This window comes from Pagrus pagrus, assembly GCF_965226575.1.
Source record: "Pagrus pagrus genome assembly, chromosome: 3".
Lineage (NCBI taxonomy): Eukaryota > Metazoa > Chordata > Actinopteri > Spariformes > Sparidae > Pagrus > Pagrus pagrus.
The window spans coordinates 24,185,918-24,258,006 of record NC_140187.1 but is presented as its reverse complement, the minus strand read 5'-3'; positions in this window follow the sequence as shown (position 1 = coordinate 24,258,006).

Here is a 72,089-nt window from a genome sequence, read left to right as displayed (position 1 = left end):
CATAAATAATATGTTCTACCCATGACCGGCTTCCTTAGTAATGCATTATAACACATTATGAACATAATGCGTGATATTGTGCCTATGGTGCTGTATAATAATAGTCATAAAACCTCAGGAAAATCCATGAAGTTTTATAACAATACCCATAATGACTGCAATGTCTTCAATGCAATACAAATATATTTACAATTCATTAGGGTTTGCCTATAGTTATAAGCAGTCATAAACATTCAAAATGCTTTGTAACAATAATAATAACTCATTATAAAGATAATGAGGAATGAGGTCAAGTATCAGTACTCCAACAAGCAACATTTCTAAAAAAAAAAATACTACATGCAGATCTTGTAGAAAGGTGCAGAATAATAGTATTTTTCATCCTTAACTATTATTATGATTGTGAATAAATAATTAAAAAAACATTTGTTGACTCCAAAATGATTTTGTTTATCTCTGTGTAAGAATTCTGACCGTTGGTTCCAGCTTCTCACAAGGTTTGTGAGAAACTAGTATAACGGTTACGTTAGCTAGCGTTAGCAATGTTAACGTTAGCTAGGTAGCATTAGCAACATTAGGTATTGCAACCACTTGTGGGGACAGATGATTTGAACAGCGGTGGTTTGATGTGAATGAGATGGGATGCCACATTCAGTGGTTGAATGTTATCTACAACAACATGAAGTCAATGCAAAAACAACATACAAAACATTGCTTTAACAGGTACTATCATACCATGAATGGATTACTCCAATGTAATCCATTATACTAGTGTTTATAGTGTATTATTGATTGTGCTGCAATTATGAATGGTATATAGTAGTTATAAAGCATTATAAATATTAATGAGTGCTTATAACGATGATTATACAGCATTATATGCACATTATAACACAATATAAGTATATTCAAATGTTATAACACATTATAGATATGGGCTTCATAGAAAGTGTACCCGTAATTATGAGCTTGTCGTTGCATTTTTACCCTTTGTCCTCAAATCTCAAACAAATGCAATCCCTTACACGGGAGGACCAGAGCTATTGTGAACGAGTGAGACACCCTGCTCCTCTGCCTCTCTGTCTCTTTTCACCTGGAGTAATGCAGACTCCATTTCACCGACAAAATATCCTCTGTAGAAGCTGTCAAAGTGTTTACCCACAGGCCTGAGTCCCTATCTGAGGCCTGACATCTAATATAGAGAACTGGCCTGCAGCGCCCACCGCCTTCCCTGCCAAACGTCCACACCAAGAATGAGAGAGGGAGGGAGGGAAGGAAGGGGTGGGGGAAGGGATCAGATGGGACGAATTTGCTGGGGCAAGAGAGGAGGGAAAAGAAGACGAGGAGAGGAGGTTGGAGGACAGGGAGGAAGCAGGGAGGGGTGAAATGAGAGGGAGACAATGAGTATGTGTGATTAAATAGTCTTCGCTCTTAAAGGGGCACTATGTAGTGTGGGAGAAGAAATTCAAATACAAATTGTAATATTTACAATATCAATGAGGAAATAATACAAACTCAAATATTTATTATTCATTTTTTCAATAATTGAATAAACAAGCTGTTCTCAGAGGAAAATAAGGTCCCCAGAACACTGTTTGAAGCTAGAAAGGTGGCAGGGTCCGCCAAATATAAACAAAGAAAAACAGTATGACACTGTATTGTCCTTTAAGGTCAGTTTAATTTGTTTCTCTTCTGATTAAAATTTCTTTCACCCAAACTGCATAGTGCACCTTTAAGAAAGGCATGAAGGGACCAAACACAAACCCTAGGACTGAAAACTCTCAAGGGTGCCACGTCATACCTTTGCCTTTGTCACCAGGGGCATTTTGTGGACAAAAACATGGCGCACAATGAGACATGAGGGTGAATTAAAAGGCTTAAAATTTCACAGTGAACATCTGCGATTAATACATGTCCATGACTCTTGTTCTGCAGAATTTCTTTAATGTATTTACAACCGTGTCAACCTTGTCACAGAGATGGAATATCCGGCCTTTAAAATCAAATCAACTTTCCGGGGCAGAACACTGTTTTTTCCTCAGGTGTTTATGCAATAAATGTGCTACTTTATCATTTTATTATACCTTTGGAGTGTGGAGGGTAGTGAAAGGTACATGTTTTACAACCTATAAGGAAGACATTCCTATAAAATGGGAGCTGCCTCTTGAGCACCATCAAGTTTTACTATCATCTTTAGCTTGCACAAGGAGAGCAGAACCTAAACGGTGGCTGCCTCTCAAACACACCCGGGCGCAAAAACACACTTACACATGCTGTCGAACGCAGCCAAATGTGCTCATGTTATAAGTATTTTACGCACACATACACACACACACACACACACACACACACACACACACACACACACACACACACACATCACACACACCGCACAAATCGGCTGCACAATGGGGGACCTCAATCCAATTAGCTTGATTATTAATTAAAGTGTGCACTCAGAGGAGAGCTGGCGCTGGCGGAGGCGGCCCAAAGGGGGCGTCTGCTGAGAGGGCTCTGGACTCACTGTAGCAGTAGGTGATTAGGCTGCTTGGCCAACACACCTATCCATGCTGTCTGCACACACACACACACACACACACACACACACAGTGCATGCATACTCCTGACGAGTGCACACACATTACACAGGTGGCACTCTTTATCTCCTCTTTCTCTTTTACTTTGTCTTTATCTCGCAGCCACACGAGCATATTCTTCTCTACATGCACACCGTCATCGGATTTTCATACATATAATACGTGTTTGTTTCTCTGCCTCTCCAGCAACATATAGGCTGCTGAATGGAGAAAGAAGAAAGAAAGAGGGAGGTTTAGGAATTTTGCTGAGGAGGAAAATTAAAGATCAAAAAGAAAAACTGCTTGCCAGACCAGTAAATAGGCAACAACAGTAATGAGCAGCTGCAGCCAACTGTTTGTGTGAAATCTCCAGAAATTACGAGGAGATGGCTGATTTCTTCTGAGTAATTTGACTTTTGTGAATGTTGGGATGTTTCGGGGGGGCTTTACTTCCAGAAAACAAAATACTTCACTTCACTAGTTGTATTTTGTAAAAGTATCTGTTGCTGTGGTTACATGGACAATATCTCTTCAACCCGAAAGGAGTCATTCTGATTGGAGGTTCTGACTGAAAGCAACATTATGTAACTTTTTTACCTCAAAATAACAGCTTAGAAATCCTGTTGATGGTTCAGTGTCTTGTAACAGGGTGAATGGTGTCTCTGTCTCTATCACTTGTTTCTGCACTGTGTAACTTCAGTGAGAGGGTCGGATCACAGTGCTACATACAGTACATGTTTACTTCAACACACAAGTTTTCAACACATAACACTGTTATGACGTAACGTGTCTTGTTTGTAGTTAGCACCGCATCCCACAAAATGAAAATTTCTACATAATCTTGCTTAACTGTTTGCATGGACGCTAAATAAAGAGATAGTAATAAGATGTGCGTTTACATGCCGAAGAGCATCTCATCAGAATACAACTTTTCTGACATTGGAAAAGTTTTCGCCCTCTGCGAAGTTTCTTATTTGAAATATTACAGAGAAAGAAGAATAAGACGATCTTTTCTGACTTTATCGAGAAAATTTTATTAAAAAAATAGTTCATTCAGTCTTTCCACCAGCTATTTTCCAGATGGACCCACATTGTGTCCTGGGAACGATATTAATGTTTTTGGATCAGTGGATTCTGGCTTCGTTCATCTTTTCAAAAACTTTTTTGAGCCTTTTGACCATCGAGGCGTTCAACAATCCTTCAAGTCTTTTAAGATCTCCAACAAAGAAGTTGCATCGGCCCCACAGGCCTATTCTGTTTTGCTACCACCATGTTTCTGTCCCTCCCGTAAGCAACGTCATCTAATGCGGAAGGAGGAAAAACAGTTGGCTTTACATGGTTATGAAGTGCTAATATTTTCCTGTTGACCAGATCATCACAACTTTATACCGCCCCTCTCAATCAGATTCAACGTTCATTCAGATCAGACCACATCGGATCAGCTTCCTCTAATTCATGTGGTTACGAAAGACATTTTTATGCTGATTGAGCTATTATACAGATTATTAGGGGAGTTTTTTGGGTCCATGTAAATGCAGTTTATATTCAAATTGGACTATTCTTGAAAGATACCAATTTATGGATGGATTGATTACTCTTAATGTCCTTTAGTGATCCACTGTTGTAACTGCAAGTGTATCTCTGTCACTGTCTCACCTTACTAACCTTCACATTAAATGTTCAACTATAAAGCTGCTTGTCTAGATTACATAAAGACAGATGGATGGGTAAAGTGAGCCTAACTCAGACTGCAGGGATGTGCTCTCTCAGATTTTAGGCATCGCCATGTCACGTAAGCCTGATAAATACAATTCTTATAAGGAATTCATCCATTCAAATTATATACAATTATATGGAGGATTATTCCTTTTTTTCACCCTTATCTCGAGATCAGCTTGGATTCAATTTGTACTCGTTTATTTCTGTTCATGTGAATATTTCGTCTCAAACTAAATCCACTGATTAGTTTTCACTTCTTTGAAAAACAAACAAACAAACACACACAGGTACGTCCCTGTGCTTTAATAACATATTTGCATTTGTAATTTAGAAAAAAGCCCCAATCTTAATTATATGGCACGTTTCTCATTCTGTTCCTGTATCCAAGTGAAATGTACTTAACGTCACAGACACCACAGCTGAGATTAATTTCATGTTAACTATATACTATTTTAAAAGGTCCTTGTTCGGCGTTAGATATTATTGCATGTGATGAGGATGGGGCAATGAAACACAGCCTTGGAGGCAAGGCTCCTCTCATCGTTTCATCCACAGCGTTGAATTAATGTGTTCTGCTGACCCCCTGACCCGCTGATTTACATTGCATCTCAAAGACACGGATTGTAATAAAACGTGGGCCGACGTATCCTCTCTCTCCTGGCTAACCGGCTAATGTAATACACAGTCTGCAGAGCTCCAACAGGGACATCTAATGAAAATGAGGAAGCGGAGAGAAAAATGGAAGAAAACCTTTCTGAAATTAATCGAGGACCTCTATTAAAGAAACAAAGGTGGAGGGAAAAAAGACCATAATTGAAATCCCACACAGAGGGCTTCTCCTTTCTTTACCCTTTTCTATGGCAGAACTTCTTTATTCGCTAACTTTTTGATGTTGTGCTCACCGACGAGCCAAGAAGGAGCTTGGCATTACACAGGTACATTTTCCCTGCAGAGTGTTTTTTGAGCAAACTGAGTGATTTGACAAGACACATAGTGGAGATGACAGATGCTCATCTGCAAGCATCTGATAAGCATCTCAAGCGGGAGCTGAGCCAAAGAGACTGAAATACAATGTGCAGCTGCAAGGGAAACCAACCCAGAGAGTAAACTGATTTTTAAAATCCTTAAAATTGAATTTATGCAAAACCGTGACAAATTAATGCACCATATTTATTAAAAAGTGGTGCTGCAAGGGACTACATGAGGGCTGGCCTGTGGCGGAGGCAGACTCGGCAACAGCCCACAGCTGTGCCTTGCACTTTCCTGGAGGCTTCCACCCAGAAAACTTTGTTTTTTTTCCTACCGCCTACTTAGTTGTGTTTCAAAGCGTGCATCCAAGGATTCTTATGTTGAAATTTGTTCAGCCCTTAAAAAAGTGTCCAGCTTCACATGTGTGCAAAGAGATAACGTGAGATTATGTGTTAGGAAGATGTCAACATACCAGCATACGGAGGCTTTCTACTTTCTTTTCATCTTCTCTTTCCATCCACTGCTGTGAATAAACGTCACTGTTAAATATTATATCATGCAATGATGTGATATATTCTTCACTGAGTCTAATATCCTCACAGAATCATTGCTTGGAAGCCTGAGAATGATGTCTAAATCAGTAGACAGCATTAAGCATCTGAGACGTATTGTTGCAGTAAAATTTGATGTAAGACGACCAGAGTTTCAGACAAACACAGACAGTGAATAATGCATCACTGTGATTGTTTCATCAAAACGTATCTAATACACTAGACTTTCTTTTCAAAGTTTGTTAACATGCTTAAAGGTGCTCTGTTGATCTCCTGTGTTGTTCTGGAGGCTGGTGGTTATGTAAACTGCCACAGATTGTAACTTAGAGTCAAGTCAAGTTTTTCTATGTAGCACATTTTATATGACATGTGGAGACCCAATGTGCTTAAAAGTAGAAATAAAAAGTAAACGCCACACATGACAAATCAAATAATAAAATACAATAGAGCCCCTTAAAATGCTGAGTTAGGGCTATCATGATTTGGTTTGTCTCCTAGATGGAAAACTCGCTCCACAAGTCCATTATTTTACTTTACCGGGCAGCTCGGGGCGATTAACTGACATTATATGAAGGCTGTTTAATGAAATGAAAAGGGAGAGTGTTTGAATTTCATAATTGAAATTATCGTGATAAAAACAATCCATCAGAGCTTCATTTGTTTCTTAAAGAAAAACTTGCTTCACACCCACAACCTGGATCTTGGAACTAAAAAAAGACTACGTGTTTTTTATTTTAAAAGCCTGTTTCAGTTTGGTTCTGTTGCAGTTTTGAATTATGGGTCAGCTGGTACATTCTGAAGGAAGGTATTTTACATAACGTAGTCCCCTGCCAGGGAATCCAGAATGAAACGTTTGATGAGGAAAGAAAACTAAAAACATCTTCGTTTCAGTTTTGACAGTATTTTAGGACAGTTTTGGATGTGTTGATTTTAATGCTCAATTCGGTGTTTTTCAGTTATTTTCAGTTCAAATCAAGTACTGTTATGAAGTAGTGATTAAACGTTTAACCTTAAATATGTCTGAGGAGTCCTGAACTGTCTGGCTCCAACACAGCGTGATAACAACACCGACTTCCTGTCTGCAAAGGTGCTGATTGGGTCAGTTGTTTCTCTGCCTTGTAACGAGATGTTGACAGGTGCGACTGCAACAACATCTGAGCCACTAGAACATAATCTTAAACGTGTGGGAGACCGGATATCGAAATGGTACCTGAGCTAAATACAAATCAATTTAAATGTGTCCAAATCAGTCAAATTATGAGGCTACAGTTCACGTCTAACTTAACATTCAAATAGATATTGTGATTCTTTTATAAAGGAAATCAACTTTTTATTAATTCCACTCTCAGATTTGTACATTAAGTTTAAAGCTGCAGATAGCAGCTGGTATATTTTAAAACTAGAATCAGGGAAACAGCCAGCCTGACTCTATCCAAAGGTAACACTATCCATCTCCTGTCACCTCTAAAACTCATTGTGGCTTCACAGGGGGTTATGCGCTCGACTATTTCTTGGCCGTCCCTGTAAAACCACAATGTGATGTTTTTACTCTGGTGCTGGATTTTGTTACCTTTGGACAGAGCTGTTTGCCTGTCTCTGGTGTTTATGCTAAGAGAAGCAAACAGGCGGCTGTGGGTTCATATTTTGTGGACAGGTGTAAGAGCGGTATCAATCTTCTCGCCTAATGCTTGTCAAGAAAGCAAACGCAAACCATCTACCAACCTGTGGTATCTGTGAGTCCAAGATTTCCCATGAAATGCAGAGTTTAAAGCAAACTGTCGCATCATCGTTACAGATGGTTTGACACACTTCACTATTTATATTATCTTTAAATAAATGTGTTGTTACAGAACACAATCCTGGGCTAACTAAGCTATGTGCAGTTTCTACATCTCACCATAATCTTGACTGTAAATGCTCAGTCTTCAGTCTTTGCATCGTCTCTGTCACATCCTGGACTGCATTCATTTCTCTGACACTGCTGAAGCTGCCATGACGGCTGTCACAGAGCTGATTCTGGAGCTGTCCCAGGTACCTGCTGTCATTCATGTCGGCTGCGATGAATCCCAGTAGTGGGACGAATGGGCGATAGTTTGTCTTGACTAATCAGGCTCATTATATCACTCACTGTACTGTATATCCTGAGTCTCGGATATTCCATGGAGCCATCAACTTTCTGCCTCCCGATGACAAGAGAGGGTGATTGTTTTTGTTAGCACTTAATGTCTGGTCAGTCTTACCAATTAGTAAATACTGTCTTTTTTTGCAGCGGTGCTCAATTATAGCATCGTTTTTGGGGGGAATATTATAATTATATAAGTGTGAGTGAAGGGTTTCCAATTTCTACCTCTACCTTGCCTGTCTGAATAGAGATACTAGGGGTAGTGGTTGGAATCTGCCTATAAGAATGGGACAACCCCTCCAGACCCTCACACCTCATCAGCTCTCATAGATGGCGTTTATATAAACATGACCAGACATTTTCACTATGCTGCAGTCATTTCTCTTGCTTTACTGGCAATCCTTGTATTATCACAATTACATTTTGCCATTTATCTGACGGACTATTCATTCATAACTTTATGCTATCAATCGAGTCAACAATAAAAAACAGCTTCATGACCTGGCCACTAACAAAAGCGGTGCTTAACAGGCTACTATTAGCAACCCGTGCTCCTACCCTGCCAGTCTGCACTGATAGAGGAGCATACCAAGTGCAGCAACTTCGGTGCTGGACTTTAGTCACATTTTGGGCGTCTTATGCCATCAAAGGGAGGAATGCAACGATGAAATGTGTCAAAATACGGGACTGTTTTGCACAAATCAGGAATGACAATGTAACATTAGCTAGCTAGCAAGTTGGCTACCAAGACATCAGCAAACTAGTGGTGATTTTTCTTGCTATGAAGAAAAAGAGCATAACACCCTCTCCCTACACCTGTATCCAAACAAGAATCGGGCACCTCACCCTTAGATGTGAACGTGCAAAAAACGGAGGGGTAGGGCTAAGCGGTGAATTGGGATTGGGTCTAAATGTTTTTTTGTTGTTTTTTTTAATATGAAAGCTACACAGGGGAGGTTCTGGTGGTTTTTCAGCCCTGAGAAGAGTCAGCAGGTTTTCTTCTTACACTGTGTGTGGCCCCAAGAAACTCCACCAATAACTCTGTATTCAGCCTGAGAGACAAACCCAGGGAAAAAAATCGAATGCATAAAGCTGGCCGCTGCCCTGCCGCGTCAATATAAAAATTTCAAGCCTGAAGACAGAATTACACTGGTGATGTGTGTTCGGCACTTAGGTTTTAATCAGCAATATAACAGAGCCATTATTTATACGCTCCCACTGTAATACAATTTGCTCTTAATTGACTTGTTTAGTTAATAAAGAAGCCAAAGTTATTATCCTTAAGTTCAATTTGAGCTGATCTTCTCTTTAAGGCCCTCGTGCTTTTCTTTGTAGAAGGTGTGAGGAGTGAGTGTGTTGCTGAGTGGGGGAGTAAATAAGGCTGGATAACAGCTTCTGTCTGTGTGTCTCTTTCACTTTGTAAACAATGTGACTGAGGCCTGGGCGGGACCCTGGATCCCAAGGTTGAGGGGATGTCTGTTGATTGGTGTAGACATTTCCTATACAAGGACCGCCACCTGCTCCACTTACACACACACACACACACACACACACACAGATATATTTACCAACACACACAAATATGCAGGCGTTTGAAGACACCCACACACGAACACACTATCCTCTGGGGACAGGTGGCATAGACCATACGTGGGCGATGCAGCGACCACAGGAGTGATTCTTTACTGCCACCGTCCTATCTGATTCTACAGGATAACCTTTGTCGAGCAAGGACACAGAAAGACAGAGACACTGTCTGACAACATCAACTTCCCCTCGCTGGCTGAGGTGAATAGGGGAGGTTTTTAGTGCACCTGAGCTCAGTGCTGTATCCTTAAAAGGACTATCTTTCTTTAGTTTGACGCCCTCGCTTTAACATCACTTTTTATTTAATGTTTTAACCAGCTTGTGAGCTCAGTGGAATGATATAAAACAGGTTGAACGATCAGAACATGGACTTATGGATCATGCAGCTCCCATGGAAGCTACTTTACATTCAAACAGACAACTTTCTGCCTTCCACACCCCTCAAACAAGACTGTCTCCAGACTGTCTTGTGTAAAGGGTAAAACCAAGGCCGTTTTCAACATTTCAGACATTTAAATGGCCGGGGCTGAAAATTGAGTTTGTCGAAAGTGCATAATGGGAATCTGTTAGGGAGGAATGTGAATGGGTAGAAAGGAATGGCATTCTGGAGGAAAATATCACCTGTGATATGGCATTTGAATAAGAATTGAATGCATCGCACAACTTCAGAATTATCTCAAACTTTGAATAAAGGGAAAGTGACATGACCTAAAACTCGCTACACACTGCACACCTGCAAATGATCAATACCTGCATTGTATTTCACTGAAGCCTGAAATTATGGCACATGCTGTAAAAGGCCAAGATGTAAAGGGAAGTTTATTGGAAGAACAAACATTTCAAAAAGAACAAATGTCAGTGAAATTTACATAATCTAAAACGAGCCAGAGGAATTTTCCTGCCATTTTCTTTTATAACTTCTGTATTCTTATCTCCGCAGAATACATATTCACTCGAAATGAAACTATAAATTGCGGTATATTGATGAATTCAATCTCTGGGAGAGAAAAAAAAACAACACATAGAGGGGGAAAAAGGATAATGACAGAATTAAAATACAACACAAGTCTTTATGATGATTGCAGAAGTAGTGAGTGTGTGCTGCAATGTGACAATAATACATAATAGAACTGCCACTAGCATTTATTTCATGCTGTGTTTAATTCTGCAGGAATAATGATAAAAGGAAACAATCAAAATGCGTGTGAACACAATAAAGAGAGCGACGGAATGGGCTATTACTCTCCCACAGGGAATGATTGAGCCCTAACTGGGGGTTGGCTGAATAAATCACACTCCTATCTACAGTAGCTGATGACCTCCAGTGCATCCACCAGCTTCTCCTGTGAGTTTCTCTCTGTACATGTGTGTGTGAGGGGCTGGAACAACATATTAAATATCTGTGTATGTGCATACTTGAATCTGGGATGATCTTTATGCAGGGATTGTTGTTTCATTATTTTTGTTTTCCACAAGAAGAAAAATGTGGGAAATTAGAGTTGTTTATTTAAGAAAAAGCGCAAAAAATTTAACAACATCAATAATGCAAAATTCTATGTGAAAATGTTTTACATAATAAGCAGCTCATTTGCATTGTCTCCCCATTGTGTCTCCTTTTCCTAGTGTTACTTTTTACTATAAATTATGGTGATTAGCACCCTGTTGCTGCAGGAAACAGGACTTTTGGGTGTGTCTGGACATAAAATCCAGGTGAAAAACCTTTAAAACTTCTGTTCCTGCTTTTGTGAAAATACAAACTGAAAACAATGAGCCTTATCTGTGTACTGCAGGTGAAAGTTTTTAGGCTGAATTGTGCTCATAAATGTCCTGCAAACACACTTTTCCTAATTACAATTGTAATTTCAGTGTCACACCTGTGTGTTTTGTGTGTATGTGTGTGTGTGTGCACGCATGGATCTCTGTTAGTGGAAAAGTTGTCCACATTTGTATGTTAATGTGTGACTCTGCATCTCATTGTGTCTTCGCGCACACGTCAACCGGTGTTTGTGTGTGTGTATACATAGGTATTCATTTACGCGCGCCTGTGTGCGTGTTTGTGCATATGCATTTGTCTGCGTATTTGCATGTGTCTGTGCGTGTGTCACCTCCTCCATTTCTATGGAAATCAAACGCTGCAGCAGCCGCGAGTTTACACATTCCCCCTGTTTTGACTCCATTCAATCAACTGTGTGCATAATTACCCTGGTGCCGTATGGTAATCTATTGGGACCCAAATATTGCAGTTTGACAAATCCTTCATTTGTATTCAGTCGCTACACAAAGCATCAATCGTGCTTTAGCACACACGCTGTCCACCCCCCCTCACACACACACACACCCCAATACCCCAACCCTCCCTCCTCACACACACACACACAACCCCACCCCACCAACCACGCCCCTCCCCACTCCCCAGAAACAGAGCAGTGTGGAACCGAAAGCTGGCTGATTAGAACAGCAAGACATGCTGGGATCTGGGTTTGTCATTAATATTTCCCTCTTCCAGATGGTGCCTCCTACAATGCAAAAAGATACCACCACTGGGCCAGCAGACAGGGAGGGGTTATGTTTTGGAGGGAAGGACAAAAATAAAGGGAAGATCACAGAATTAAACATCGTTTCCCCTGAAGATGGAAGGCCAGATGACAGCTGTTGGGTGCTGCCTCTCACCACACACACTTGTAATATTGCAGCCGTTCTCTCATCATTGTATTTATTGTTTATTCTTGCGATTCATCGTAAAAGACATCCATCATGTGACAATTAGGTTATTCAAGTGGTATTTATCTGTTTAGATTACACACAACAATATAAAAGCGGAGATCCATCCGACAAACTCCAGGATGATTCGCTTTTCTTAATCCTCCCAAAAATTATGTGCACATCTCATCAACGCACACACATGCCGCTACACAAATCCCCACAATCCCACACTGCCTGAGGGCGACTGTTTGAACCAGTGACATTTTGAGCCTTATTACATGCTCGCAACACAACACAACAAACAAGTAGACCAATTTTAGTTTTTTCTCTCCCTCTCTCTCCCCCTCGTCTGCCCCCTCACTGTCATTTTCTTTCCTCTTTCATTCTGTTTGGGATTGAGGATGAGGGCTGGGGAGGAGGGCTGCAGTAAACAAGGGCGGAGAGAGAAAGAGAGATTAGCACCAGCTAATAATCCCCTCTTTCAACACGTGCAGCCTCATATTTCCAAATTAAAGTGGAGTGCAAGAAAAGGGGCTTATAAAACATTAAACGTCCTCTGGCTCAATCGCTGTGTGCACATTACACCCCTCCCAGCTCTGCCCCGGGGGCCTGCAGAATACTGTGGGATTTGCAGTGCTGGAGTAAACTAAAGCCATACATCACCCAACTGATCAGGCCCAGGGAGAGGGGCCCGGACCAATCATTTTGAGGTTAAACAATGTAATTTGGATCTTGTAAGTGCAATTTATTTTGCCTGTCAGACAGAGGCATTGAAACATTTTCTCTCTTTTTCCTCCTCCTCCTTTAGATAAAAGGAGGATGCTATTTGGGGGAGAGAGAGAGAGAGAGAGAGAGAGCGGGTCCCTCAGAGGTGAGATATCAGCGGTCATTTGCTTGTCGAGAGAAACGAGTTGGAAATAAAACAATGACTCACTTCCACAAATGAACATTGGAGCTGTTCATCTGGTGGCCATTAGAAAAGACTGGGATCTTTTAACATGGATTTACAAGACAAAAGAAAATCATTCTTTATTATTAGGATAAGAATGCATGTATGACTATTTCCTCCATGTATTATTGAAAGCCAAATGTGAGAAGGAGATGCAGAATTAACAGAATTACTGTAGTAAAAAAATGGAAAGCCGTGCGAGCAGCTCTGTGAGGGTGATTAGGGTCAGACAATAAAAAAAGTTTATCGTGGTGAATTTTCATTATGGGGATGATCGTGAATATCCTCATGAGTGACTTGAAATAGCAGCTCGAGAACAAACAGTCCTTGATTGATGTCCTGATTTATTTTGAATCGCCACAAGGAGCCTACATTTTTACAGTAACACTCTGGCTTGACTTTCCCATTGTATCCCCCACAGAAACAGTTCAGTTTGGTGTATGGAAATACTATGGATTCATGACTAAAGAAAGATGGATGGATGAGGAGACCACCCTGTAAACCATAACTCCAATCTCTGTGACCACTCTGACCAGATTGTTAGTATTTTTTTTAATTAAGATTTTCACAAAAAAAGTGTTGTATCTGTTTCTTGACCGACTGTAAAGTGATTCCAGTATGTTTTATTGGTATTTTCAGAGATTTAAGGATATTTTCTTCATCATTGGTTAGGGCTTGTACAATACCAGAGCGATATGCATTGAAATGTGGGGGAAAAAAATGTAAGCAATCAAATCTATCTATCAAATCTATCAAAATACAAGTGTAGGCGGGTGGAGAGAGTCTGCAACCACAATGTTTTTTTAAAAAAAGGGTACAGAAAGAACAACAACACTCATTTACTAGTGATAAGGTAACCAGATGAACTCATGAACAGATTACATAACATTATCACATGTGTGTCAATTCATCCTGAATGTTGAACATTAATGTCTTTTTCTTTAAATGTCATAGTAATCCAAACAGTAGATTATTTCAGTAGTAGTAGTAAATAAGTAGTAATACATTTCACTCAACTGATTTCACTGAACCTCACTGGGCTTACAAGAAAAATCAAGGGATCACTGGGTTCAATAGGAATCATCCCCTCGGGACCATGAATGTTTGTATAAAACGTCTTGATAATCCAGTTTGTACAATATTTTAGTCTGGACCAAAGTCATGGACAGAGTTAATTCTTTAGAGGAAGCTACTGTTTTATTGGAGCAAAGAATTAAGTATGCTTCTGATAAAGGCGGCATGTAAATGAAGACAGAGAACCGTTTTAAGTCTTGAATTGACCACTAAATATTGATGGGTTTTTTTCATTAGTGTGGTCAGACAGCCCATTACACACTCTGTACAAGTAACAGCTTAAATTGACATAAACCTCATTGAGACTAAAGAGAAATCTTCTTCGGGAAGGTCAAGAATTTTGCCATTTGAACCCTTTGATAGTCCTTTTTTCAAGTCTTTCCTATTGTACAATTGAGATTTTTTTTTTCTTGTAGTGGTCAACCAAGTTCACCAGTGCTAATGACCAAATATCACCCATTATATCCACTGAGACGTTACGGGGCGTCTCAACAAGAATGGGATTACATACTCTCTGAATCACTCTGAGAGATTTGCTGACCACAAGACCTAAAGCCAGTTTAATGTCCCCTCCACTGAGAGCTGTTATCCTCTCCTCGTGAACATATATTTTGGTTATGTCTCTTAATGTGTGCTGGGGTTGGTGCCGGTCAGGAAATCTCTTGCAGTTTAGAGGATTAGAAGCTACAAAGTGCCGCTGGTGGAAAGAAAGAGCTAGCCATTTGAGTGATACAAGTGAATTAAGAGATTAAGATGGTTTAGAAAGACTGATTACAAAACCACAGGGGTTTAGGAATGGAAAGACAAACCTTGAGATGGGATAAATCCCTTGTACTTTTCTTTTACGTGCTTGATATTATTGTGCCTCGCGCCCAAAACCAATACTCAATCCAACAAGACCTTTTGAACTGATTTGAGTCTCTTGATTAAAAACAGTTTGGGGAGATGGGCAGAAACATTGAAATAACTCAAGGTTGTTATCAACACTCATTTGTATTGCTGTTCATTATCAACAACGCTGCTGTTTGGTCAAAGACAGTACTGAGCAATGTTAAACCTATTAACTCCTGTAGTTGTAATACTTCTTAGCCATACTCTAAGTACCACAGTGTCTGTTCGTTGATCCACCACTTTGATCCAGACCGAAGCATCTCAACAACTATGGGATGGCAGAGGACGAGGTAGCAGGAGCAATACTGGTGTCCCTCAAACCAACGGTGCTAATGCAGGGAATACTTCAAAAAAGGCACTCAAGGTGGTTAGAAAACGTAAAAGGCCTTTATTTCAAAGGGCTAGAAACATTAAAGACACCAAACTATGGGATGGCATTGATGTTCTACAAAGGGTAAATCCGTCTGATTCCTACTTGCTCTTCTGACTTTCCATTTAGCTCCACATGCAAGTCAGAGTTTTCATTTGTTCAATGAAATATCACATCATTCACCTTGCGAGGCAGCTGGATTTTCAAGATCAGGCCATCATGTGATCACTCGAACCCGAATTCCAAGTCGGAAATGCAAGATCCACTAGCAATTACCTATTTATTACTTTGTCGTGTTTTTCTTTTCTTTTTTAACTTTTTACTCATTTAATTTATGCTATATAGAAGTCCCTGTGAGCTCGAGGAGGGAGCCTACTCCTGGTAAATCCGCTGCTGTAGTTGCTTGTGAAGTTCACAGACCTTCTGTACAAACATCCGTTTACCGCAGGCATCCATGTTTTCCCAAGCAAATGCACTGAGACACATTTAGATTGGAAGTCAGGAAAACAAACTTCTGCCTTGCAATGGATTGCAGCATATGTGCCGGCCCTTTCCAAACAGTTTGGTACCTTTCAAGGTTTTGTTAAACAAACCATCTGGTGCGTCAGGTTATCTCAACATCGCCTTGATGAAATTTGGTCTCCCTCTGGATGGATTAGCATGCTGAGGTTAGCATTTTAGAGGTTAGCATTGTTTTACAGCCTCACAGAGCCACTTGCATGGCTGTAGACTCTTCTTATTACAGTATCTCAGCTGGGTCAGCCTTCACTACCAACCCTATTCACATTTGGCAAGACACTTAGTCTTGTTTCATTGTGTAAGTACTTGTCAAGTGACAATAAATTGAAGCTAAATTGGAAATTGTAATCTTGTTATGCATAATGTAGGTGCAAACATGACTCATACCCCTAAAACACTGCATTTGTCAGGATGTCAAATACACCTCAGCCACTTCCTCCATTATGATATTGAAATACGTCACAGAGAGCTCACTGAAATTTGCATTCTTTTAATCAACGGGTCATGTTGTGCAAATTAACAGTTGGTAGATTTAATTAAATTGAAATAATTATCTCCGACACCTAAATTAAACCACATCACAAAACTGAATTCTGTCTTTCTGAACCAAATTAAGGAGAGGATGTGTACACAATTGTGTTGTGGATGGACTCTTGATGAAACACTCTCTTCTCAGAGCAAACAACAACTTCTCACTGGTTCCCGTCCACAACAATATTCCCACAGCGGAACAATGTTAATACAAAGAGCAACAGTAAAGTTTAGCCAAAGCTCCACTGCCAGAGATTATTCTGGAACAAATCGATCCAAAAGTAGCCTGCCAGGCGGTGCAACTGTGTCCTCGGAAAGTGTTGAGGAGAGGAAGAACAAACGGAATGAATAAGAAAATGAAAAAAAAATGGAGAACAGATAGGGGGGAGATAGAAAGTGCTGGCCACTGCAAAGTCTCCAAACAAAGAGGATATGTGAGGCGTGTACCTCAAGCCTTTTTCCCTTAAAAGAAGAGCCAGTAAGCACTTTTCTCTGCGCTGAAAAGCTAGCTCTCGCTCTTCGTGTCACATCAGCAGTTTTTTAGCGAAGCTCACAAGCACCATATCCAGGTGAGGGGTGTATGTTAAGGATTTCTTCCTTTCCCCTATCAGTCTCTTTCACTCTTACACCCCTCTTCCTCACCCCACCCCCGCCTGTGTTTCTCTCATCCTCTGCCAATATGTCTCTCCCCCGTTCTCCCCCTCTCCTTCTAACACTTTACAATTCTCTTTCTGTCTCCCTCAAGATGTTTCAAAGCCCATATCACTCCTTTCAGTCTCTCCATCTCCCCCTTTTTTCCCCCCCCAATCTCTTTCTCCCAAACTCCCTCATTCCAGACTGCGTGTGCGCATTACGTGTGGCTGCTTGTAAGCCGATTCCTTTACATTTAAAAGTCTACATTTGCTTTCGGTCCTGTCACGGTGTCATAACAGCAACTTAAAGAGAAAGACGGGAATGACTGGCCGTTGTTAACATGTATGCTTTGGGTGCTCCTCAAATGCTCAGCTTACATACGTAGCTCATGGGACCATCACTAGTTCTTATCAGTATTGTAAATGTGTCAGAAAGATTTATGAGGGAATGACTAAATATTGCATGTGTTAAGACTTTTGATTTTGTTAAAGACACACGTGTATTCTTTGCAATTTTATTTATGTTTCTGTAATTCTTTTTTGTCAGCATTTAATGGGTAATCACATTGTGGAAATCTTGTTTACTGATGAAGGACAAACAGAATATGTGCAAATGACTTTAAGCACACACTTAGACAAACACGCACAAACTGGAGGCAGGCAAGCGAGCACACACGCACACACACGCATGCGAGGGTCCCTGGGTGGTTGAATAGCAGAGCTATTCATGCGACTGGAACACCCCCGACTGTGAACACCACTTTCCCTAGAAAGTGAAGCTGGGGCACAAATCACATTTTCTGCACAATTAAAGCAGGGCTGCGGCTAAGTGTATCAGAGACTTGCTCTCTGCAGGAGCCCAGGGAGTCAGCAGGCCCTACCCCTCTCCCCCCATAATGGCAATGTGATGAAGATGGTTTCTCTGTAATTAGTTTCTGAAAGTTCTCATTCAGCGAGTGAGGCCACAGACCGAGCGGCGGAGAAAAGGCCACTTTGTTCTGCAACCCTGCACTTACAGCACAGGCCTGCTTTTGAAAGGAGGTTGATGACGAATCGTATTGGACAGTTGTGTCTGTGGAAATTTGTCAGAGGAAGAATAACGCTCACACTTTTTTTTTTTTTTACATGTAAGGGTTTTTATCAAAAAATGCTTTCAGTACTATTCCTTGACAAGAAGAAAAGTGTGCATGTGTAAGTTTATTTTATGTCTCCCGCTCATTTTGCGGTGAGGAAAAAGAGCCCACAGAAACACACTTACTCACCTAAGTTGAATGGAGAGCGAAATTTATATCTCTACATAAGGATATAGGCACATGAAGTAGATTTGCAACCTGTTACTTTAAGAGTAGTGAGTTTAAAGAGAATTTATGTGTTTAAGTTCACTTGTAATAAAAGCAAATATAGTTTCATTATAGTATCCTGTTACTATGGACAGGGGAAGTATGGATGCTGAGGGGGCTGCAGCATCCCCTAAAAGAAGGATTTATAAAAACTGTCCACATGATATAAATACTTTCTTCAACATAAAGCCAGATGTTACTTGACAATTCTCTGTAAACAGTCAAGTCAAGGGACTACACTGCAGACTGGAGTCTCTGTTAATAGTGAGAAACTGGCAGATCCATGTTATCCATGTATAACCTTTGCAGAATTTTCTAGAAGGTTGAAATAATTAAGAATTTATCGCTGACAGCATGTCACAAAGTTTATAAAGTTCCTTCTGACTCAACAACTCACAAAATTGAGAGATTTTATAGGGGAGTCTGGGGAATTTCTCTCCCTCTTCATCTCCTTGCTGTTGTTGCTGTGGCTACTTTGACCTACAGTACATGTATTGTAAAATGTTCTCAAATTGTTGTAAATTGCTGTTAATAACTACAAGATATAAGTTTTCCTGGCCATTCAAATTATAAGTATCATTATATATACTGACCTCCCAGCACACCCGTCTTCCAGGGAGAATATTTATGAATTCAGTGTTTTAGTGATTTAACGTACTTAAAATCAATATAATAACGCAGACTATTTGAGGGGCTAAAGTGCAATCATGGGATAGAAGCTAGAAAAATAGCCCTGCTTTTCTTTATCATCACTGCACCGGTCTGAAAGGAATCTTGATACTGATGGTGGTGGATATTGTGGTGAATGGATGTTTGTCAGGAGCAGGAGACAATACAATAAAGGGGCAAGTGATGGGGTGAAGAGCACTATGATTGGTGATCGTCTCCCATGAGGTTAAGAAAGACGGCATGAAGTTTACTTGATTTGGCCGTGTGAACAAAACGGATGAAGCCTATTGACTTTTATATCTGTGTTTTGATAGAAGAAAGAGCTTGAAGAAGCAGAGAGGTGCAGCTTAACTCTTTAAATCGATTTCTGGACCAAAACGTGAGAGTAGGAAAACGATGTAGGAGTAATGTAGTCCTCCCAGTGTAAACTACACTAACCTATGTTGTCATTAGTATGGACAAGTTCACAAATTAAAGATAATAATGAATGAACAAATATCAGAAACCATTTTATGGGGGACTCTGCTGCAAAGACCGAAAATGACTTTTGTGACTTTTACAGAAAACGTTTCTTAGCAGACAGGTAAAAAGAGAGAAACAAAACTTGAGATAACAAAGTCAGATGAACACAATCACACAACATGTGCTGCCGACTGTTGTGGTGCCAGTGCCACCAGCTGCCTGATGAAGCTCCCTGGTTGCCAACTGGCTGATGAAGGGCCGGTGAAACCACCACCAACAATATGCATGATGTGTGTGAGCTATCGAGCTAGACAAGATTTCCAATCTGATGTAGGATGTGGGTACACTCTCGTCATTGTTTGATCTCAGAATAGAATGACGTGAATTATAAGTCTGCTTTATTATTGATGAGCAGCAGAAGAAGAAGATGTGGAAGCAAAATAATAAAAAAAAGTAATCATTTTGCTATATCATGAAAATGATGATTCTCTGTTGTGCGTCGAGTGTGAAGTTGTTGGGACATATGACATGTTTATTAACTTTGAAAAAACAAGTTCGTGGCAGCATCTCTTTTAAACTGCCATAGAAATGAATGAGCACATTTTGGACTAAAACATAGAGGCAGAGGCAGTTTAACTAGCCAGTAAGAGTGCAGACACGTTTGACTGGCAGCAAAATCAACCAATGGAAGGACGTAACCTTCCACGGTGGTTCAACCTCAGTTTATTCTCACAGGTGAAGTTTCTGTCTGGATATATTTTCATCTGTTTTAATCGATGCTGTCATTTGATATATTATATACACAGACACACACTACTGACTCTCTGAGGCCGAGCAATCAGCCCATTCTGAACAGGCACATTTCGAACAGGCACCGCAGCAGTTCATTATAAACTGAAAAAAGATGCGATGATTTAAGAAACGCAAAGACTGAATCTTCAGGAAAAGATAAGACAAAATGAGATGACAGCGTTTGAGAAGGGGGCACTACAAATGTAAATGGTGACAGTATGGATGAGGGAGGTTTAGTGCTATATTATGTTATTATGGATGCTCCTTTTACAGAACCTGCTTAAAGCAACATAAGTGGACGCTTGCTGCCAAACGAGTGCCTCGGCAGCAGTTATAGATAAAGGTAAATGGTGGATGTTTGAAAGAGGCACAGAGGCAGCTGATTTGGCAAAATAAAGAGTTCACTGATTGGTGATTGGCTCCTGTGTGGTTAAAAGAGAGAGCGGGCAGTTTCACGGTTACATGATTGGACGATACAAACCGAGATGGAGTTTCTCCCTGTAGTTTAAAGAAAGAAGTAGAAAAAAATAGGGCAAAAAGACAAGAGGTGGAGTTTAACTGATCACAAAATGAAGGAATGATTTAAGGATTTGAGGCGTCCTGATTGAACTTGTGCCAAACTCCATTAAATGATGTTATATTACACTGCAATATCCCGTAGGCAACAAGCTCAGCTCTGACAGATAATTCTCTTATTATTTAATTTAACTTATTTCCTGAGTAGGATCGATAATCTGATGATAAAGTGGCCCAAGACTTAATCCTGGATCACTTATGGTACGTGAAATATCAATAGAAAGTACTTACATTTAAAGATAGGATGCAAAGAGAGAGGGAATCTTACAGGAGCATAAGCAGGACAATTAAACCGGGAATCATTTCAACACAATTTGCACCCATGATGGATCATTGCACTTTGAAGGTTTCACTTTCATTTTATCTCCGTGATGAAACCTGGGGTGCAGGAGAGGTAAAGTTCCCATCGTGGAAAGCTGCACCAATATACGCTCGAGTCCAATTCGGCTTCTCAATATGACATCTGTGAAGGGGGAGATTAGAGCATGAATCACAAATACTTCCTGCGCCGCCTGGGATAGCCCTGAGGAAAATGCATGTGACCCAAGCATGAGGAATTCTCAGGAGCTGTCAGCCGAGATCAAACTCATTTGCAGACCACAAGCTCCGGCGTGCACACACACCGCTAACGTGGACACAATGTCTGAGATTGGATTGTTGCTCCCTCTTCCCCTCTTCTCGTCCGCTCAGTTTAGACGTAGAAAGCATGGAGGTAAAAGCAATGACGGGCACATATTTTTTAAAAATAACTTTCACACACACACACCCACACACACAGATTAGATGCTCAAAAGTAAGAAAGATAAATGTGAGAATCATAAATCCTATGCCAATTTAAAAAAAATCACATTTTTAATGTGTACGTGTGCTGGATGTTGAAAGAAATTACAAGATATGATATAAAAACTATTATTTTTTCTTCATGTTTATATGTTTTGTACTTCTTTGCTGCTATATCCTCATTAAGAACATCCACAGTGTAGTGCAGCACATAGGTTGGGGATATATATTCCCATTTGTTAGGATGGACTCCCTGTTTATTCAAGCTTCACCTCTTCTACACTATTATCTGCAACCCCATTGACCCTAATAACCACACACACACACACACACTCCTTTACTCCTCAAGGACAAACAAATAAATTCACCAGACTGTGTACATTTACATAGAGTATATCTCTGCATTTGTGTGTTTATGCCTTATAGCTCCGCTTGGTCTCTGTGGCTGTGTTTGCATGGCACTGCCACACTGCTGCAGGGAGGCCTTAGCTTCTAACCTCTTTACTTTTTAATATTCTCTCATCTCGACCGGGCTAAATCATGTCCTGCATCCACCTATTCTAAGCGCACACAGCAGCTACAAGGCAGAGTCTGCCCGGAGAGGATACACAACACACAGCCATGATGGACGGTGTCATAAAGTTGTGACTGAGGCTGTTCCTCTCTGTAACTAGGCCCGGAGTGGAGGAGGGCGAGGAGAAATGTATGTGGCTCGTGAAACTCAGATGGCCACACGCTGAGAGAGAGACGGGGAGCGGCGGTGGTGGCGGCGGAGGGGAGCCGGTATGGAGCCCGCGGGTTTGGTGATAATCTCAACACACACCGAGCCCAGAGCGCAGAGCTGGCGGCCATCGGTTTGTGCTGCTGCTGCGCCTGTCACGTTTCTGCCACCTCCCAGCAGAAATAACCAGTGCTGGCAGAGCTGGTGGCCGGATGCAAGGAGGTGCCAGTGGCTATAACAGCAGATATATCGCTTATGAGATCAGATGTCTGCAGGGCTAGAGGAGCCATGAGAGACTGTGAATGAGAGGGAGATGGAGGGAGAAAGGGGGAGAGAGAGAGAGATACAGCATTCACATCAGGAGGAAATTGCTTTGCTGCCACCAGCCCTTCGGTGGTAAACACAGCGAGTTAGTGTGTGTGGCAGAGAGTGGGTATAATTGTCTTGACATGGACATTGTTTCGATGGACAGAGGGAGTGAGGAGTGAGAAAGGAAGAAAGTAGAGGGGGGAGTAAGGGGTGGCTGTGAAGTATGGATTCAGGAAATTGGCATGGCGTTCACACAGTGCCTGGGTAAAAGTGGCTCAACGGCAAGGGGAGAAAATTGTTTATGAAGCTTTCCATCCCCGAATCTAAACTGAACAGCGAGGGGAGGGAGGGGAAGGGAAGGAGCGGATGGGAGAGAAAGAGAGAAAATTGGATGGGAAAGTGTCTTGGGGAGAAGGAGTTGAATAAGAAAGCAGCGAGTGGAATATATGGATTAGAAATCAGATATAGCCCAGAATGGACTGTGAATCTACTGCAGCCTATAAGCTAAAAACCACACCAGCGCAGGACTATTTCCTCTCTTTTCTCTCTTCAGAACCTATGGTTATGCACATAACATTATACACTCTCATAATAATTACTACTATAATTCACAAGCTCAACCATTCAGGCTGAATTTATGGCACCATCATTTACGGTTACATAAAATGACATTGTATAAAAATGCAATTGTGCAGTATAGGGGGCCATTTTGCAACGTGAGTCACATTACCTTGGTGACAAACATAATGCGTCTGGGTGGCAGTGAGCCTGGCTGATAAACTGGAACTAAAGGAGATGATATCATATTCAGGCAGAAAAAGAAGAGAAATACTCTGCGTTGATGAGCGCGTGCTGATAATGTGCGTTGTAATATATTCATATAATAGGGTATGGACTGTATGCATTACACATATACAGTATTTAAACCACTAACTGTAGGACTCCCTACTGGACAAATCCTCAAACCTGTCTGTGAAATAAAATCTTAAGAGTTCATTGAGTAAGTGGCTTGGGTACTTTTATACACTAAAAAGCAATTAAAGCAGGTAATAAAGATATAATACCTCACATCATTGCATTAAATGGATACAAAATGACTCAACCTTATACATCTTTTGTATTTTCTTGAGCTTGAACATGACATGCATTGAATGTAACTATTTTTTCCAATGATGTCACAGCAACTTATTTTGAAGATATTTCTGTATGATTACTTAGCTCTAAGGCCAGGCAGGCATATTAATCGACTAATTGTTTCAGCACTAGTGTGATTTTAATGGTAATATTTGTAAAACCTACTCAACAGGCAGTCTGGCATGTTTAAAAAGACACCTGCAAACATGCAGCTGCTGATGACGTAGAGGCTTATAATTGAATTAGTGTAAAGACAGTATCTCAACTAAATGGAATGCAGCCAACATTATTTGTAATAATTTTCACCTGTGCTGCTTTAACAAGTCAAAATGTCTGCAAAAGGGTCAATTGACACTGGTTTACCAGTGAGGACAATAACTCCAATAATCACACGCTCTTTTGTTTTGCCTGACTGGCAGAAATGACATTTTCATAAGTGAGTGAATAATATAATCTGAGTTCTCTAAAAGTTTTCAACAAGTTAGGACTTTAGACTGGACTTTTGAGGTTAAAGGTCCACATTACACTGAGGCTGATTTGTTAATTTCCTGGAGTCCACACGCGCAGCCACAGTGGTGATGGATTTGATCTGAAACAGCTGTGTCACCCCTCATCAATCAACACTTCATAGCGAACATACCCTGGCATACTGCTGCATGTGTACTTGTGCATGCATCCACTCTTTTTTTCCCCCTCCCTTCACTCTTCCCATCCGCCCAGACAGTAAAACACAAACAGCCATGCCAACTTGGTCTGTCTTGGAGGGATCTGGCTAACCAGCCTTGCAGTGAGTGTGCCGGGTTCCCCTTTAGCTGTGGCACTGGGCCGTGGGGGCTGTGGGGAGATAATCCCGGGCTCCGCTGAGTGCAGCAGGCATCAGACACATAGGGAGGAGTGGATTACCCCGACTGGTAGAGATAGCAACAAGCTTCAGGGTGGGGGGTGGTGGGGTGGGGACTCTGGCCCAGATAAGAGCACAGGAGAAGGAGCAGGGCTACAGGAGGGGATAAGACAGGGGAGAAGGAGGAGTCTAGTATTGAGGTAGTAAGCAGAAAGTGGGAGATGAGGATCTGGGGAACAGAGTCTGTCGAGGAAGAATGGATTTAGTGAGACTTAAGGAAAGCAAAGGGCATTTTTCTGTCTGTTTATGTTATTTTTTGTTTCTGATGCTGAATATATATCAGTTGCTCAACTGCTTTGGGCTTAAATTTACACAAATGTACTGTAAAGTGATCAAAACTTTTGCGCAGTGTTTTAAACAACAGTCACTTGTTCCTATGCTCTCTTACTCTACTACTACCCATGCTAACCCTAGTGCAAAATTAACTGTACTATAATAAGTAATAAGAATTAGAGTAATACCAAAGTGCAGACCACACATAAATGGGTATTTTTGGAAACAAGTTAAAAAAAACCCCAGAAAAACAATATCCCCTTCTCAGACGAGCGTTTTAGCACCAATTTCACCTGATAAAACACACATGGCCATTCACGCACGCTGTGCCGTCGCAATCAGGAAGCAGATTGTTTACTCTGGTCGGTTGCTTGGTTACAGAAAACACAGACCCTTCAGAGATAATTCTGTTTTGTCAGCAAAATATTATAAACCACTGTTTTTGTCTCTCTTTGCCATCACTGTATTTTAATGTCAGTCTTTCTTTCTAAAAATAACATTGAACGATAGCACATCTATTCCCTCACCATTCAAACTGAAATGAGTTCCTGATTATCTCCACCCCGGAAGGACTTTTCCAAAAGGTCCGTTGTCAGCAACTTAAAACCTAAAACTGTTTCCTTGTGCACGAAAGGCCGAAACGCATTGAAAAGGCTGAGTTTTAAGAAATACTTGTGCATGTGTGGACAGGGCCTTAAAGCTAAAGCAATAATAGCAGTCATATTAGGGGTGGTAATAATAACACCATTGCAGGCCATCAGCTCAATGGAATTGAAAAGCCAACATGCACAGTTTTATTTTCGTGACTGTCCAACAGTTTACCTCTTTGGAGTGAGTCAATATTCTTTATATCATTCACAGCAATTCAAATATCGATCATCTCACTTATGTGGAAATTGCTACAATGTCACTCATTGATTCAGCTTTCATTACTAATGTGAAAAACTAGCCTTTAAATGGCATCTCTATTTGGCAGGTAATGACATTACCAAGATTACTCTGTAACACTTTTATACCATGTCTCCGATTTCCTTACCATATATTCATATTCAGTCAGTCCTCTCCAGTCCAGTAGTCCTGTGAAAAGCGCCATGAGCTCCTCTGGCTAAATTTTTTTTTAGTGTCTCTTGAACTCCACCGATCCCAGACAAGCAGCATTTATAGTCTATTCATAAAGCTATGAGTCATTGTCTAGTTATCGCTAATGCTACCTTCAGGCATTCAAAAGACTGAACCATAAATGTTGTAATTTGAAAAAAAAAAAAAAAAAAAAAGCATCAGTACTGTACTTCAGCTGAGACTAGACTAGTGTGCAGTTGATCTGGTTTTTCCATGATTTTACAGCACACTGACCGCAATTTACAAGGCTGTTGACAAAAAGCCCACTAAGTGTTCATCTAGTTTTAATTCAAAATGATGTCGGCTACAATGGGCAGTAAGGAGTTAACCTAAAACCTTCTCCCTCCTTTATACATCATTGATCTTTTAACACTAATTAAAGCATAGCCAAGACTATTTAACCAAGCTAACGAGAACAGGCAAATTCAGCCTTCCTAGCACTGGGAGACCATGGCAATGAAATACTCTCAACCTGAGACACACACAGAGTGAGTGTGTGTGTGTGTGTGTGTGTGTGTGTGTGTGTGTGTGTGAGAGAGAGAGAGAGAGAGAGAGAGAGAGAGAGAGAGAGAGAGAGTGAGAAGTGAAGATAATTAACTACAATTCAAACCTAGCAATTAAAAAGGCAAAAGGACACGCCAGTTAACAAAAAAGTGGTAATGAAGAGATTTATTTATTTATTTGTTTCTGCTGTTGAATTGTGAAATTAAAGGAATAGTTTAACATTTTAGGAAAAATTCTCACTCATTTGCCTTTTTGACCTCAGTGAGATGAGAAGACCAACAATACCACTCGTAGCGTAGCTTAGCTGAAAGTCATGTCATCACCATGAGGTTTCCAGGTAACCAGCAGAGACTCTAAGAAATTGCAAGATCCTAGTGTGTTGTTTCTACACTTTGTATGTTTTGGACTGATCAAAAAAAAAAAAGATTTACTGTGTTAAAGCTGCTGTCAGTGATATATTTGTATTAAAATAAGTGTTAAATAGCTCTATTTTCCAACAGTAATCACTGTTATAGTGTGTTTGGTCAGTAGCGCATGTCTTTCCTTGCCCTGCTCATGCAGTAAAAGAGAAAATACATTTTCTGGTATCCCTGCCCACTTTATCCAATCAGGAGGGAGGAGAGTAGAGAGGAGGGAGGGGACGCTTACAGCAAATTGAATTGAATTAGTGATCTAGAGAGGTGCTGGTAGCATGTTTTTATATTATTTATTTTTACTTCTGGGCAGAAGTATGCGGGCAGTTTCCTGTCTTTAGGCTGAGCTAAGTTAAGCTAAGATAAGCTAACCATCTCTTGGTTATAGCTTCATATTTAAATGACATATACATTATGAGTGTGGTCTCAATCCACTCATCTAACACTCAGCAAGAAAGTGACAACTACTGTGACTTCAAACTACTCCTTAAAAAGGCCCTTTATATTTCAATATTAATGACATCATAATACATATTACATTCAGAAAGGTTTCCATAACTGAATAAGCAAGCTGTTCTCAGAGGAAAATAAGATCCCCTGGACACTGTTTGAAGCTAGAAAGATGGCAGGGTCCGCCAAATATAAACAAAGTAGAAAATATGCAATTGTGTTGTCCTTTAAGTTCGTTTATTCAGTCATGAAAACAAAGAAAGTGTTTATTTCGTTTGTTTAGGCATAAAAAAATCGGTCAATGAAGATCTTTCTCTTCTGATTAAATTGTCTTCCCCAAAACTACGTAGTGCACCTTTAAAGGTTTTGGAAAATCAGTACCATGAAAAGTTGGCATGTCTAACATTCTTGACAGTCTTTTTTGAAGAAGCTTTTTGTAACAAACCTTAAAATGTTTTCCTGCCGGGAGTTTCCCCACATCAAACATATGTGTCTTTAATCCTGTACATACAGTATTACTGGGGCTTTATACTATATTTATCATGGATCTATAGGCAGCTGGGTTGGGTTAGGGTAGAGCCTATACATGCTCTCATCCATTACCTTCCTCTGTTCAGCAATTCTTAGATCAATTAGAAAAAGAAAGTGAAAGCAGAGGGAAAGCAGGGGCCGATTTACAGAAATGAAACGCAACCAGTAGCTCATCTGGTGATGCTCACTGAGGGGCATCTGCTAGCCGGGGTAAAATCCCCATACTATGAGGAGTCACGATCAATAATGCATCTGCGTGGATGTGAGGGACGCAGCTCAAAGGCATTTGCTTATCTCAGATGCCAGTTACCGCTTTCATCCCGGGGACATGCCGCGCTCGTGCAGGGGAGCGTGTGTGTGGGGAGGTCGAGAGAATGCAGTATTTACACACTTCCCATCATGTGTTATTTATTTCACACCTTGATGTTTTCATCTAGCCGCTGCCTCTGAGGAAATCAGCACTCATAAAGCAAGAATCAACACAGGACTTTTAAGTCACTTACGCAACTGTCTCTGTGTGTATCTTTTCACCTGTTGTGAATCTAATTGCGTCGAGCGTTTGCTCAAGTAAGTGTTCAACTTAGTCCGAAGCAGTGAAATAAGAAAGTAAAATTGAAAATGAGATTGTTTTTAACAACAATGGGTGAGAGGTATCCACACTCTGAAGATTTTCCATGGCAGTGATAGGTCACTTTTTCCACACTTTACCAGGGCCATATTTCTTTTATAATTTTTGCAATCCGTCCTTCTAGTTATGATAACATACTAAGTAGCCATATTGCTCAGATGTGGATCTGCACTGACACTGCTGTGCAACAGAGCCCTGCAGGGGAAGCAAATGAGCGGTCAGCAATCTGACAGGTTCAAATCCACAGCTCTGCCTTATTAACAAGAGCCAAATTATTTTGCTAGCAAACATGAAGATCAACGCACCCAAAATGTCTGTTATAATTGTTCATAACATCATAAAACACACTGTACAGGTACAGCTAAACAGTAGAGAAAGAATCATTTTAACTTGGCCCCTCCTCCCCACCTAACAAGTGGGCATGGGTGAAGACGTCAGAGCCAATCCCAGATTCACTCTTGGTTGGAATAAACTCTGTCTCTTAACCGTTTAGCGGGTTTTTCTGCACCGTGTCTGCCATTTTTATTGCTTCCTCTTGGATGCGTGCTGCTTACGGCCTGGCACCTAATTGCTGGGAAGTCCCAACCTCACCTGCTACTTGGCCAAAGGTTGCAGCCCAAAAACGATCTGACCAGAGCAATAGAAGAAGAAAATATGAAAATACAGTTAGACGGCAGGGTGTCTGTAAATACAGACACTGTATGCACTTCAAGTGGGTCATAAGTAAAGATGATCCATTGTATAGATTTAGTCTATACATTGTTTTTTGGGGGTAGTCCAGCATAGAATACCTATCATTTAAAAAGTGTTCATAACATGACTATTTTTGTCTTGTGTTGTGTTGCTATTTAGTGACTGAAATTGCATTGTTATGACACGATTAGTGGGTAAGAAGTACAAACAATGGACAAAAGTAAGTTAAGCAAAAAGTAAACCACATTTCTTCAAGGTTGGTGAGAGACATTTTTACCGTGTCCCTCCAGTGAAAGTAAGATAAGTGTACCTCCCCAAACAATTTCTCCATGCTTGTTTGTGAATCACACAGAGAAACAAATCACCTGGCCAGCCGCTGAGTGAAGCGGCAGGGGAGCGATCAAAGAACATACGCGGAAACTCTTTGGGCCACATTTTCAATAGAGTGAGAAAATTGCTACTGTGGCGATTGTGCCGCTGTCTGAGTTGCCAGCATCAGGGAGGAAAGGCACACTGGTAGCTGGATGTATGAGGACATCGAGGAACAATGTCTAATCACTTGTAAGTGCAGATTGTTCAAGTGATGTAGAACACAAAAGCTGTGCTGCCGGGAATTCATTCGTCATTATGTTCCATTTTTAATCTCGCCGAGCCAGTGCGAAATAAATACAATAAATTACATGTTGGCTCGCAAACACACGTATAGTTTAACCACCCCTCACAATCTGAAAATCATATTTACATCACACCGTTTCTGCTGAGGTTTTCTAAAGTTCATTATACACTTGTCCTACAGCTACACTGCAGCATGTCCACGTGTTTTTAAGTGTTGTCGAGTAAGACACTAAAACCCAAGACCCGGAGCCTTGCATGGCAGCTTATTCACGATTGGTGTGCGGGTGATTGTAAGGCATTGTAAAGTGCTCTGTAAAGTACTTTGCACTGCTCTCAGGCACTATATAAGTGCAGTCCATTTACCATTTACTTGTGTCTACCAATCACTGTAATCTAAGTGGAACTCAAGGAAACTGTTAAACTCTAACACATTATTTGAGTTGGTCAGGTCTGGATTGAGGCCAAAGGTGGCAATGAGAGGCAGTAACAAACAACATCACAGGTGGGATGTATGGATCCTTCTCTCTTCTTCATTCTGAGGAAGGATTGGTGTGTGCTCGGTTAACTGAGTGATTGATTGTCCAAATATTGAACAGCAATGTATTGACTTCCACTAATGGCTATATGGACAGTGGAGTGTTAGCCTGGACTGACATTCGTTTTAGCTAATACCTTCATGAGTTGACGCCTACGAGCCGAGCAGAGCATGCGGCTGCTCAGGACTGTGCAACCACTGAGGGCAAAACAAGGATTTGTCAATGCTGTTATGTGGTAGCACTTGGAGTTGTTTTTTGTGCTTGTTTTTCAATCACGCAGTCTTCCATTTGTTTAAATTATAAAAGACTTTTGTATGTCCAAGATTAAATTTTCTTTTAGAAATTAAGTCTCGCAAGCTGAATGGTTGAGCCACGGTTCTGAAGGCCGAGCTGTCAGAAAATGTTTGATGTAGGATGTGCCACAGCACAAATGTTGCTGCGCTGATGAATTTTATGTGCTGTGTCGATATCAAAAGTCAAAGTTCTGAACCTAAAATTGCAAAAGACAACTACTTCCAGCAGAAAATAAGGTTTCATTACAGTAAATAGAAAGTCTGCCATCGTGCAACTAGAGCCCGGTCACTATTCTCAGGTAACGGTGAAACAAGAGGAACAAAACTAGCATTCTTTCTACTAGATCGGTAAGTAACGAAACTTGCCTACTTATTAATGCAACCAGGTGGTTTACTCTGCCATCTTAAAGCACTGAGTTTGTGGTTCTTCGGTCAAATTGGGATTCTTGCATTTGTTTTGTGCTTTGGACAGTAGCCACGCTGCTAGCTGTAGCCATGTAGCTCAGTGCCTCACAGTTGTTTCTTACAGTCAGCAACATTTCTGTCATTCAGTCGTTTTTCCTCTTTGTGTTTTGTGATCAAACAGACACAAACGTACTCATACTGAAACATGATTTCTGTTGTTTTTCCCTTTGGTCTCTTTGTATCAAACCCTTTGCCCTAACATCATCTGTTTCTCGAAAATAGCTTTCAGCAACATATGTATTTTCCGAGTATATAGACTCAGTCATTCAGAATCAATTAAGCTTTTAACCCAGATCATAGGGTAATGATACATCACATCAACAATCAATTATATACAACTCATTTGACTTGGATTGCATGTGATTATTTTTACAATAAAGAGACAGACGAGAAGTATCACAGAAAAAAGAGGAAGCCCCGGCACCAGTGAAGTGAGGAGAGAAATGAAAGGAGGCGAGAAATCAGAGGGGAGGAAGAAAGATGACAGGTATATTTCAATAAATCACTGTACCTGTAGGCTGTCACACACTGCTGTTCACTGTTTACTTTGCTGATTCATTCAGACTCACAATTCATGTCAAAACACATCGTTTTTCTTGTGGACAATTTCAAAATTTGGGCCTCTGGATCACCCACCACAGTTTCGTCACTGGATCCCAACAATGTCTCTGCTCTTTGAAAGTTGGCCTACTATTTGCATTTTACGTAACGCGTGTGGATATCCAAACACCACCGCCGTTAAAATCCCTCCTGGATCAGCAATGTAGAATCTCTTTTGGGTAATGCTCCTGTTGGACCAGTTCCCTACGGCTCTCCTCCTGCTTCTCCCCTCACCTCTCTCTGAACTGGCTAATCACATCTCTAAAAGCCGGGCCCAATGAGCCCAGCAGACAGCCTCTGGGGTCCTGCCCACAGCACAGAGAATACACACAGGCCCTCATGTTGTGTGGTTGTGTGTTAAAGTGTTTTGTATGCATGCATTGGTGTGCGTGTGTGTGTGTGTGTGTGTGTAGAGCTGGCCGTGGACAAGATGTGTGGCTCGGATGTCATATTTCGTTTGCCTTAGCCAATGGATAACCTTGCACGCTGCCACACACGCATTCGCACAAGCGTTTACACACACGGACACATGCACATGAATTCATTGCATCCCCTTGGCAATGTTTGGAGAATCAAAACCAAGGTCAAACAGAGTTCACTGCACACACATGCACCCAACTGACTCAGACAAAACTACACAGACACACACATTTCTTGACTATTATTTCCATATTTCTACTTGGTCTAAGAGTTTGCAGCCCCTGCAGTCAAATTTCTTAGATCCTATTCAGCCACTGAGAATAGAGTTTTCACTCTGTTAACTGTATTTGGTATTCAAAGAAATTCATGGGGTGGAGATTGCTGTTCAACTAATGCTCACAAGCAACATAAACAAAAAGGATATAAAATATTCATGCAGCTAAAACAAGGATGGGAAGTACAGTGTAAGCAAATCAGCCAACTTTATTTGCTTTTGGGCTTGCCTGTGCAGAAGTACAGCTTGATTAGTTGTCTCTATACGCCTAATTGTGCGGATTAAGTTGTGTTCAGTGTAAGCGAAGTTTCTGCTGTATTGAAAAATGCAGTACAGAGGAGAGGACACAATTTATATCACAGAGTGAGGAAAATGCAAAGTTAGCAGAGTTAGAAACAAAAAGGGGCTTAAAATGCTTGAAGAAATGAGAGAAGAGAGAAAGTTATTCAGAAAAAAAAAAGAGAGCGGCAGAGAAGCAGACCGAGCGAAGGAGGGAGAATGTGAGAGCGCATTGATCAGCCGCGGATTCGAGAAACAAGCCCGGCTCGCTGGCTCAGTGCGACGCGGGCCCGGGCCCAAATCAGTCAGACAACACCTTTGAAATTCTCAATAGCTTCCTTGTGAATCAGCCGTCCCCCTTTCACGGCTGCCTGGAGCAGATAACAGGCTCAACTCTGTTAACAATCTCACCTAATAGACTTCTCCCCTGTCAATCACATTTCAAAATACCAATACAGCCCAGGAGCTCACGTAGTCACTCACACATGCAGGGCCACACAAACACACACACCAGGAACACACATGCATGCACACACTGGCACATTTGTTTCTCACTTTCCGCCATTTTGGTCTGCCTTTCACTTTTGGGTCAGCTGCCTTTGGAGCACACTTCACCTGCACTCGCAGTCTGGCTGTCAAAGTGCATGTAGAAGTCCATTTTAAATGTGAATTTCAGAACTTTTTTGCCCCCTGAACGCACCAGCTGAATCACAGAGCGCGAAGACATTTTTAAAGCTGTATGTCCAACTGTGTTAACAGCAACAACAGAGCTACAACTTATTCAACCCCCAAGTTTTATTTGTGCATTTTTCAAATTTAGTTTTACTCAAATTGTGGTCATTTGTAAGTTTTATCTAGTTTTAGTCCACAAGCACTGTATATATCTTAATGTGGTTTCCCTGTGTATGTCTTTGGAGCATTTCGAGGCTACAGCTATCTGTGTCGTGTACAGTTACCATGACCACACGTTGCATATCGACTACATTGATCATTTCTTCCAACTGCAACACAAGACAGTCGACTGGAGGTAATGTTAATGCACAGCACTGTCACATTGGGTGTATCTGATATCGTGGTGATGGTGTTGTTCCAAGAAAATCATAATTATCTGACATAAAGGGACACAGTCTGCATTAAAGGCAATCTGCTGTGGCTGAATGAGTCGAGTAAAGGGATCTCACTCAGGTGACTAAGGCTCAGATCCTGTTTGGGGGATAACATATTGTTCACTTGTTATTTTTATTCTAAGCTCCCTTATTTTACATTTCTTTCAGTTTGTGGATACTGTTTGGTCAGGTTTAAGCTACATAAATAGTTGGTTAGGTTTAGGAAAACATGGTTTGGTTTAAAATACACTGTCACAACGTTAAACACGTGTTTTTGTTTTTTGTTTTTACTAAGGAACAATGGTGTGCATGTATACAGTATGACACAACAGTACAGCAAATCACATTCACCGCCAAGCGTACAATAGGCAGTAAAAATACACACAATTCGTACCCTTCGTAGTACTTAATCAGACACATATAAACTGCATCTTTTCTTTTTTTTAAAAAAACTTTATTCAGGGGAAGGTTCATGGAGAACGATGCTCACTTTTTCTAATCTCAAAATGAAATGTGTTGAGGTGTTTTAACGTTAATCGCAGCCACTACTTCATATAATACGATATGTTCTGATCCTCTTCAGCATGGTAGAACACTGTAGACACAACAGGATACTGTGAAAAGCAAACTGTATATATGATGCAATTAAATGTAAAGCAAGTGTAGCATAGCAAAATGATATGGCATGATATGATACAATGTGATCCACCATGATGCAATATGATACAGTACAATGTGTGATACAATATGAAACAATCTGATTACTGGTCCATAGGACCTACATACACAAGCAAACTGCAATCTAATTTCCTTTGATTAAATGTATGCCTCCCACAGTGGAAAGCAGAGCATGCTATTGTTTCTCTGTGTGTGTGTGTGTGTATGTGTAGGTTACTTACAGCTCTTGGGGTTTCAAATGGTGTATAGCCCCCACAGAGACGCCCTCCCACTCTCTATCAGCTGGCACATTGCTACAGTATCCATACTGCTACAACAGACGGTCTCCTTACCTCAAACTGTGCCAGATCCACACATGCTGTGCCTCCCTCTGCCCTACCAAACTGCAGAGACCCTGGTGTCCCAGGTGTGCATCAAGTGGAATCTAGATTAGAGGCACCTTTGGGGGTACCTCAGTACCTCCAACCCCCCCTCATGACACATATCTTGCATTTTATTTGCATAATAGTCACAGGTACCTCAAGCCAAGTTTTTCTGCCTGGTGGGTAAGAGGGCACCATGGTCTTTAATAAGCCTTAGCCTAAATGCCACCACCTCTGCAGCACTCTGGTGAACAAAGCATGAGAAATCAAAGCGGCGTCCCAGGTTGTAACATCCACCCAAAGCTTTTAAAAGTATGAACAGACGACTGGCCACTGGAATATTGCTCGTTGCAATTGCTTGTCTCTGTTCCATGAACATTACATGAAAAACTCAGAAATTGCTCTCTCTCCCTCGCTCCCATCTTGCAAAACACAGGAGGCCATCATATTGATTGTGGGGCTGTTTTTTAGTACTCAGTGAAGCTTGAATGGAGGGGTTTAAAAATGTATCTTTCTGCTTTTGAAAGCATTCTTGTGGGAAAAACTCAACTACGCTTTGATATCTCAAAAATAAAATTTCTTTCAAACCTGTCTTCCTGCACACAACAAGGTTGAATGACGGAATATCTTAGCACGCTAACTTCACCTTTGCAACATGAGTATAAACACTTAAGAACATCATTTATTTGTTTAGATAATATACCTGAGCATAAACAAATTCTTGTAAGTGCTGCATTTGTTTGATGGTAATCACCTGCAACAGCAAGTGAAATACACTGTATGTACTCTACATGAAGGGAGCCTGCAAGCTCCTGACCGCATGAGAAGCACTCATACAAAAAACCTTCCATTCATAGAAAATATCACAGAGTCAACGAGGATAAGCAATGTGGTTTAAAAAAAATGGTATTGGAGTTGATATAGTACTAAAGCACTTGCAAGCATTCAAATGAATATTGAAATGAGAATATAAAACGGTAACACTTTTGATTACAGCTTAGCAACGTACAGTCTGATTAATCCCAGTTTAACAGTGTGCCAGTTCATGCTGATAGATAAATGTAGGTGTTAACAAACAAGATGTGAAGGGAGGGAATAATGCGGTAACAATCTGGGAATTTTAAAATAATTCATACAGCACGTATTTTTTTAACAAACTGTTATGTATTTCATTATTATGGCGTACTGACCAGCTGAGCAACAATCTGGCATTGAGAAGGAACTTAAACAGGCCTAGATAGGCTGCATACTACTGACAAGGAATAAAGACATTAACTCCAAATGTTAGCATTAAAAATATTTATTATATTATTAAATATTATTTGATTTCTATTCATATTAGGGATTAAGGGCCTGAGTGAAAAGTTGAAAACTGAACCTTCTTTTTTAAATTTCTTGATCTGGTTATAGTTTTTTGGGACTAATCTTTAAAGTAGACATATTTTGTCATTTCAAGGTTCATAATTTTATTTTGGGTTCCTACTAGAATAGGTTTACATGCTTCAGTGCTCAAGAAACACATCAGTTTTCTCATACAATCCAGTGATGCAGCACTGTATTCCCCCTCTGTGTTAAACGCTCTGTTTTAGCCCCTGTCTCTTTAGGGTCCCCCCTCCTGAATACCCAGGCTGCTCTGATTGGTCAGCTCACACATGCCTGACCCAGCACCACTAACACAAACAACAGAGCAGCAGTGTTAAATGAATTCTTATGTGCCAGACTAGCTGCTAGGTATAAATTATGCAAACTCGTGATGGGTTGATGTAGTGCGATGTTACGAAGTGATTAAAGGCGGGACTACTGACGAGGCGTTTCATGAGCAGTGTTTTCTGTGGGAGAGAGGAGCTCCAGTTTGTGCGGGGAATTTGGCCTTTTTAACTTTCAAGACCTTTTACATTCTGATGGAAAATAATAACAAAACAAAGAAAAAAACAGAAATGAAAAGGATAATATGTCTCCTTTTAAGTTTGAACAATCAAGATCAAGAGGTTGTTTTTCCAAAACAAGCCATGAAATCAATTGAAAAGAACATTGTTTTACCACTAATCAGCATCAACTCTCTCTCTCTGGGTGTGTGTGTGTGTGTGTGTGTGTGTGTGTGTGTGTGTGTGTCCCTACAGTGTTGCTCCTTACGTTGGGTTTGATTTGGAGTACATGTGCAGTAGTGGAGGGGTCAGAATTAAGAATAATCCAGTTGGGAATTTCTGCACTTCCGTTTGTCTTGACATTCTAGCTTATCCCTGTTCTACCTGAGAGGATAGTGTCATGACAGGAGCAATGTCAGGGTCTCAACATCCTACCTCATACATTTCCGACCATTTCACACATCAATTGTGTGACTATAATGACTCTAACAGCGTGAGTCATGCACAGAGGTTAAATGCCAGGAAACTCCCCGACACTCAGCAGAAGTGATGAAGCCTCGGCTGTAAGTGCGGTGATTCCTTTTTCGCAATCTTACCACCAGGATGACTGATATGAATCTCGGCAGGTGTCAGCTGTGTTTGCCAAATATCTGATGCACATTCATGATAAAACACGGTGTCCTGCGAGGTGCATCAGCCGCACTACACTCGACAAAAACAATGCAGATAATACGCTCTTCTGCTGCACACATGCACAGCGATGCGCTTTCAAACACTGAAAGACACAAGTATCCACACATATGCACCCAACAGTCCCCTCCAAAATTGCCACACACACACACACACTCTCTCTCTCTCTCTCTCCCTTTTCTGGCAGTTTTGCGTCAGTGCTAAGACCACAGGGACGGTTGACATTTCACTCTGGCTCCGTTTCCATTCCCTGTGATCACAGCCATGCTGCCTCGCCTCCCTTAAAGGTCACCGTTGTTGTTTGTCAAAATCCCAACAAAAACACACCATGCAATGCTCTGTGTGTGTGTGTGTGTGTATGTGTGTGTGTGAGAGACACACACAGGAAAAAAAAGATATAAAGTTTGTGTGTTTAACTTATAGGATCTTAAAACAAGGGTTGTCAGTCAAATCGAATCAAGTTACCACAGACTTAACCAAGGTGGTGTGTGTGTGTGTGTGCGTTTGAGCAGGATGTGTGTGTGTGAGCAGGATGTGTGTGTGTGTGAGCAGGATGTGTACCACCTTGTTTGTTGGGTTACTGACCAACTTTCATGTTTCTGGTTGTTTAAATCCATTGAAATCTTGAAATGGAAATCTGACACAAATCTATCATTTTAGTAAACAGTCAGGTTTCAGAGCCGACGAAGAGCCTGACCGGTCACCCTGCCCTTGCATCTCCTCCGCCCTCAACAGGCCCTTGTTGCACCTCATTTCACTCCCTCTTGCACTCATCACTTCTTGACTCTTTTGTTTCATACAGCCAGAGAGCCTTTGAATGTCCATGTATGATACCAGAGTCCCGCAGAACAAAGTTGCTGACCATAGCTCTTAATTAAGGGCGTTTTAAAGGTGACCTGATTAGGCATTGTTCCAGCTGGTCCTCGTTAGATAATAGTGCACCTAACGAGCTTTCATGTGAAGGCGAGGGTACAATGCCTCACTGTGCAGGCTGCACTGCTGGTGGTATTTCAGTTGAAGTACAGCCTCTACAGTGTGGCACATAGTTTGCCATTGCAGAAAAAGTGTGTGAAGATGGTAAGTATTCAGTTTTTATGTTGTTGTCTAACTTTCTCGGCATGTTATATCCACAGTCTGGAGTATATTTATGCATTTTGCTTGCATTGGAGGCTATTTTTCTGTCTTTGTTTTTGTTCATTTTATATTTTAGTCTTGAACAGCAGCTAAAGTAATACGTTAATTAAAAACACTGATTATAATTTATAGTTTTGCTCTGTGCCATGCAAAACAATAAAGTACAATCTGTGACATTCAGCCCTACTATTACAGTTTACTGTTATTGTGATGTTGTCTAAATGGGTGGAGAGTATTGGTGTTTATTTTACACTGTATGTAGGCTACTGTACACGGAGAAGGAGAGGACCTTTATGATTTAAGAGCTGTTAATGCCCAGGTAACAACTAAATGAGATACAAATAAATGCAAAACAGGAAATGTATAGAAAATGCACTTCCAGACACTTTAAAGTAGCCAAATGACTCAAACATGAATTCTCCACCACCACAGACAGCCAGCATTAATGTGAAAAAGCTCTTAATAGCCAATAGGCACCTATTTGTGAGAGATGTAAAACGTCTTTCTTCGAGCATTACAAGGAACCCTCTTAGCCTAGAACACTTTTAACCTCCAAGAACGATTTTCTTTGGGAAAAGAGCCCATGTCTAATCTGCAGCCAATTTTCACATCTTCTCATTACATTGTGTCATGAATATTCTCAAGGATACCTCTATAATTACGCCGCTCTTTATATAAAAACTACAATTCCTCAATTTTTCAGATATTCACAGTTGGCTGTACAAGGCACAAGCGCGTGGACCCATGCATGCCATTATGTACACCAAAAACAATGTACAGTAAAAACACATTTTTTTTAAGATAAATGGTAAAAGTTGAGAGATTTAATTAATAATTTTCAGTGCAGGGGTAATTTGGTTTGCATTTCTAATGGAACTCTGTCTTTTTGCACGTGTTCCCGCTGTGTGCACAGTTGTAGTAGCCTTAGGCAGTTAAGATCTGGGGTAACATTGTAGTATTTTTTCTGCACACTTTCTCTACAGACCTGGGGGGAAATAGGAAATGCAAGTCTAATATTACTTTATATTCCTTTATTTAATATTCTACTTTTCTCATCAAACACACAGGGCAATGTTGCAGTCTATTTGATTTAAGGTGATTTGGGATGTTGTCAAAATTATGATATTGTTCGTGTGGGCAATGTAATTGTCGTAACTGCCATGAAGAGTCACATTTTCTTCTCCAACCCTGTGATTTAAACCCAAGGATGATTGCTCGTGGTTGTTTTCTTACAGAGAGAGAGAGACAGAGAGAGAGAGAGAGAAAGAGAGAGAGAGAGAGAGAGAGAGAGAGAGACAATTCTGCCCAAATTGCCTTGAAAAAAAAAATGAGGAAGAAAAAAAAAAACAATTCAGATGAGTGATTGACACAGAGCCCAATTCATCACAATGAGAGATGGTAGAAGGTATCTGACAACCAAAAACACTGTTGGAAGGTAACAATGCACACACTGCGCTTGCACGCAGACACTGACATACTCAAGTGCACAAAGACACACACACACAAAGACACACAAACATGAAAGTAGTTCAATAGCTATTACAGTGTTGCTTTGTGGAAATTTGGTATCAAATGATTGGTGGGATCTGCTGCGAGCGAAAAAAGCAGTTGCAGCTGTTGTGTTTGCGTGTGCATGTGTGTGTGTGTGTGTTTGCGCGCGTGCAGCTGCAATCTTGTGTGTCTCTTTGAATGTGCAAGTGCCACCCCACCATCTCTCCTCCCCCTCTGTCGCTCACGTCCATAGCCATTAGTGAGGCGGCCGTTGAGGCTGCCTTGTTTTGACAGATGCTCACTCTGTCCAAATGCATCTCAGAGGACGTTATGGCGCTTGTCACACTCCCCCTCCCTCCCTCTCTCTCTATTTCCTCCCTTCTATTCTTTACACTCACAGTTCCAAGTCTTCCTTGGTCCATGCATGGCTTCAAAGAAGCTATACACTCTTGGTACCGCTACCGAATACTATCCACAATGTCACTTTTCTTATGCCTCCTCTTCAAACTTCATGATATGATATCCCCTCCTGTTATATGTCCATAAAGCACACGTCAACGTCACCATGTGGGCGCATCGAACCGCGCCTAGTGCCTCAAGGCCTAGATGTGATTGAACCGTGCAGCGGGTCAGCCTTTCATTGTTTCTTCCCACTGAGTACCTCAGGGGCGGGGTTTTGAAGTCGAAGGGGGAGGGTGGATGCGATGCCAGGAAGAGAAAGTCTGCAACAGCGTTGCCACAAGGATAACCTACCTGGACACAATGAGGCCACTGCTAATGTGGACATCTTTCTGGCTTACAGGACAGGACACATGACTAGGGATGCAATGCGAAATACTGTACACGCCTGATGAGATTCACTAATTAATTCAGTGGGATGATGGGTACGCTTGATTAAAAGATTGCCTTTTGAACCTACTGTAACACGGGGGCGGTAGATTGCTGTCTCTGGCCGTTCACCCTGATTAGAGTAATTCCAGCTGATGTTAATGATAAGCGTTGAAAAGTGGAGTTTCATAGTTAAAAAATGTTATTAAAATTTATTTTTCTGCCTAAAGGTTTTTTTCTAAAAAACTGAAAATAATTCATGACAGAAAACGACACTCATTTACACTCCAAAAAGATCATTTCTGAATGAGATTTCCACACGACACCCCCGGAATCGTATCCAGCCTGTGGTTCATGCAATCATACAAATGCACAAATATCCAAGTCAAGCTCCCCATGGCTTATAGATTCATGCTTATGACCCTCTCCATCATTCAGCACTCTCTCCCACTAAATCATGCATGCAAGTCTCAAAACATGCCAGTTGCCCCATACACATACATCAATTTATGTGTTTGCCCTGGAGGGAGTTGAATCTGTTTTGAGGGAAGTTTGTTAGAAGTCAGACCCGACCTGCACCCTCTCCGGTCCTCGCAGCTCTTCTGCATGCTTCGAGCCAGGTGAAGGTGACCTTGCCCTGAGGATTGAGAACCTCGGAGCTGCCCCCTCCACACCTCTCCTCCCTGCCGCCCCTCCAGCGTGGCCTTGCTTAGGCGACTTAAGAGAGGGAAGAGGCTGCCTGTGACTTTCTCTTTGAGTGCCTCTCTGAGTGTGTGTATCCGTGTGTGAGTGTGAGTAAGAGTTGGCCAGGCTTCAGGAGGGCTGAATCACACCGTCTGGGCTCTCCGTTGGATGGACAGGGCTTGGCTTAGGGTTGAGAGGGTCCTTTACGCCTCAACACACACTCTCCCAGGTCTGTACACTCTCCTCGATCCTACTCACAAACGGTGGGGTGATGAAAGGAGACATGCCAATACATCCAAGATTTCAACCACTGCTGGAGAGAAGAAGAGGGAGAGTGGGGGAAAGCAGGAGAAGAGACAGAGTAGATGAAAGTGAAAAATGTCTGAGAATGCATGTATGTGTGTGTGTGTGTGTGTGTGCAAAGAGACAGGAAGTACGAACGCTGTACTCCAGACAGCGAGTGCAAGGGAACAATGAATCACAGTGAAGACAAGTGGGTGAAAATAAAGAGAGACAGAAGCTGAAGTGACTCCATGCCCACAGTTAACGATATATTTTCTTCCGCCTTGCCAAGGAAGTGCCTGCTTGGCTGAGTGAGGGTTGAGGGGGGGGGGACGAGGTGGGAAGGGGGGCCACAAATGAAAAGGTTGGGGTCAACTTCATCTCTCTGCTCATATTCTCCACTCTATCTCACCTCAATCTGGCCAATACAAGACTCAGGCCTGGCCCGGAAAGTTTTCCCCATTCAGATTCCAAAAAACCAATCTGGTGAAGTCCATTTCCGTTCCCCGCAGCTGACCACAAATAGTCCTCGCGGGCAGTGCAGTTCAATGTGTCGCATCAATACATTGTTTACAGGAGCCCTCTGGAAGGCTTTTTGTGGAGGACAGCATTTCGAAGCGCCCCCGTCCCCGCTTGAACCATCTCCTCTCAGTAGGAATATTAGATGTGATGTCAGCATTGTGTTGGTGAAACGTAGATGTTAAATGGCATCCTCAGAGAGAAAAGATTATCATTGTGGTTTACATCACAACTGGAACGTGACTTATTCTCCTCTCTTCCTCTCAGAGAAAAAGATATGTAGAAAAGCCTTTATTCAAAGAAACAGTCTGTTGTTTTAGGAACTACGCTTGTTCGCTTGTTTGCCAAGAGATTAGAAGATCAATATCACTTTCATGTCTGTACGATAAATATGGAGCCACTACCAGCAGCCAGCTAGCTTAGCTTATCTTAGTGTAAGGAAGGGGAGACATGCAATTTATTTCCCATGATGGCAAAGGCCTAATCCACCCTACTCTGCCTCTGATTAGCTCACCCTGGTATTCCTAAACTAACCCTAACCATTGTCACCTCTCATGCCTAAACCTAAGCAACACAACCAACAAATGCAATAGGCACAAGCCAGTCAAAACCAGAAAAAAAGAGGAGTGGTGGTGCGTTTTCATGTTCTCTGTTGTGTGGGTTTCCCCCACCATCAAAATACATGTATGAGGTTTAGGTGTAATTTGTAAGATAGTTGATTATTGAGTCTCACTTCTAACTTGCCAAATACCAATGCCTTGGGCTGGTAGGACGGGACAGCTGCCAACCCAAAGCATTAGTATTTGAGTTGGGAATGAGACTCAGTAATCAACTATCTTACGTATTGGATCTTTAAGTTTTCAGTCACTGCCTTTGACCAAGGCACTGGCTTCTATCTGGAGTTGGTCCCCCACCCACTGCTCCTCCGGTATGTGTTAAACCTTCAATATGTACCCTCTGTCGCTAGGGGGCTCTCTATCAAAACAAAAATTTTTGGAGTTTTGTGTGGAGGGCCGGGCAGAGCTTGCCTAGAGCCGGCTAGAGATTCTGGGTTAGAGCCAAACCGTCTGGAGAATAAACACCTGGAGTCACTTCGGATTCTGCTCTGATCTGGAATTATTTACAGACGGGAGGAAAGCTCAGAGATTGCTTTACTTCACTCCTGTTTATCAACCTGACTGCAGCAGTGATCCGTAGAGGGGACCAGCATTTTCAGGTGTTCTTTAATGTTGACTGCCGACTGGATCGAGAGGGGAAATGTGCTTTACTTCATAAACAGCACTACAGAGAGGAGAGGGGAGAAGAAGCACAATGTCAGCTTGAGTAAACTTTCTTTGGGTTTGAACAGTCCCGGAACAATTTGGGATACTGTAAGTACACAAATCAGCAAAATATCTAAGAAAGGTTTAGTCATTTTTAGACATTTTCATGCAGGATTAATACATATTATATCTTTAAATACAGAGTACCCGTTTCACTACATTGAACATTGTATGGTTGAATGTGATAAATAAAGATTCTTCTTCTAAAAATGACTGTGAGGTTGCCAGGCAACCAGCGGGGACCCCAGGAAGTTACTGCGTACAGTCAAGAAGTCCTGCACATAACCCCCCCCCATAATCTCCATGTCTTTTTTAAACTTTATGTGTTAACTTGTGAGCTTTAGAGGTGCTGGTAGTTGAATTTTGTTACCCTTGAACAGACTTCTTTCACTCCTTATGCCAAGCTAAGCTAACCTGCAGCTGGCAGTAGCTTCATAATTACCATAAAAATATGAGAGTGGTATTGATTTTCTTATCTAACTCCTGGCAACAAAGTGAATTTCCCAAAAGTGTTCCTTGAACCAGGTTGTACAATTGATGTATCAAAGGCAGGGCTACATACGCAACAACACCAAGAGACAACACATAAAGAAATGTGAAAACAGACACACACACACAGAAAAAGAAAAAAATACAGGGAGTACGGTACAGACATAAAATAGACACAAACACCAAACAGACCAGAGGGAAAAAGAAAAGTAGTAAAATACAAAGATAAAAGCCAGCACATACACCAAAATACAGGCACCTTCACAGGCATATATATGCTTTTGTCTCTCTACCTCCTGGCCTTTCCCAGCATGCCTTGCCGTGATGGGTGACTTGATCCTCGTTCCAATCCCAGCACATGCCTCTCGGAGGAGCGGCGGTGTCACTGGAACATAGAGGACTAGAAATCAAATCTGTTTGAACTGAGAGTGAGCGAGGGAGAGTGTGCCAGAGGACAAGGCAGTGATAACGGATAAAAGAGGAGGGGGAGTAAAAGAATGATATTTGAATTATGTAACTCAGCTCAGGGATGATTTGGACGATTCCACCGTTGACACCAACATCATTTCTCATTACCTGAGAGCTGTGTGTGCCCGGCGCTTTGCCTCGTCCCGTGAGTCATCTCACACCCAGCTATCAGAGAGAGAAAGAGAGAGAGGGAGGGAGACGGAGAAAAGGAGCAGAATGAGGTGAGATGTTCGGGAGACGAGGGACAAAAAGGCTGAAAGCACACATTTGTACAAACTAGAAATGTATGAAAGCAGCATGTACGCACATTTAGATTACTGTGGGAGATTGACTTTGTTCACAGGTTTGTTACATACTGTAGCATGCCTCATATACACAGCAACCAGTTGCAGGTAAAGGACTGAATTTTATGTATGCATGTGTAACATCACAGACTTGTGTCACCACAGAATCAATATAGTACTTCGGTACTTCAAATGCACCATTCTTTACCTGCTTTTTGTTAATTACAGACCAAAGAACAGGGTAAAACCACTTAGTTTAAACCACACGTGTGCCTGAGCGTCAACACATTTTGTCGTCACGATGATGTTAATGGGTCGAAATCAATGGCCAATCAATAACTCTTGTGAATTCGACATGGGGTAAATTGCACTGTATAATTTTGAGGGACTGGTGATGAATGTCCCACACTGTTCAATTAGCATTTAGCAGAAGCAATGCGTAAAAGTCTGGACAGCACAATGGATGCTGCTTCTAATAAGAGAGGAAAGATCAGCAAGTTCAACCACATGTGATGCTGATTTTTAGTCTTTGGAATACTGGCAATTAAAAAAAAGTCAAGTGAACAAACATCCGTTATGAAGTTTTAACAAAAGCATCATTATTTTTAGTTTGGGGCTACATTAGCATTACAAAGCAGTATTAGCATAACATTCTTGAATCTCTGACCAAACTGGGATTGCGTACCTTTGTAATGTAGGAAGAAGGATACATGGAAGAGCATGGGTGACTACAGAAGCCTGTAATGGTTTTACATTTAATTCCCCATCTACTTCCATTGGTCAGGAGAATGCTGCAACACTGCTTTGCTGTGAAGCTCCAGAAATGTTTCGTGGATGACGAAACGTCATCTGACTTTCCATCGGCATTAGATTGAGTACACAATGACTGAATTTTTGGATGAACTTTTCCTTTCATGATGATTATGGAGTTTTTATTATTTTGTATTACAATGAAAATGGAAGAACACTTCATAGTGGGTCAGACTAATCTCAAAGAAATGGAGAGTTCGCTTTGGTGGCATTTCACACACAGTTTCAGGTTGGTAACACACACACACAAAAAAGGGTACAGGATGGTCAGATCAAATAGCAGATCCACGAGTATGAGGGTTTAACAGATGCCAATCACTGCACAGTGGTTTATAATCCTGTGAAACAGGGCTTTACAACTCTGTAAACAGAAGCCATAGGTTGCATGTTACTAACTTATCTCCCAGGATTGATACATGAACATAGTCTGTTGCAGTGCATTCCTGAATAATGTTGCATTGCGTTGTCGCAGTTTGGGTCAACCTTTTTGTTATACAATCGTGCATTTTCTGATGGAGAGTTGCCCCATCACATTGAATGAGGGGGCTGCATTTTATCATGCAGTGATGTTGTCTGCCAAAACACAGACTTAGACTATTTTTACCTGCAGAATCAGTGCGGTATTCAAATCTGCACATTGCAATCTTGAATAAGCACTATTTCTATACACTAATATACGTATTCTACAGCAATCATAAAGCATGCTTCTTTTTGATATTTGAGTTCTCTAATCTCCCATTTATATTTTATAATCCATCATTCCCCATTTCCAACCATTACCCTCGGGTTAGACATCATTAAGCAAAAAATAAGAGGAACCATCAGTTGCTGCTACTTAGCTTTGTTGTGCTTGGTGGCATTTGAAGAATAGTGCTGATGTATCATAACCTCAGTACCCTGCTTTTAAATGAAAGCGTGTTCAGTAAACATACTGCAAACTGTGACGATATTACAGAAGCCTTTGACGGACTGTTAAAGGTTTTGTTTTAGGTTGTGTATTGTTCGAGTTATGGACAAGGGAGTGTGCTGTTCCCCGCACACGACACGCACACGGATACTTACACTCAACACGCATGAGTTGTGCCAGTCTTCTCCTCTGCGCTGTGTCTGTGTGGGGGTGGTTGGTGCATGGCACATCGCTTAAAATAGACATTCGCTCTCTTGCAAGAGGAGGTTGACAAAGGAGTGAGAGGGAATGAAAGCGCATGAGGGAGCGAGAGAGTGTGACAGAGACAGAGAAAGACAAAGGGGGGAGAAAGAATGAAAGAAAGAATGAAAGAGAGAAAGAAAGAAAGAAAGAAAGCAAGGCAGACACAAAATCCTCTGCACCAAACTAGTACTCAAAGGAAACAAACACGCACATCTTTGAGAGTTTGAAATGGAGACAGAGGGGGGAAATGAATATTTCAGCGGGAGGGAACGAGGCAGATTTCCAGGAAAGTGAACGGGGACAGGTGCAGGCAGGAGCGATGTGGCACAGATGACAGATACAAAGCTGCAAACCATGATACTCTACTGTACATCTGATTACAAAAGTAACAAATATCAGCTCTGGCAGGCCCAATAAGCTCCCATTTCTGCAAAGTCATTCAAATGAATTACAATTACAAATGAATTGCTCATTACCATGAATATATTATGCACTGTGGCTTCAATCGCATGTCATGCGTCTGTGATGAGATAAAATGCTGTTAACGTTAAAAAGTTGTTGTAAAAGCTGTGATCAAGTCTTTTTGTAACAGATATGAGATGGATAAGGTAAAGACTGCGCAAAACTATATTTAATCATATACATCGACATCAAAGGCCTGATGGCTCTTTGTCAGATGAGACTTAACTTGAGATGACTTTGAATCTGAAGCGACAGAGGAAAAAAAGTGAAAATGAATCACGCTTTACTCTGGATGGATGTTAGTACATTCCGTCATTGTTAATCTCTACTCGCCAACGCCTAAAGTTGAGCAGTCAGCAGAATGGAGCTGGCTTGTGTGTCATCTCTCTCTCTCTCTCTCTCCACCCTCCCCCAGCGGCACACATCTTCCCAGTGCTTAAGATAAGTGACAAGACATCAGAGCCAAAGAAGTGCTTTAATGCCAAGAGAAAACTCTGTACCCGTATGTGGGTGGATGCATCCTTCTGTGTGTGTGTGTGTGTGTGTGTGTGTGTGTGTGTGTGTGTGTGTGTGTGTGTATGTGCTTATACATGCTTGTCTGCATTTCTGAGTATATGTGAGCGAGCACGACCGAGTTACAGTAAGAGTTGTGCGTACACTCTATCAATCTCTGTGTGTGTACGCACGTACTGTAAATGTTTGCGAAAAAAAAAAAAAAGGGGGCCAGTGTGTGTGTTTGTGTGTTTGTGTGTTTGTGGTTGTTTGTGTGCCCCTCTCTTCTTGGTAAGGTTATCCATCACTCCAAGCATCAGATGACATCACCACCGACCCCCATCCTGCAACTCTTACCCTTCCACCCACCCCACATTCTCCACTCTGATGGGTTGGCTGGGTGCCACCACCCACCTTCCTCCTCCTCCTCCTCCTCCTCCTCCTCCTCCTGTCCTGCATTTAACTCAACTCTGCTGCTGCGGTAAAAGTGCTGAGTCGTCACGGCTGGCCACAGTATATACAAGCCTGACATGGGTCAGGCGTAGGGTGTGTTGGTGCGTGCATGTGCACGTCTATATGTGTATATGGGCTGGTGGATTTGTAATCAATACCGTGGCACCTCCCAGCCTCTACACTCTTGTAAGGCCGTAGCTGCGTTAATGAACTGTGATCCACTGGGGGTACATTATGACAGCCGCTAACTTTATTATTAAGCCCCCTGCTACCGCGCTGGGAGAGAATCGTGGCTTAAAGTGAACCCTTAATGGACATGCAGTTTTTTTTTCATTCCCCCAGTAATGTGGACTTATGTTCTGGACAGTGGGTCTTAATTGCCAATCAATGTAAGGGGAGGTGTTGTGAACACTGGGAAGGTTTTTTATCCTGGACTGAGTTCAGTATGCGATCACTGGACCTTAATGGAAGGATCCTCTAACCTCCAAGACTACAGGCATTATTGCTTTTCTTCCATTTGTGCCCTAAAACGCTTTCAGATACAATGTGAGCTGAGGGCAGTGATATGTCACTACATAAAGGCTTTAAAGCGTCCCCTGAAGTCTAAAATCAAGCCTACTGTGTCACAATTACACTGACACGATAGCAAGCATACTTCATTGACAATAGCTGTTTCCACCTAATTGGCAAACGAATTAGAAGGGAACTTTTAAAATGCTGCAAAAAGGAAAAAACAACCTGAGAATGAGACTCAAAAAACAACAAGCATTCTTTAGAAGCTTTAATAGTTTGCCTTAATTACATAATTGCTTTAATTGTCGGACTCCTCATGTTTTTCTCTTAACTACTATCTTCATCAGTGGTATGTTTTATAAAATCACCCAAGAAACACACCTTGCGCATGCAGGAAGCTGGTCATTGATTATGGAGCTTATACGCAACATAAAGTTTGTGCAAAACAATGGCGTAAGTAGGCCACAGGAGAGGTCGCATCACAATCAGCAGTATAACATGCTAACATGGCTCACCAAATATACTTGGGAGGCCGTTAACATACCTAGGTGGCCCGCCAGGAGTAAAGTCTATGTGTGGGAAACACTGGCAGTAGAGGTTACGTCACACATTGCAGTAGTTAACAAACGTGCCAATAAACGCTGAAGAAGAAGAAAAAGAAGAAGAAACAGAGCATGGTGTCTTGGCCATCTTCAAGTGAAAATGGGAATTAATCTGGGAATGGGAATCTTATGGGAATATCCGGGAAGACCCCAACAACGGACACAGCTTCCTTTTCTTCTTCTCTCGCAGCAGAAACAGCTGCTCAGTCATGTGAAGTAAATGTTCGCTACATCAGGAACTTATTTGCAAAATGGAAACTGAGCTAATGTTTTGAATCTTGGTTACATGATGCAACATTACAAGTGTTTCAAGTGAGTGTTGTTGATCACCAGCACAGACAACTCACTATGCTAGCTACAGTTGACTTCACTTACAACCGTGGTTCTAGTCCAGGCATGGGTAAGGTTTATAATGATACTCTTAAAGATAAGATCTGCTTGCAGATCGATTAAAGCTTCACATGGTCTTTTCTCAAAATATAACATGAACAGGTCTTAACTCAATACTCAGTGTGCAGAAAGTGCCGGGCTGGACCTTTTCCTTGTTCCTTATTTCCTCTTGCAAATGATACCAAAAACAAAACACTTTAATTCCAATGATATAATCTGTGACTAATGCTTCCCTTTCTTGTGGAATATTAATGATGCATTTGTGTCTCGCCCTCCACAAATGGTGTTTGGGATTTTATCAATTCAAATAGAGTTGCCGGGGTTTTCGGCTCTTGCAGAGACCTTTTCATTATGGAACAGATGTGGAGATTTTCATGTACAGTATATAAATATTCATATATGGTGCTGAAGGCGCCCACTCTTCTTAAATACCCGAGCACATAAATTAATGTATTTATCAAAGCGGTGAGGGCTGCACTGTTGAGCAGTTGCTTGAAATGAAGGTTATGCGGTAGAAAACACATAGTGGGGTTTGCTTTCACTCAAAATATCACTTTAAACTCATCCACGTCGCTCCCACAACGCATAGATCACACCGACTGCATGTTATGACGTTACTGACCTTATGTAGATACAGAGGTTTAATTGAGATTTTTCTTCCTCCTCATTTGGTATTCAGCAGCGACGTTCATGTTGTTCAGGTTCAAAATTTTAATTTGATGAGTGGCGACAAGGTGCTAACACCTTGCTGAAATGGGCTGTCCAAACAAGGTTTAAAATATCAAGTTGCATACATGATTGCTTACTGATTCCCGTGTGTCCCCAATCATAATAGGGTGGTTGCATTCCATATTATGTTTATAATTACAACCGTCACGGCACATTAACTTAGTCAATGTTGATGAAATTAATATCAGAAAATGACTAAGGCCGTTCTAAATATGTAATGTGGGGTTCGCATGTGGTTGAATGTACAGCACATTTCTGGCTTCACGGTATTTTGCGGGTTAACGATTACCGCGAAGGCCAAATATTTAGTCAATACTTGTCTGTAGCATCTGAAATTATGGCTTAATGCAAATGCTAAATCACATCAGACGCTGCTTGTACAGTGTGAGATTATAGATCTACATATCAGTTTTGCTTGAGCTGCATGAAAGATTGATCTTGCGCCTGCTAACCGGCGAGATTCATCACATACACAAAAGTAGAACCCGGCGCTGAGCCTCAAGTTGACTTGCCTTGATAGAGGTGTTTGTCTTTCTAGCCCATTACAGAAGAACCTGTTGGAGAAATCTACTAGAAGCAAAACAATTTGTGAAGAACCTCATTTCATAACTTAATGGGCCATATTATTACATTGATTCTTGATTTGCTCACACGCTGAACTGTTCCCTCATGGTTCAGTTGACATGATTGCACACAACAAAGAGAAAAAATGTGGAATGTGTAAATGGTTTGTGCTTGCCTTGTCTTTCCAAATGTGTGGCTGTCTGTTCTCCTCACAATTTGTATTACCACGTGTCCAGTCATCCAGTTACATCCAGTACAGAGAATCAGAGAAAGGCACTTGTGATGCTGTCTTGTGCACCGATCTGATCTTAATTTGTGCTTGTGTCCTGGCTTTTGTGCACATATGAGTGTATAGTAGGGTGTACATATGTATTCGCATGTGCTATATGACCTTAGTCAGTTATGTCCAGCTGCCCCTGCAGCATGTTGCATGATGGCTGTGTGGAGCGGGTCTGGTCAGGAGAGCAGCAGCTGTTTGGCAGTCTGGTCGGCTTCTTCAGAGGAAGGCATATGTGGGTCTGACCGGCCAAGCTGTTCAGGGGTCACACCAGAGTGAACTCTTCATAAGGGCAGATGCAAACAGGAGTTGTAGTTGCTAAGGTGCAGGATGTATACCACGTCTGAAGAGCAAAAGTTTTTAAGTACTTCAGTCAGTTTGCTGGCAGAAAAAATAGGCAGAATTGTTTTTATTTTTTAAAGGTGCACTATGTCATTTCAATCAGAAGAGAAAGATCTTGATTGATTGATTTTTTTTGTGCCTAAACAAATTGACTCTCTTCATTTTCATGACTGAATAAACAAACTGACCTTTCAGGCTGTTTTACTTTTTCATTTTCCTCTGAGAACAGCTTGTTTATTCAGTTATGGAGAAAATAAATAGATCTGAGTTTGTGTTATTACCTCAATATTGTAAATATTAAAATTCAGAGTTTTAATTTCATCTCCCAAACTGCACTGTGCCCCTTAAATGTAATGTTTTTTTTTCTTTTTTTCCCCTAAGATTTAACCACACGATGAAATGTGTTGCAAAGAAACCTTGTTCAGTGACACTTTTACTCCTGCCTGGTAGAATGCTTCGGTGACTTTACATTATATAAGGATCTTAATTGTTTGTCATCTTTAGCTGCCTGACTGTACAGCAATAAAACCTCAACCTAAAGGTTGTTCATAAAAATTGTATCGCCGTCTGTTGGTACTTAAAATGCCAAAATGTAACAGTAAGCAAAGCCTACTGATCAGTGAAGCCTGTTCGCCTCAGAATGACCACATTAAGTGAGTTAAAACAAGGACAAACAAAACACTGAGCGCTGAAGAGCCTCGGCTCAGTTGTGGAAGTGTCGTTTCGGTGTGCTGCTTGGAATTAGGCTGTATTATATTCTCAAAACTTTTAAAGTCCCATAGGAGTGAATGATTTATTAGCAGAACAGGATGTGACAGCCTTGCTTATCCTAAAAAGTCAGCGGCTCTATTGTGGTTCAGTATTAAAATGCACTTCATAAAAGCAGCCACGTTAAAGGACTCCGAGAAAGAGGCAGAAAGCTCTGGACTCTCCACATTCCGGCAATAAAATCATCTCCTGCCTCAAGTCATTTCATAAAATGGCAGCGATAAAGAGATAGACTGCTCTTTATTGTTTTTAGATTGCGGGCACTTTGCGAACTCTCCTCGCCTGTGTCTAGAATAATGTAAATATTTCACAGCTATGTGCCCGCTAATACATAAAACAGATATATAAGTCCAATAAAGCTGCATAACTGTTTGTGCCTGGCTTCCCCCGAGGGGCCAAACACTTTAGCAGTGAGGGAATATTCCCCACTCAGCTGACAGAGGGGACACTGAGGCTTCCCTGATGAATGGCACACACCTGCTGGGGCTAAGAGACCAACAGAGCCACTTATAGCCTGTAGTACTATGGCCGTCTTTCTTGAGGAGAAGCATAAAGTATCTGAAAAGTTCAAAGTGCTTCACAGGAGAATAAGTCCTCACCAGAATGTGGAGGAAAATTGGTTGAAAGCTGTTTTTCTGCACAACTTAATCAGGTCCTGGTAATAATTGCTGGATATGAATAGAAATGTACTCAGCTCTTTTTTGTTTTGCAGCGTGGGTTCAAGTAGGTGTAGCCTGAAAATATGCAGCCTCATGCTTGTAAACAAAAAGGAAAGGAAATGAGTTTATTGAACTTGTTATCGGGAAATGCTTTGTGGCGTTTATCGCTCACACCAGCTCATAACCAATAAGGCGCAGAACAGACAAGGAAATTGTTGCATACTGTGGCCAGCATTGCAACTATGCAATCACCCAGGACAACAAAAAAGACCCGTCTAAACAAATAGCAGCAATCAGAATGGATGCCATCTCTTGGCATTGCTTTAAATGCCAGCAGCAGACAAGATACTCATTAGGAAGATGATGATGGAGGGGAGTATTCAGATGGACTCGTGGTGGAAACACAACAGCAGACAAAACAATGGGCCTAAATTGAGAGGGACGATTAGCATCATTTTCAATGTCATTCACTTTGTTTTGTTTTGAAAACATGACAAGGGACGATGAATTATGAATTTTCTGAACCATTTTGAAAATCATTAGGCATACATCAAGCCATGTTGAACGAGAGGGAAAAATGTGACAGTAAGCTAAATTTGCATCGCTGACACATTTGGTTTTTATAATTGGCTGCGAGTTACAGTTTGAGATGTTCTATCATCATGAATTTTGAGTAAACTTGGCAAATTATCTAGAACTTCAGGCGCAATCCTGCAAAAGATGTTTGTCAGTAAGCTTGATAAAGAATTCAAAACACAGATGCTAGGTGAAGAAAACAGGATTTGTTGTGTAAAAATCTCAGTGAATCTTCAGTCCGGTACATGCTTGCACAGTACTCCAAACATAAAAATGATGTCCAGTCGAGGTAGCTTGGATTTTATAGCCTTTCCTAACATTCCATCAAAATGAGTCAGGGGTGAAAAAAAGCGAAATTGCACAAAATAGACCCACTGGTCGCCTCATCTTTAAATCTAAGTCCTTGCGTGCTGTCTTAAACGATTACAGAGAAATGAAAACACGCATGGGGATTTACAGGCGTATGGCCTGACCTCTCATCCATTTTACCTACCACTGGGACCCATTGTGACCCTAAAATTGCCAATATTGAAGCTCAGTGGGGTGAGTAAGAGTCGAGGAGGGGGGGCTAAATGACGAGACAGCTACAGCTGTGCTCGGCTCTTGCCTCACAGAGACAGAAGAAGAGGGGAAAAAATCATAATCTCACGCTGTCTGATGCAAGCTTAAATGCTCTATTGCTTTGCCGATCACGTTGCGCTCCCATCATCTTTCCCTGGCGTCTCCAAGACAAATCTGGGCTGCTGCCATGCACACACACGCAAACCACTATGCACGGCAACAACAGCAGCTGAGGCGTGATGAATGACGCTCTCGTCCCGACGAGTCCCTGTCGATGCATGTTCAAGTGGATGGGATTGAATTTAACCATAGAAATGACAGGCCATTCTTTTTTGGGGCATGGGGCAGGCTACATGAATGGTTTGTGGCGACGAGGGGCCCGGTGATTGATGCCCCGCGAGGAAGAGCCAGCGAATCTGTGGAGAAAGATGAGGGAAAACCACCCCTGTCATAAATGTGAGCGTCTGGAGAATCCAGAGGTTGTGGTACTTTTCCTGAATCTAGCCACTCCTTATCCTCTTTACCACCTGATCCCTGTTTGAAGGAGCTTATACCTCTCCTCATCCAACTAAAATGGTCCTATTTATCACACCTTGACATTTCTGTCATCAGTGGCACACTATGGTGTTGGATGAGACACTTGAGCAAAGCTATAGAGAGCTGCAGAAGAAGATGTAGCCTCTTTTGTCTGTCTGCTGAAGCGAAATGCACTTTGTATACATTTTTGTTCAGAGTGTATATTGCTGGAGGTCTAGCACGCGAAATGTGTGGCAGCTTTCGACACACCGGCCCTTGGCTTCTGGCTGTGGCTGTAGGCCTAGCTGTCTCTGATGCTAAACTAATGCTAATGCTGTTTCAAACACTTTTCTTCATATGTTGATGCGAACAATCGCTGTACGACAAGCATGCTAAATTATGAATCCTCCTTTGTTTTGGGCATGACTTGATCAGGGGGACAGTAGCGGGTGTATTTCTTTCATAAATGACATAATTTACTTGTAATCACTCATTTTGTTCTTGTGCACTTGCTTTAGTAGCCTGTTATTGCACACCTACTGCTTTGCATGTGTTTGACTGGCCTGCTTTGCCCAGTAATGGTTGCTAAGCTAAGATTGGATGTTTGCTATTCAGAGAAGGGGTTTAGAAATTGGTCAGTTAGCAAAAAAACAAACAAAAACCACAGCTACAGTATATGAAATATTCTTCTCCGGAGGAGGAAAATAAACATAGTCTGCTGCAGCTAAACATGGACACAGTGTAATTAAACGTATGTTAATCTTTAAAATCTGAGTTCATCCAATTGTGTACCTTGGTTTAAAATGTTGCTCAAACTGAAGAGCCCAACACTGCAGAAACCTGTCTTAACACATAACCCTCCTCATCACAGCAAACAATTACAAGTGGACCTGGCATCCCTGCGTGGGGACTCCAGCGCTCGCAAGGAAATGCTGAAGCCTTCAGAACAATGGAGGGGTTAAGAGGGTGAGACCTCGGGAAGGATTAGGAGCATGTTTTCCACTATCTTCTCTTCTGCAGGCATCTCCGCAGACCTCTCTCAGGCCCCACAGCCCGCTCAAGCTTGGCTCCGTCTTCTTATCCACTAAAGTCCTGGAAGCAGCAAAAAAAAAAATCAGAGTTCCAGTCTCTAAATCAGCCGGGGTAGCAGACAAGGATGCCTGATGTCCCCAAGTGTAGTCCGCCCACATCCCTCGTCCCCCTCGCTCTCACACACACACATATACACAAAGAGAGAGGGAGTCTTGCTAATTCGCTAACATCATTGTAGTGAAGAAGAATGCAATTAAAACTGCTCTTGATAATTAACCCAGATCCATCTCCAACCCCATCTCTGCTGATTATATAAACGGCCATTACCAGGGAGCTATGAATATTCATCAGTCGTGAGTGGTCTTAAGATGGTAGTCATTTTATCTTTTTGGGTGGGTGGAAATGGGGTATGGAAAAAGGGGGGATGAAGTGGGGGGTATTTAGCTGTGACTGATTACCACACAGTTGGGGAGAATGTAATCCATGACTGCAACTTCAAAGCGATTTTTGCTGTTAATAAGCATTTTGTTGTTGTCTATTTTTCGTTAAGTTGCACATTTCTTTATCTACTCTGTTTGTTGATTCTGTTTGAGGTCTTAAGTGTTTGCAGCACCAACAGTTAAGTATTAAATTAAATTAAATTACATTTATGTAAATTAGACTCATGCATATTTGCCGTAGCGAGACAAGAGCACACAAATACTTTCACTCATACAGTGAGATAAAATTATTTTTTTGCAGCTACAGAAGACTATTTCCCACTGACAGCGTGTGTACATATATTATTAACTTTTACCAAACAGGGCGTACATACACACTCTCCATCGGAGGTCTGTCAAGCTCAAAGTTTAGTTGAGGGAGTTGACAGAAATAGGTTTCAGTACATTATGAATGGGGAGGTGGGTAATCAGTCTTGTGCATTGTGACCACATTGTGTCAATGCTGTGATCTTGCCATAAGACTTCAGCGGCAGCAAACAGAGCAGAACCGAGAGGAGAGAGAAAGAGAGTGGGAGCGAGGGAGCAGGGGAGGGAGAGTGAAACCTTTCATGATAAAAACTGCCCGCTCACAGTGCGATAAATTGGGGGATGACACAAGTCGCAGCACAACAAAAGGAGAGAACATTGGATGGGGACCCTTCACTGAGAAATTGATGAGATCGAGCCTGAAAGAATTGTCTCTGTGAGCCAACACTGGGGCTTAGCTCCCAAAACACTCAGGATTAAGACAACATCCGACTGGAGGTGGAGTTGGCATGAGCCCATTAGTCCCTCATGATTTCTCTGACACTTTTCTCACTTCTTTGAAGCCACTAATGCCTTGTCTCGTACTCAGAGCTCTCATATTGTACAAAGAAAATAAATACAATAACAGAGATACAACCGCAGTCACCTCCCAAAGTTACTGCAAAATTCAAGAATCAGGCAGTTTGTTTGAATGCTGGATTTGTCACGAGCCAGATCCCGCCTGAGTCGGCTCTGCATCGGGGGGGAAGAGAACTGGCATATTGAGCAGCTCATCACACAAATCCAGCGCTCTCCCCATCTGATAAAATGATCTGTTTGAGATCAGCAGCCTCCTCCAGCAGCTCCGAGCAGGCGCTGACACTTGAAGACTTTATCCAGCGTGCACGTGCCCTTTCTTTTGATTTCCTTTGATCCATCAGAAACAATTTTTGTGCACAGGAAATCAAAACCCTGATATCAAATGGTGACATTTCCGTAAACATTTCTTGTGCCCTATCATTCTAACCGCATGCTAATCCACCTGCCTTTCAGCTACTCACTAAACTGGGACGTAAGTGGCAATCATGACAATGTTGCAAATATTCATTTTAGCTCAGAGCAGCAGTCAGTACTGTTTGTCATTATCAGCACATTTTTGGGGAAATTAAAGAATGAAAGGCCATAAAGAGCCTTTAGTAACACAGGACCAGAATGTTATGATATTTTCATGTTATGTGCTACTGAATGTTAGACTATTAGTTGATTTTATTCATTATTTTGCACTCATGTTCTTATGTCTGTCTGTCTTCAGTGGACAGATTTCATCAGCGCAATACTTCACAGGTACATGTATGTAGTTTAGATTGAAAAGGAGGCCGAGTTCAAGGTGGGTGTGGTCTGACCCATGTGTGAGTGCTTCATTCTATAGCTGCACAATATATTGTTTTAACATCGACATCGCGATGTGCCCGTGCGCAATAGTCAGATCCCAGGATTTGCAATATCAAGTAAGGCAAATTAACTCAAACTCTGGAGTCACACTTGCACGGTGCTTATTTTCCATGACTAATCTATACAACAAGTCTGTCTGATATTACATAATTTAGTCCGATTTAGTGGTTATTGGATACATGGGAGTTTGCTGCTTGTGTAGTGACATTCAGGCTCTGCATGCACAGCAAAAGCAATCATTCTTGATCAATTTATCAAACAAAGCAGGGCATGCTTTGGTCGTTTAATAAAATGCACTCCCCAACAAACTCATTTTTGAATGATTAATTATTTCCGAACAGAGTTATTTAAGTTATACTAGTGAAAATTCCTGTTCTAAAAACCACTAATAGATTCGTAACGGGTTGAAATGATCAGTTGCAGTTTCCTCTACTTGTTTCCCATAGCTGAGAAAAATATTTTTAACCTCGCCCACCAGACACACACACACACACACACACACACACACACACACACACACACGCTCAGTGTCTCTTTCCCTGCAAAATTAACATGATCACTAACACAAACTACCCTGCGCACAGTCAACCTGTCATTTGTTAAATTCAAGATTAACTGAATATACAAGCTGACTCGCCTTTCATAGCTGTTTAAAGCAGCATTAGGTGCGATCGAGTGTAGCCTCAAATAATGTTAGACTGTCTGTCACCCTGAATTTGGACCGATTCACAGCTGAACAAATTCAACACCCTGGCTAAATAGGGTCCTGACCCGTCGCTGCAGACTTGATATTGAGCCTAATCAATTGTCTCATGTGCAAACCGCAAACAGGTTAAATGCTCACTGACCAATGGACAAAGTTTATTCATCAAGTGAACCACTGACCCACTTAAGGAATGAATCACTTTTGCACTCTCTCTCTCCGACACAGTGAGTAACTCCACACCAACAACTTAACCAGCTGAGCACACAAACCACTCATATCTGCACTGTTTCCTTTGTTCTGTTTGATAAAGCTAAATTACAGCTGAAGGCTTTGTTTAGTCTGAATTAAGATGTTGATTCAGCAACTGAGCTGCTAACCCTGAGGCTAACACTGAGGGGCTAAATGAAGTGAACAGAATGTAGAGTTGAGCTCACTCGCCATTCATTTGGGCACTGAACAGATGAGCTTAAAGGAAAGAACAGCTAAGTTGAAGAAGTTTGACGTGATTGCTGTTGAATGTTGATCATTTAGCCGGCCTGCGTTTAGCACATAGCAAGTCACATCACAAGAGCTGACATCAACTGTCAGTGTCAGCCTGTGCTGGATCCATTTATCCTTTGTCCAAATCTATACAACTTTGAATTTTAGACAACATCTAAATGCCAATGCTTAAAAAAGCCAACATGTTTTGACTACCAGGTCTTTTTTCAGGGCTCCAAACAACACGATGTGGCCTGACCTATATAGTAGCAACAGATCAATAGGAGGCAATCACATGTAATAACATACCAGCTGAACCAAATGAAGGGATGAGACGAGGACACCTATGTATGATGAGTCCTACAGAGAGTACTAACTTAGTCTTAGAAAAGCTCAGATACTTAAAGGTTCATCATTTTTTGGTGCTGACATTTTACTAGACTGACTGGCCAGGGATGGGAATCAGCCGGTTTAAGGCATGAACAGCAATGACCGGAGGACAGCAACAGACAATGTCCTTCTGCCGTTACAGAAACACTTTATTTTAAGATTTGTTTAAGTGAGAGCGAAAGTAGGTCCTGTAACCTGGTGCAGTTTGGGAGAATATTTAAGAGTAAGGCCTATTTAAAGGTGCTAGTTGTAAGTTGACTTTGGGATGGCGGTCGGCCCGAACTACAATCCCAATGCATCAGTATTTGACGAGTTGGGAATCAGACTCAAAAATCAACTTTTCTTACAAATAGCACCTTTAACGGTCAATATCTTGTTATGAACATACACATGTAGTTGTAGTTCTTAGAAAGAAAATCAGAATCAGTTCTGACTTGGAATAAGCGAAGGAAAATCGGTGCATCTCTAAATTTTATAAACTGACACAAGCGGCTGGTATTTCATTTCATTTACTGAATGTGATTTCCCAGTGTGATGAAAATTTGTCATGATTCATCCTCTAATTTACTCTTACGAAAACAAACCTGTACTGTTTCTAGCAATAAAAGAGAAGTGGAGAAAATAGCTGATTTGCAAAACTACAGACATTTAAAACAAAAGCAAACACCCATTTGTTATATTGAAACCAAACTAGTTAATCCAAGATTTCTTTCAAAATGTTTTTTTATTTTACTAAAGCACACTGTTACTCTGTCAAAATATGTGTGTGTGCATGGATCAGTATGTATGTTTCTGTATGTGACGAGCTGCTTGCGTCACATGTGCTTGCTTGGGAGCGTGAACTCCCATGTTTTATGTTTTCCTATAAATGTCACACTCTTGAAATTATACGTTGACTTATGACGACGCTCTCAGGTCTCATACACACACCTAAACGTGCTAAACCTCTCTGAGATCCACATTGCTCCCTTTTAAAAGAGTTTTCATTGAAATGACAAAGAATCCAAGAATCTGGTTATGGAAACATTTTGAAAACCAATGAAGCATTTGATTCACAGCTGTGTGCAGAGAGAAGCTGTCAAGAGGTCAGTGTCTCCACCACATCATGAAGTCGCACACACACACTGCATGAACAGAACACCATCTGGAGTTTGATGAAAAAAAAAAAAGAAAACAGGTTTAGCCTGGAGAGTTTATTTGGCTTTACTATAAAATCACTCATCATAATTATAATTATTGGAGAAAATGGGCATTTTTCTACTTATAAGAGGGAGAAATCACATTAATCCTTGATTTAGGCTTGAATGTTTGACTTTAACCTCCAGAATATGAAACTCTGGATGTGTGCACATTTGAATGAACACTTTTCTCCAGTACTGCAGACTTGACATAGCTGACAGTATAGAGTAAGTGGCCTGTTTTGATGTAGCACTGATCAAAGCCGGGTTCTCACCATATACTTTCAACAATGTTATATAGAAAGGCTTGAATCAGCATAAAACACCAGGCCCCATTAATGTGTTGGCTGATTTATGATCCATCAGACAGTTAATTAATTTGATGAGACACAGCAGAGTGTCACTATCAAGGAGGGTCATTCGAAACAGAGGACTACATTTTTTTCCAAGGATAAAATTGTCAAGCAGTTTTATGTAGGAATGTACTCCATTTTGGTCAAACATAAGCGAGAGAAGAGAAAAAAAAGGGGGGGACTGCAAGGACGACATCTTAAAAAAAAAAAACCCACACAATTAGATGGATGAGATAGTCTGTCAAATGTTCCTATTTTCATTCTCTCACAACACTTCCATCAAATTAATCAGCAGAAGAGGACAGTCGTATTACACAGCATCGCTAACATTTCTGCGCTGAGTGACGCTTTCAAAGAGGTAGATTAATTTTGTCAAAAATATGATGGGGGTCTTGAAGCCGTTGGAAGAGGAAATGAGGATGTCGGAGTCAATTTTTCTGCCAAATGGATTGGCCATCGTCTCGAGTTTCAATCTTGTTTCCCCCCCCCCTCCTCCTCGACATACATCTGTCATTCTCTTCTTTTGGCTAATATGAAGAGATAAAAGTGGAGTTCTCATCTTTACTCAGTTAATACACAAACAAAAAAATGTGGAGAAACTACTTGAAGTCACTTGTCTACACACACCTTCATCCCTCACTCTATCTCTCCCTCTCTCCGTGTGATTTATCTATCAGTCTGTGGTAGGATTGACTCTCCGCTGTACAGCAGGCCATTAAAGCCTGGGGGAGATTCACCTTGCCGGGCAGCTGGCTCAAATGAACAGCTAAAAGAGCACATTAACTCATCAATATGAGGGCATGAAGATGAAAACAGTTGTCAAAGGCCTGCCAGAAATAACTGATCGCATAATGCCGCTCTATTGTATGTAAGTGAGGTCACGGGAGTCAAACAGCAAAGCTAAAGACACGAGGAAGTGAGAACACACAGAGTCCTGGCCGTCTTTGATAGGCTGAGCATTCTCTGTAAAAACACGGCTGAGTGTGTCATCTTCAAAACAAGCTATTAATATGTCACACAGCAAGCTGAGATTAGAGCGCTGCTTTTACTTAGCGTTGTCAATGCTTTATAAAGCCATTAGACAGCACTTTCAATAACCTTTCAAGCTGTTTTAATTTGCGGTTAACATACAATTTGTCCATTTGCGCGTCTTGATGCATGTTTGAAAAACACACTGCGGCTCATCTTCCTTTTTGATCCGTGGCTATTTTGTGCAGCATAAATGGTAAAAAAGTCAAGTCACACAAACTATTCCAAACAGCGTGTCTTTGTGTGCCCACACACACACACACACACACACACACACATATCTTCTGAATGGTACTCGCCATGCAGCATGAAACACTGTGTGCAGAACACATTAGCGTTGGGTATCCTAGAGCGGGTGCATCACTCAATACCAGTCACAAACCATTTACCACATGGAGGGGGAAGCTGCTTCCACTGCAGAGCCGCTCACACCGTCTCGAGCATCACCGCATGCCTCGACACAAACCGCTGCAAAGGTCCGCGCGTACGTCTTCACGCATAATTTCTGTTTATTTCCCTCTTTTACATTTTCCTCTCGTTACGAGTTGTGCTGAAGGCTCTTCCAGCATCAATCAGTTTAGTTAATTGGGCTTCAATTGGAAAGCTCATATCTGCTACATGTGGAAATTTAATTTTATACCAGAACACATTAAGTTATGTCAGTTTTAGTTGCAATTACACGTGCATCACTAGGCAACCGACTCTGCAAACCTGGAAAAAAAACACCCACAGTCCGTTTCACCATGTCAGCACTTTGGTTTATTTTCTCTCCTGTGCCTTATTCCCCGACTTGTTAAACACGGAACAATTTCCTGAAGAATGTTTCCCTCTTGTACGCCACAGAACCAATGGATCTTTACATCTGATGTTTTACAAGGAGATCTTGTCTCATTCTGAGCTTTTCCACTTGAGCATGTAATGTATTTGCATATTAAATTACACATCATTTTTCATCTTCCGACTTGAGACAAAAAATAGTATGAAGGTGTAATTAATTTACTTGTTTTGGTTTTTCTAGCTTAACATGCACCTGCAGATCCTGCAGATCTCTGTCTGTTACATCCACATTCCTTTAAAGTGATACTATGTAGTTTTGGAGAAGAAATTCAAACTCAGCATTTTAATATTTACAATATTAATAAGGTAATAATACAAACTCTACAAAATATTTATTTTCCATGAGTGAATAAACAAGCTGTTCTCAGAGGAAAATAAGGTCCCCAGAACACTGTTTGAAGCTAGAAAGGTGGCAGGGTCCGCCACATATAAACAAAGAAAAACAGTATGAAACTGTTCTTTGAGTTCAGTTTGTTGAGAGCTGAAGAGTGAAAAATGAAGAGTTTGTTTATTTAGTTTGCTTAGGTTTAAAAAAATTCAGTCAATGAAGATCTTTCTCTTCTGAATAAAATTTCTTCCCCAAAACTACGGAGTGCACCTTTAAGGTTTCCTTTCTTTTCTTCATCTGAACAGATTTCAAATAGATTCTATAATGCTTTACCAAGGCTAGGCCCACTATCCTGAGAGGTGATTTCTGCACACAGTTACGTCAGAAATGAAGTAGACAGAGGAGAGAAATTTATTCTTAAAGCAAATCACTCTTCCACTTCCAACTGAATGTATAATGGATTGTGTAACCTCAGTAATAATCCTGTTAAACAATTCCTAAGAACTTGGGGACAAAGGAGACTTCAGATAAGGGCTGTTTTAGGTATCTCTTCCTCCAGAAAATCCTCTGCGGGACTGAGGCGCGAGGGGGAATCATAATGAGTTGTTAAAATAGAGTTGAAATAAATAAGAGCCCGGCCAATTTCGCCGCCACCTGTGCTATAAAAGACAGAGGGGAGAGAGTGAGAGATACACAGAGGAGAAGGGTGAGAAGGAGGGAGAGAGAGGATTGGATGTAGAGGCAGAAGAAGGCCCGAGGCAAGGATTCGTCTTGTCAAAGTGAGACCTTTAACTGGGTCCTGAATTCTGTCAACACGATTCTTTCACAGTCTTACACCATTTCCATCTGGGGCCTGTTTCAGTGAGGAGGATAGCTTGTGGTTGAAGGAGGGCTGATGGGAGACCTGCGGTCCTAAGACGCTGACATTGACATTGGCTCCAGAGCCACGAATCTGAGCCAGGAATATGAAGCAGCAGATGTGGGGAAACCGTTTTATAGGCCTGGTATTTTGCCCGCTCTGAACTACGCCAGACAGGCAGTCTGATAAAAGACGGCTGATAAAAGACAGAAAAAGTCTTGAGCACCAGGTGCTGGAGGGCAGATTAACACATAAATGTATTTGTGGTTAGAGGATGTGTTACATAAGCATTGGTAATTTTATCAACGTAACACCGGTCAGAGGGAAACATTTCATTTAAATCAAGGATAGACACAAGATTGTCTTTCAGTGTATAAAAATGTTTATGATGGGCTGTAATTGTCTGCTCATAACAGTCTGTCTGTTTGCTTAGAGTTGCTTGTTTGTGCACGATGGTTTCATGTGTCAGTTATGAGCTGAGGTGAATGCTCTCCTGTGATGTAATGTGATGCAATGCACTACTCTGGAGAATGTGATGCAAAGGTTGATAGTGCACAGTTGTTGTGTACACAGCGACGATATGCTGTTTTGATGCTAGTTGTTGCAGTTTTGTTTGGTGATGGTCCTTTGTAACCTCACGAAAATGAAAATCGTGCCCAGTGTATATGTATGCATCAGTGTTACAGTTTTTGGCAAGCGCTCGAATATAAAAAAATTCTCTTCTCCGCATGCAAATGGCCTTTTGTTGCTCACAGTGGGCTTATTTTTCACGCACAGATGGAGTAAACTATTTAATCTGCTGAGTGTTAAAGGATAGAGCTGCAGTTATTGTATATTTTTGTAATTGTCAACAAATCACACACAAATCCCATAAAAAGAGCAAAACCAACATTGCATTAGTCTCAGTGCTTACCTGAATCTTTAAAAACAGGTCACAAAGTTTCAGCTGAGGCACTGCAGCTTTCAACAAATGATATTGCGAGCGAGCAGCAAGACGGTGAATGTGACACTGACTCAAGATGAACTACAGAAGGCACAGAACAGTAAGGTCTGTTTGTATTGTTCTTTTCATTGTATATGTTTACAATAAGAATAAAATATTAAATATCACAAGACATATCCTTCAAGAACTGTTGTCTTTCTAATGAGTCTTATTCCCGACCCGTCATATATACTGACCTACATTGGTAGGTCGGATCAGTCACCAACCTATAGTGTCAGTATTTGACACTTGTCCCACCTTCTCTGTTGAGTATCTGCTGAACCTGTTAATATGTTGTTATACATTTCCACAAAGCATAATCCTTGTTTGTCCACCACTGCCTTTTTGTCCTCTAGTACTTATGTTTTCCTATTTTTTCTTACAGGAAATTGAGTTTATTCAGAGTAATTTGGTTAGGCTTTCTTTTAATCAGCACTTTAACACTGACAGCCTCCTTTAAAAGTGTCCATTTTGTGGAGACATGCACACGCATACACACACACACGCATTTTGTAGGAAATTTTGTAGAAAAAACACAGAGGAAAGAGCGACATTTTAAAGCTTAAACAAATATATTGTGCACTCGACTCTCGGTGTCTGTTAAAGAAGGAGGGAAGAGAGGAGCCTGGCAAGGTCTGATAAGGCTCTGTAACAGTAATAATAACGTTTTCATAAAGCTCATTAATTGAGAGTCTAGAGGTAATTGCCACGTTTCCTGCAGGCTGACTATGTTGTTAATGCTGACGACTGTCAAACTGACAAACAACAAGTTGTGGAATATGGATTTTCTTCCCTCTCAGCGTGTGTTAATAACCTACCGTCTGAGCATTGCCAAGGGAAACTGTCAAGATGGCATCAGTGATAAAATGTTAACATGTGACAAAACGCACCTGCCCGCCAGAAGAACAATTCAATTTGAAATTGAATTTGTACGACTATCACGAAAACCTTTTTCTTAATCCTCACCTGAGGGAAAGTAATATTGATTAAGAAGAAAAGAACTGAGGGAAAGTTTTTTTTCTCTCTTTACTTGGTTTGTGCTGGAGAGCTGCCACACACAGTCAGAGTGAAGAGGCTAACATGTACGTGTAGTAATTCTCTCAGTTCATGAATCTCCATGAGAGAATGGAGCAGCCATGTGTGTCAGAGATGAAGTCATATGTCATCTTTCAGGGATGAAACATGTCAGCCCTCAAAACTCGAGAGCTTTTTTCATTATCGATTAAGTTGCTGATTATTTAGTTTCCCAGAGCCCAAAGTGACGTCAAATCTACAAATCTAAACCAGAAGACTCTTCATTAACTGTCACGACAAAGAAAAGCAACAAATGCTCAAAATGCTCACATCAAGTGTTTGATATTGTCGCTTGAAAAATTAATTAAACGATTAATTGATTATCAAAATTGTCATATGTCATAAATGTCATAAATCATTTCTGCTTTTTATTTAACTGTACATGATTAAAGGTGCATTATGTAAGAATTTCCACTTGCACATCATCGGTGTAGCTGCTAACTGCTGCTTGTTGTAGCTGCTGTTTGGTAGTTAGCTCAGTTAGCTGTGCAGCTAACGGTCCAGACTGGGAGCTCAGATCACCTGGGAATTGTTGGTGTTTATACTGCTAGCACAGGAGCTTTGGCCCAGGGCAGGCCACGGTTAGCTAGTTATCATGCTAACTACCGTAGATATCACTGCAACACAATACATAGTCCTCACAGCAATACATCAAAAATCATTTCTTTGCATTCTGTTAAGAATTTTGGTTACTTTGAATGTTTTTAACTGAAATCTTACATACTGCACCTTTAAAATCAAGTGTAACCTATAAGTCTGCACAGTAGCAGATTCATTGCCAGGATATTCAGGGGGCTCCAGAGTCTAAGACAAGATGAAGAATTTAAATGGCAGATTTGACTGATTCTATATTTGATACTGGCTCACAATTTGTAACAACAGAAGAAACAAAGATCAGAAGTCAGAAAGACTTTGAAAGTTAAAGTAGAGATTCTAACTTTGACATCAGTCTTCTTCTGTTTCTGCCTCTCCTCTCCTTCCAGTCACATTCGCTCTGCTGCACCATGGGATTGTTCAGGTTGTGTTCTTGTTTAGCGGAGATTTGTCATATCTATGTAAGCGTTCTTTATAGACACAGTGTGAAAGGCTGCCGGGCTATGGATCAAATGTCCCATGGAGTAAACATGTGCTGTGAAGCTGGCAGCCTTACAGACAACCTTTAAGCTGCCTCTCACAAACAAAGAGAGACAATAGGTTTTCTCGGGTATGTGCTGTAGCTTATTAGGTCATCCGAGAAATGATAACAAACTTGAAGGAAGTCAAAGTCAAGCAGAGGAAGCAGGCAGTACTTAGCTTTCAGCCCCCAAATCAGAGGAACGTTCGCAATGATCAAAAAATGCTTGTGACTGCTTCAGGATAAGAGAAGTGTTCGCTCATTCATACGTCTGCATACAGCAACCATATGATCTCCTCCTCATTATCTTTACTTCCACTCTTCTATCACTCTTCTCCGGCTCAGTTATGACACACTCTACTAATTAGGTCATCATCAGGGTCATCATTGCCATCCCAAACACAGTTCCCTTCATCTCTATCATCCCTGCAAACACCGGCTGTCACCAGTGGATGTGGTGGGCATCAGGCGATGGAGGCGGCGCTGGTGCGTTCATGATGTCTGATGCGTGTTGATGAGTGATGCCGTCTGACGGTTGATGTTGGGTGAAGCGTACAGTAATGGGGAGACAGAGGTCAGAGAAACCATTACCACGGTGGGGGAGGAAGGGGAAGAGGGAGGCGAAAGTGGGAAGTACACCGTTGTCTTCTCCAACTGTAGGGCGGGGCCGATGTCCTTCTGTCATGACTGAACGTCTGCTCGCCGGCTTTGCATTCATTATGGCGGGAGACTGTCCCGCCGCTCATCATAAATACATGCCAGGCATAACATGTCGCGGTGTAGGGCAGCGTACTTTGTTGTTTCATGGAGAGATTTTGTTCTCTTTGTCCTTTCTCTCCTTTAGATGTTTGCATTACTCAAGGTGAAGTGAAGTCAAACCTGCCAAGAAAACATGAGACATGTCTGCAGCGTTCCAGAGCGGGTGAGTGCATTTAGGCCAACAAACACACAAATTACCTCAGATGATACGCACCCACTGCAATCCTTCCTCTGCTCTGATGAAGATCTGCTTAAATAAAGCTCTAAATTTGCATTCATTTTCTCAACTGAATCAACTGAGGCGTAGGTTGACCCCAATCCTGTCATGCAAATAACTCTGGCACGCGAATAATAATAGCTCTTCAGATGAGGTGGCACGTAATTACTGTGCCTGACCTCTCCGAGCAGTAACTGACTACCCACAACATGCATGAAACCATTTAGTGCGTTCCATCTATCAACACGTGTCACTTTGTTGTCCTCATGACAAGGTTACCATAGCATCACACCGACGCTCCTCCGCTAAGATGCCGCACATTGTTGCAAGGTTATAACTCAATGACAGTTGACGCCAATGGATCCCTCTTATTATGATGAGTTGGAACACCTTGATATCCACTGCAACATTAGCGCACCATCTGGAAGGGTAATGTGACGTCCTCTGGAGTCGCGGTTTGGGCCCTTGCTGTGCACAGCCTTGTTGACTAATATTTCTATGTGAAAAATAAAGAACAGAGGCATGGAGATGTGAAGGACATGGAGGAGCAAAGGAGGGAGGAGACCCTTCGATCTGAAACGGGGGATGACAAGGCAGGCAGCGGGTGGATTCATCACACAGCCGGGATGTCTTGTTCCGACACTAATTTTGGGCCCAAAGCTGTGGGTAATGAACATATCCTGTGACAAATGGGGGAATCGTAACAGTTGAAGCGTTGTTGGGGACACATTTGCATGCCAGCAGACTGCTGTGACACCACCTGGTGTCTGGAGATGGAGGAAACGTGCGAGGGGAGAGAGCATGTCCCCAGAAGCGTGAATCACCGCCGTCCTCACCAATTGGAGCTCGCCTTTCCAAGATTTGCGGTTTCACGTGTAGGCTGAAAACCATACTGATGACAAATGCCCCCCTGATTTATGAATCGGTTACCCTGGGTGCTTAAATGTAGATCGGAATGATTAGGAGGCATTCAGACAAAATCAGACCTGGTTGTCACTCTCATCACTGTGGTTTTGTCACAGCCGCTGTCTCTCACACAGACTATGACAAATCCTGACCCGCCCACTTCAACCTTAATTTTTCTTTGTCCTCGCTGACAGTGTGATTTGTGAAAGGCCTGTTCTTATTTAGCTGATCTGTACAGAGGCTCAGAGGTAATGATTTGTCCTGAGGCTTATGAATGATGACATGAATAAATCTTGAAGACCTGTATTATCTGAAAGTCCGCTATTGTCTAAGTCTCAGTTGCCATGCACAGTTACTGGAAGTTACTGGAAGTTCATCCTGCTCCATCTGGGTCATCACCAAGGATAAAGGAAATGTGTTCATGCTTAAGAAAAAGAAAAAGTCAAACTGGAAAACAGTTTTCAGCCTGGACAATGGGTCACTCTTGGTGGTAGTAGCAAATAACAAGACTTTTGAAGGCCAAAGTGGAGAAGGGTTCCATGTGGACAGCAGCTGAACATGGGTCAAGGATCTCGGTCCTGAGAGAATTGATGATCAGCAATTAAGGTGTTCTGCCACAACTGGGGCATGGAACATACTCCAATTAGGGCTACGCAGTGCACCTCAGCAGGCCAGGGGTCCAGACTGTATTAACAACTGGACACTGAAAGTTTGCAGAAGAAGTGTATGTAAGAATTGGTCACACCAGCACTTACAACTGGAAAATGTTGCAGCAAAATCAGTTATTTTAATGGGATCTGCTTTCCTGTGCAAAGAACATCTATTCAAATTGTGCCGTTACATCAACTTGGTGAATTTAGACTCACAAAGTTGCAGCATCTACCAATAGTAAGCTACCATGACCCTGCTGAACTCTGAGAAAACAGACAGCTGGATGCTCCAAATTGGAAGATGCTATCAAAGCTTGTTAGCTGTGTTGCACCATCCACTTTTACTAAATCCGCCAATAAACTGCTCGACAAAAGAGGAATGGTTTGCAGACAGTGCTAAGACAGGAGTGAGCATCTTTTGAATAAAGAGGCTCCTACGACTCAGGAAATAGACTCCTCCTGTCCTCGTGTTGAAGTGTTCCTGAACCCCAAACTGCTCCTCATGGTCGAGCCAGTGCCTTGCATGGGAGGCGGTGGGTAAATGAGAGACAAATTGTAAGTGTTTTGGTGGAAACAGCTAATGTGACTGCTAGCATTTTCATGGCTTGCGAGCATGTTAGCGGTTAGCTTCGCAGCCAAAGTATTAAAAAAAGGATGTTTTTCCATTATACCTTTCCAAGGTTTCCAGAGCACAACGCAGTAAAACTTGTTCTCTGCATTTAAACATCCCCCATCCCATTTAATCCCATTCTGACTAGCATTGGCCAGCCACCGTATGGTGCCAAGGGACCGACTTCAGTTGTTTGCCAGTGCCTTGGTCAGGGATGCTGACAGGAGAATTAACCTAATACATGTGTTTGGATGGTGAGGGAAACCGGAGCATCCGGAGGAAATCCATGAAAGCCAGGGAGAATATATAAAATCCACAATCCAGGCCCTCCCCCAAACCCCTTGCTAATGATTGTCACGAACAAAGCAAAATGAAATATATAACTTTTAGTCATACTGTAAGTGGGAAAAACTCATTTCTGTGACATGATTATTAGTTTTTGTATTAGACTAAAATGGAGCCAATACAGATGTTTCTTCTCCCCACTCCCTGGCATTGTGATTACACGGCTGCTGGCGGTCACGTGTCGAGACTACCTCCATACAAGGGGCTGTCATTTCATCCTATTGAGACCAATGGCATGCTTGATCCAGGCCCTTTTCATTTGCTCCCACAGATCCCCTTTTCTCACCCATTCAACCTTGATGGCTCCTTTCACACCACTGTCTGCACCCTCCCCTGGTAGCACAATGAACACCAGTCTGTCGCCCTGTCTCCCAGACAGACTTTTATCTGTTGAGAAGCCCACAGCTCGTGGAAAGCCTTTTGTTACCTATCTCCGAGGTGGCTGAATGGCTCCTTCCTTTGATTTGTACCTTGCCATTTTTTTTCCCCCTCACACTATATATTTCTCTCTCACACTTTTCAGATGTGACAAAAGTAATCCGGTGTCCTCGCTATAGAATACCGTACTCATTTTTAAACATAGTCCAAGTCTCTAGAACTCCTGGTAGGCCATCTTTATCAAAGCCGGTCATGAATAGACTGAGTACAGATTTCATTCTTTCAGTCCTCCATTCATCACACGGCATCACATCTTGTTGTAAAGACAATTTTCACTTGTATTAAAACACTTGCTATTGTAACTGGTTGATGTAGAAACATAGTTGGAGATCAACACAGCACATAGAGTGTTTTATCAAATTCAACCTCACAGCTTGAACTAAAAATGGCCGAGCACTCTCTAGTCAGTAAAGGAATACCACAATGAGCCTATCACCATTTTTTTAACCAAATTTAGTGTTGAAACGTGAGTTTTTTAAAATGCTGGTGAACCTAAAATAGGCAACTCGTGCGGCTCATTTCCCATTGCTATCGACAAGTTTGCCTTTCTGTTTCTATTTTCTGGTGTGTCGAGCTCAATGTCACATGT